Source organism: Chaetodon auriga, chromosome 10 (genome assembly GCF_051107435.1).
Source record: "Chaetodon auriga isolate fChaAug3 chromosome 10, fChaAug3.hap1, whole genome shotgun sequence".
Classification (NCBI taxonomy): Eukaryota; Metazoa; Chordata; class Actinopteri; order Chaetodontiformes; family Chaetodontidae; genus Chaetodon; species Chaetodon auriga.
Window position 1 is genome coordinate 22,514,151 of NC_135083.1, and position 72,089 is coordinate 22,586,239.

At 41.4% G+C, this 72,089-nt stretch overlaps 2 protein-coding genes across 6 annotated transcripts; one reads left to right on the forward strand and one right to left on the reverse strand.

The window, feature by feature from the left end:
• Positions 1-22,426: 22,426 nt before the first annotated feature.
• LOC143326517 (carbohydrate sulfotransferase 11-like) lies at positions 22,427-39,987 on the forward strand. 2 transcript variants are annotated; one of them, XM_076740094.1, is made up of 4 exons: positions 22,427-22,946; positions 34,809-34,885; positions 35,925-36,089; positions 36,737-39,987. In XM_076740094.1, the coding sequence occupies exons 1-4, from the start codon at positions 22,853-22,855 to the stop codon at positions 37,418-37,420; spliced, it is 1,020 nt and encodes a 339-aa protein (XP_076596209.1). In that variant the 5' UTR covers positions 22,427-22,852; the 3' UTR covers positions 37,421-39,987. The 2 variants fall into 2 exon arrangements, with proteins under 2 accessions (XP_076596209.1, XP_076596210.1); XM_076740095.1 differs by having other exon boundaries at positions 35,928-36,089.
• Positions 39,988-46,138: 6,151 nt separating this feature from the next.
• LOC143327024 (solute carrier family 41 member 3) lies at positions 46,139-70,497 on the reverse strand. 4 transcript variants are annotated; one of them, XM_076741141.1, is made up of 11 exons: positions 70,121-70,249; positions 69,159-69,511; positions 55,564-55,671; positions 54,760-54,831; positions 54,096-54,240; positions 53,096-53,242; positions 52,431-52,575; positions 52,266-52,345; positions 48,023-48,157; positions 47,134-47,282; positions 46,139-46,439 (listed from the first exon to the last, which is right to left on the reverse strand). In XM_076741141.1, the coding sequence occupies exons 2-11, from the start codon at positions 69,465-69,467 to the stop codon at positions 46,266-46,268; spliced, it is 1,464 nt and encodes a 487-aa protein (XP_076597256.1). In that variant the 5' UTR covers positions 69,468-69,511; positions 70,121-70,249; the 3' UTR covers positions 46,139-46,265. The 4 variants fall into 4 exon arrangements, with proteins under 4 accessions (XP_076597256.1, XP_076597258.1, XP_076597255.1 ...); XM_076741143.1 differs by lacking the exons at positions 69,159-69,511; positions 70,121-70,249 and adding an exon at positions 60,390-60,679; XM_076741140.1 differs by lacking the exon at positions 46,139-46,439 and having other exon boundaries at positions 46,768-47,282; positions 70,121-70,497.
• Between the last annotated feature and the right edge of the window lie 1,592 nt (positions 70,498-72,089).

Genomic DNA, 72,089 nt, shown 5'->3' on the forward strand with positions numbered 1-72,089 from the left:
TTGATGGAGAAGGTACTCTCTCACTCCCTCTCTAAAACCCTAATGATACCTGCTTCCAGGCCTATTTCTGGGACATCAAAGGATCAACTAGCCTAAGTACTCGTGCCACAGTGGTGATGGTACATACTGAATTCTGTATTTGGAAACTCCGATCATTATCATGCTAATGTAAGGAGAGTTATTTTTCTATATGTGCTGCAAAGAGGTTCACCCAGGTGACGCGCCAGCCACAAGGATGTCTCTGATGTGAAGCAATGGCGCCATCATATGGACAGCAGAGGTGTAGACCAGGCTGCTCGTGGCTGATTGTAGAATCGGGTTGAATAAAAGATGAAACCACAGGAGATGGAGAAAGGTAAGACTGGTGGAATTCATGCATTGCTCTTGTTAGAAATTGATTGCTGATAAGAAATAACAGTAGATGACACTTTAGGGGACAACTGTCCTTCTCTGACCGTGAAATCCTCCCAGCTGTTTGAAAGTCATTTCCAGCTGTTCCACGTTTATAGCAATGTGCCGCTGTTGATATCTGACCCTCCTCATTATGAGGCACATTCCTCTCAGGAATCAATAAAGTGTCATATTTTTGTTGACTGACGAAAGCTTACCTGAGTCATGTCAACTTGTGGTTTTCTGTCATGGCTTGAAAAAACATCCAACAGCATCTGCTGCTGGAGGCAGGCCAGAGTGATATATCTGTTGCTAAGCAACCACTTTGACTCTTATTTTGTTGTGCAGGACCACAAACTAGATTTTCAGTCAAGGTTGCATCAGTTTGGTTTGATTCCTTTGCGACGTTGGAAACATGCAGAAATCAAAGATAAATGTATTTCTTATTAATGCGCCTGTGTTTGCTCTCATTACCCAAAATATTAGAAAGCGTATTTGATCATTCATGACATTTTAGATAAGCTGCAAATATGGGTAAGAAGCACAGCTTAAACTGTGTTTTCTAATGATGTTTGGTGTAGACGGCTGAACAAAATTTCTTTTTTACTTTCATACATCATCACAGAAATCCTACATCAGAGGTTTTCATATTGTGAGGTGTGCCTCCCCGAGGGAGAGTTGAAGGGGGGACGAGGAGGAGAGTTGCGAGGCTCAGATACTGCGTGGGGTGAAAGGGATAGGCGCATGCATGTGTTCTAAAAACAGGAAGTCAGTTATTGTAGTGACGAACACTTTCTGCTGCTGTGGTTGTGACACACAGCTCAGGAAATGAAAGTACTTAATTACCTGATTACTGCTGTTTGCGTCAAAAAATCACGCACCTTTTCAGAGATATCACTCAGTCAAATCAGACCACACGGACATGATGCACATATGTTCCGATTCAGCATGACTACACTACACTTTAGAAGAACGTCATTAGCTCAGATATCCATCATGAATAGGCATCCGTCCGCAGTGCATTGCAAACAGGAACTGCTAAAAGCTAATTTGTCATATTTTTAATGGTACCCACCCACTGAATTCATGGTAATCTAATACTGTTTACTTCCCTTAACGCAGTAGTCTCAGTTCTGTCAGAGGAGGGTCCACAGTGTCAGACTCTCTTAGATAAACTCACTGATCAGACCTGGAGCAGCAACAGTTTTCCAAAATGCATAAAGGTTCAAAGTTTATGGCAGTTACTGGCCACCTCATCTGCATGCATAAAATCTATAATTTAATTAAATGTGTGTGAAATGTGTAATTTTCAGTACTACTACAGTACCGCAAGACTGCTCCAAAATGATTATACCTTTCATGGTCAGTGGAATGAATGGAACGTTTTTTGTTTTGTTTTTTTTTTTCTTTTCTGAGCTGGATGTGACCACCATAATTACAAAATATAGCGATCTGACCCACAGGGAGGTGCAGTACTGCAGTTTTCATGTAAGGTATAAAGTGCAACTGTAACCTGAGCAAGAGTGACGTCCACTTGGGTAAGTCAGGTTTATTTTCAAGTTCTTTCTCTCTCTCTCTCACACACACACACACACACACACACACATGCACACACAACACATGCAATGCTTGGTTCCAAACAGCAGGCCATCAGTGATGCACAAGTGCCCTTGAGCATGGCACTGAACCATGAACTGCTCCAGGTACCTCTGTGAAAGTAAGTGCATTTGTCGAGGGCTGTGTAGGTGTATACAGGGGAAAATAGCAAATTACTGGTAATATAGAGTAAGTGAATATTGCCTGCACTATCCAATGTTTTTTATTTATTTATTTTTTTGGATGATATTTAACTTCCTGACACTAACAAAATACACATTATCTACAAAAGCTATTTCTGCTGTTAACAGAGCAATATGTAATTGAATTGAAATAAAATCATTCAGCAATTTCTCTTTCACAGCATTTCCACAATCACTTTCATCTCCTTTTGAATTTTTTTTTTTACCTTGTTTTTATGTAAACACAAACAAAGCAAAACACAGAATCTCCCAACCATGCACCACCCACCCACCATCCACAGACAACCAGAGGAGAAACTCCTCCACATCAGTGAGACGACCTAATGCTCTGATCTTTGCACCTGAGCCACAAAACACACAAATGAAGCAGTGAAAGTTCACCATCAGGTGTGGGTTTGAAAATAAGTAAATTTCCCAAATTTGCTTAATAAGATCTCACTTGCATTACAGTTTCACCTTCAATTTGTCTGATCGCCTGACCTCAAACATTTAAACTATACATTTCAGTGAGGCTGTGCTTTGTCTCAACAGCGGCCTCTGTGGCCACAAGTGGTCACTACAGTGTATTGCTGCACTAAATGTCTCCTCATTTCTCCCAATTCTTGAGGTCATCTTGCTTTCAGTCATTATTAGTGTCTAGACTGAGAGTGAGTGGAATGGGAGCACAACAAACATGTCTGCCTGTGCACATACAGTGGGTTTACTTCGTGCTTGGAATAAAGCCACTGAAATGTTTATCTGTGACATGTTAAGATAGGCCATTATTGATCCCCAGAGGAGATTCAGGTGTTGCAGCGGCCAAGGACAGAAATAAATACAGATAAACAGAGAAAGGTAAATAAATAAATACAAAAGCTTCTAAAAGAAGAATAGAAACAGAAATAAAAACAGAAACTATACAAAAGAAATTTAACTCAAAATTCAAAGGCAAGCTGTACACATAGTGCTATTTTAACATAATACAGTATAATATATTATAGTACAAATACAAGTACAAATGTAATTCCCCAAAAGTTGGGGCACTGTGGAAAACATAACTAAAACAGAATGGAATAACTTGCTAATCCTTTCTGACATATACTCAATTATCAACTCTATGAAAGCAATATTTTTAATGTTTGACCTCATCAGCATCATTGATTTTTGTAAATATATGATTATCAATGAATTTGATGCAGCAACACGTTTCAAACAAGTTCAGACAGGAACAAATAAAGACTAAAGCTGTGGAATGCTCCAAAAACGCCTGTTTGGAACATCCCACAGGTAAACAGGTTGATTGGTAACAGGTGAAAGTATCATGATTGGGTATGAAAGGAGCATCCTGGAAAGACTCAGTCATCCATAAGCAAGGATGGAGAGAGGTTCACCACTTTGTGAACACATGATTGTATAAAGGATAATACTACATGGTCTCAGGAACTGTCAGTAAACACAGCTCGTTTGCAAATGGCTGCTTTCTGTTTTTATTTACACTTTGCAAAGCGTCCCAACCTTTTTTGGAATCGGGGCTATATATGGTGAAATGCAGCAATACAGTATAGCATAAGGTGCAGTATTCTTTTAGCAATATAGCATCAAATATATAGAATATAAAATCTAATAAATATGACATTTATATAGTAAAATGTAATACATTATAATAATAAAACCAAGTGTAAAAGTGTAACAAGTAGAGAAGTGACATAAAGTCAGCAACTGGTCATACCTGCGCTGGACCAAGTGAGGCTGTGGCAGCTAAACCCGCGAGAGCATTGAATTAAGCCAAGCTGTGTTTGTTGTTTTCATTTTTCACTTTCAAGAGAAAAAATGTTTAATTTCTTCTTTCAAGGCTGATGAGGTATGACACCCTGCAGACATGTGAGATAAATTTCAGCCAGATTTCCTAAAAAAAATAATTTAAAGAGAGTAATATTATAATCTTTGCCACAATATTTCAAGGCAGCAGTAGGGCCAGTTTCAGGTTGAAGCATGGCAGTGAACCCATGCTAAGACTGTGGAGTTTGCTGCAGTTAGTCTTGATTAACTGCTCTCTTTCTATCAACAGCTGCCAGAGTCATAGCTGCAGAAGTAATCTGTGGAACTGCGGAACAATCTGGCAAATCTTTGAGCTTCTTCAGGCATTGCAAAGTCCTTATCCATCTTGTTATGTTTGATGCGGAAAAGAGCTGAGCAGAGAAGACCGCATTTCATGCACAGTATAATCAGAGAACATGGAAACAGCCAAGCAGCCCCCTTTTGCAACGTCTTCCTCTCACTTTTCCTCTCTGCACTTTGGCATTCAGAGGAGTTTCTTCTAACTTCATACAATCAAACAATGAGTCACTCATGATAAAAGTGGCATGTACGACAACACCTGACAAAGGCGCAGAGTCAGCTTTGCAGTCCCAATCTCTGTCATTTTTGCATCATAGTCTGTCTCAGCTCAGAGGTGCAGTGTCATGAAACACTCAGGAGCAGAGAGAAAGTCTGGATCCACTAAAGTATTCTGCAGGTAACTGGCGCATCATAAAAATCTTTACAAATTACGTAATCGGACTCTTGTAAAATGTAATATAGCAAAAGTCAATACAATCTATTTCCAAGAACGATTTAGAGACATCTCATGACTGGAGAGCTGTGACATTCTATTATGTTAAGTGTGGAAACATTAAGATTTCACTTTCTGTGTTCTGTTGTTTGTGACAGGTAGGTAGCAGAGAGTAATTCTCCTTGTTTCTGTTGTTGTGACAGCGGCGAGGAAAGTGACAGATTGTATTTGGCAAGTTGCTAATAGAGTTTCAGCAATGACAAGGGTCTCCATTTTCTGTTTGCATTTGCAAAGGGACACGCCTCCATTACAGACAGGACACACCCGGCTTGTCAAGCCGCTTAGAGGGAGCCTGGGAAACCAATATGAAAGTTTTCACATAAAAAACTGTCACAAAAAAAACTTGAATCAATCGGATAGCTTCTGAAAGTGGGGAGGAAGGAATGTCTAAGCGGATGAATCCTGCTTCCTGGGTTTTCCCGTCTTTGTGATTTGTGTGTTTTGTATTTGAATATGTTTCAGATAATTGACACATTATTTTCTGTGCATGGACAGCACAGTGATGCTGCAGTGGTTAAGACCCCCCACCTGTCAAGCTATTTTTACCCCTGCTGCTCACGGAATTGAATCCCCCAGAAGCCTTTCGCTTCGCACTCCCCTACTCAGAGCTCCTTTCCTCTTTCATGCTGTATGGGAAATAAAAGATAATGAAGAGAGTGGACTTCCACCTCTGTTCAAAGCTATGCTTGGTGTAGTTCGTGGATGCTGTGCCTCCACAAACTTTCCATGTCTCAGATTCCCCCCGACCTGTAGCTCCTCGCTCTGGTACTCTTCCTGACACCTTAAGTTGACCATAGCTGGGTTTCCATTGACATGTAATACAAATTTTAAGCAAAACTCATGAAAACTGGCCAAAGAAAATGTCAATGTCTGGACACTTCCATCCACTACTGTACTATGTGTAGCAGGAACACTTGATGTTTCAGCTGCATGACTCCTGTAGGCTGGTGAACGTACCAGTCTGCCCTGAGTGATCTGGACATTAGCCCTCTGAAGTTGGCTTTGTCGACGCACTTGTATTGGTATGGAGTATCTGAACTCTTCAGTATGATTGATGTCTGAGGTACTTGATGTTGGCACGTTATAGCATGGTTATTAACTTTAGCATGTATGTTACTGCCATGTTATGGCTGTGTTAACTTTAGTGTGGGTGTGTTATTATCATGTCATAACACATTCACATTTAGCGTGCAATGCATGTTATAAATTTGTTATTAACATGTACTGTGTTTGTATTTTAGGTCTCAATCAGCTGCTGTTTTGCCATTAGCTTTGGCTGTTATGTAGCATTCAGGCACTGTTTTGGATTGAACCAACTGGCATGATCTCTCACGTAGTTTTGATTTTTCCTTTTCCCTTTTTCTAGTGGAGCTGGCTAGGCACTGTAGTGTGGTTCCCCTCACAGATTTGTAGTGGTAAGAGCACGGGAACACAATACTGAACCACAGTTTGCAGTGATTGCCGGCTGCCATGAGCACACGAGTGGTGGGTGAGTTGCACTGTTGGAACACACCCTTAAATAGGCTGCCTCCCCACAGCTAGCCTCAGCCCACCTTTCCTTTTCCCCAGTTTAGTTATTTCTACTGGAAGTTACTCCCTTCACGGATTCTTCCAGCTACCTTTTAATCAATAAATTCGCCTTTGTTTTGGAACACTGTCTCTGTCTTATTTCAGTTAACAAACCTGTGTTGCCTGTGTAGAACCTGGGTATTGGTTTAGCCCATAATATAATTCCTGGGGTGAGACCCCCCCCAGGTGGCCTTGTCGAGTGGTTTCATTCTGGTGGCCTTCTGGCCGCTCCCCTCCAGCCCTGCCACATTCGCAATGATTGGAGTTGGTTTGAGGAGATAAACAGTTTGTGACGGTAATTCTCCATCAGGTGGCATTAAGCCACTGCAGAAAACATTATTTGAAAATTATTATTAATGAATAATATGAATTATGAATATTGAAATCTGACATTAAGATGTTGAAGGTTACAGTGTCCTTGTAACTCCATCTGCATCTATTTGTCTTCAGTGCAACTGAAGCTTCAGTGGATGCTTAAGTCACATGCTTCATGTACGTCATGGTATTTATTTACCAAGTCTGTTTCCAGGAAATTACTTTGCTAATTACTTATCTTTTTTTTTTTTTTGTGCTACTTAGCTTCGCTCTGTCAAAATACTCCACACTCACATGGAAAAGAAGCAGTCAGCTTATGGTTTGGGAGCCATTTCCTGACCATCAACAGGGAGCTTAACGTTAGCCTCAGTGAGGGTGTGCAGCTCTCCAGAAGTCACGACCTTCACACATCCTCCAACTCTGAACAGTTGATTGATGAACAGAGTGGTTGTTGAATGTAGGCTGACCAGTGGTTAGCATGAGCAAGCCAGCTAAGAAGACACGGCATGTAAATACAACAACTTTGGAGTCGGCAGTAGATCCATGTCTCCTCTTTTGGTCGAGGCCAGGAATGGAGCTGGGCTGCGAAGAAGTGGCCAACTCCACTCTGCTACCTCCAATCAGCTTGCTACTACCTCACTATGAGATGGACCCAGCTACCACTCAACAAAATTACTGCTCTTTACTGTTCCGGCTTCATAATGGTGGAAAAAACTCTGCATTGATATCAGGACAGCAGCAGGCTATGAGCCAGAGTAAAGCCAGGGGGTAGGCTTCACAAAATGTATCAACAAGCATAGACGACATAAAAACACTTCAGTTCAGATACTGTATATTTTTGCACCTTTCTTTTCGCACTGTAAGCAACAATAGCCTTTTTTTTCTTTCACAAGGCAGAGCAGGGAAAAAAAGGTTTATTATTTGAACATTTACATTTGTGAATATACAATTTAGCAACAATTTCGATTAAATTAGTAATTTCTGCTGTGGTCAATAAAACCAAACATTTTGCCACTTGAGGGAGAAAGCGTGACATTCTGGATCTCACAAAGGTACATAGATCCTCTCAAAAGCTGAACAGTACTGAAAGTTCCAAAATGAATGAGTGACAGCTTCAGCAGAGTCCTTACAGAAAACACATGTAGTGTCAATTATTTTGACATATTTCGCAAGATACTAAGTTGAGGAGTTAAATCTGTGTCCTAAGTTGAAGGAAACCTCTTTTACTCCATTACTGATCCTGTATTTTCCAACTTTTTCCCAACTCAGACAAAAGATGATTCCAATAAAACGTAAGATGAGGAACTGACGCTACATCCTGTTGGAAAAGTGACTCATACCTATAAAAAGTGCTCACAGAGCATGTACTCCTCCACATGCTTCTGCATTTTAAAGCACATAGAGCATGTGACTCCAGTCCTGGTTGGATTTAGTGGATGATAAACCCTCTGAATCAGCCTCCAGCTCTGCAGGCTGACGCATTTGTATACATCATAATGTCCTTGTAGACATCACAGCAACACAAATGAGAATACATAAAGGTCTTCTTAGCCTCAATGATTTTCTTTTTTACACTGGTGTTTCTTTTCTTTGCGATCAGCAGAGGTCATTGTTCACCCACCTTTACGGGGACTGCTGTAAACCGGCCTTAGATCAGTTCCGCAAATTGCACAAATATTGATATTTCACAGGCTCTGGTTTTCATTGCACTGACTGACAGGACTATTCGTGTTTGAGTTCACTCAGCTTTGCTCAATGCAGTCATATTTCACCAATTTCAAACAATCAAAAGAACTTTTTGTCAGACAGTTTTCTGTTCCTGTCTCTCATGGGACAGAAGACTGTTGTTTATTCATATTTTGCTGTAAATCCATAAGGACCCCTTGTTAAACTGCACGTGTGTCTTTGAAGACTGTAGAGGCATTTATATAGACTTGAGTTTACAAAAAAAAAAAAAAAAAAAAGGGCTTTCATGTTCGGAGCACATGTTTTCTGGCACACGAATCAGATTCACTATTGATATTATTTAATATAAGTGGATTCTGAATTGCAGCTTGCAAATGACATTAAACGCTGAGGCACTGTCGAATTGTCTTTTTTGTCAGACCATTTCCAGCTCCAGATTGATAGAAGATAAAGGTTTTGTAAGAGGTTGGTTTTCTGCTTATGTGAAAAGAAGAATGAGGAAACTTACCACTGCAGAGCAACAAAATAGAGAAGCATGTGTGAGTGTTTAAGTGTGTCCTGCAACAGGTGAAAAGGTCATGGAGCATGAACTATATCAGCCACAGCCTTCTCAACATGGCACAGATGTGTTCTGTGACACTACTACCTATTCAGGTCTGACGGTCTATAGTCGCTCAGTATAATCACCCAATTCAAACTGAAAAGGTAAATTGCTGTGTGGTGAAAGACATCCACTAGTGTTATTCTCAAGCATCGTTTGGATTCTCTGCTGCTTTCGACCTCTGTGAGCTGTTGAGCTGTTTATCAGTCGGAGGAGACAGATTGATGTGTGGACAGATCCTTGAGATCTGATCTGCCGGATCCTCGAGGGCCAACCAGGTGGTCTGGATGCCAGATGGAGTCATGTTCTGGACTGTAAAGTTATCTAACTTTGGCTACTCCTCCTTGTTAACTCGCAGCAGCCTTTGGAATAAACTGTCCAGAGTACATCTTGTCATCAAGGTCATCTGGCACGTACAATCAGTAATGATCAGGGAGGCTATCAGCAACGACATCTACAATGTTACAAAACCTGTGTGTGTGTGTGTGTGTGTGTGTGTGTGTGTGTGTGTGTTTGACGCAGTAAGAAAATACTACACTGGTACATAATTGGCTGGTACATCTGATGTCCAGCCGCTCATCACAGGACAGTGCTGTGTGACTGCTCTCCTCATCTTCTCTTCTTCTCTTTGTCTGTCTGTCTCTCACTCTTTCTGTCTCACTCTGTCACACCTCGTCCATTCCTGTCTCATGATGGTATGTCTGTGGGATGAGCAACAGTGGCCTCTGGTGGTCCTGTCTGAGCTGTGTTTGAGTTATTTTAATTATTTATTTATTTTCACATTTCTGTCTTCGCCTCATGCTCACATACTCCTCACACATCTTTGTCTTTTTTATGAGCCCCTAGAATCTTATACTTGCCACATTTTAAGGAAGAAAGCAAGATTTTATGTTCCAATCTAAGATTCAGTGGATATTAAAAAGACTTTTGCAACTTTACACTTTTGTAGAGTTAAATCTCTCCAGCGTAAATGTGGAATGACTGGAGCAGAGGATAGAATAAAAGCTTTATGTGAAACAAAGCACGCACTTCTCCGTGAGCAAAAGAGCTTTACTCTCTACTCGCTGTCACGCTGCATGTCAAGAATAATTAGTGTTATAATGTTAACTTTAAGTTAGAAGTTTGAAGAACAGTTGTTTGAAAATATCTTGTCAAAGCCAAAATTAAGGGCATATGTTCATATCAAACACCTAGAAGCAAAATATGATTATGTGATGTGGGTGCTTGGCAAAGTGAGCGCCATTATTTTGTGTTGTGCAAATTATGGTAATTTAAGAGAGCTAATTTTCCATAAAATGGCTCAACAAAGATGAAATATTCGGGTTTACAAATGATCAAAAATAATTCTATTATCTGTGATCTCTATTATCTGTAATTGTCCAGTATTATATGGTAATTGTTTGTGTGTTTGTTTGTGATTTTGCTACTGATTTCCGTGAAAGCCTGAAGGTTTGATTGTGACAGTTGTTTCTCACTTTCCTGGTTTATAAGAATCTCCAGTGTTTATTTAGCCCATGAGCAGCGCTGTATGTATGACACAATAATGAAAGTGTCATCAATTCATTCTCTGCTCTTCACTGGTGTCTCGGTCAGAATTCCTGCCTGAAGTCTGATAAAAAGAAATACATCACAGCTATGTCTATGAAACCATACCTGACACTCACCAAAGTGCGAGAATAAATTTGCACTAAATGGTGCAAAATTAAGTGGAAAATATTCCCACTTAAAATCAGACTGCATGATGCTTTGATTTTGTAACATGATGAGGAAAATGGAGACTCCTGCTCTATTCATTTTCCAGACTCTCAACCTGGTGAGAGTCTGGAAAAAAGGGCATAGAAGAGCAGCCAAGATGATTTTTAAAAATTAAAAAGAAGCCAGCTCCTGGGGACTCCCAAAATGCTCCCAGACCATTGAGTTGTAATCCCTTCAGCATGTTCTGTGTCTGCTCAGAGGTCTTTCCACCGTTGAAAAGGATCAGTACATCCATGACCTGGGGGTCACCCTGTCATTCCTACCAGGTGTTCTTTTACTAAAAAAAAGGGATGAGTAAATACTTCCTTTTGGAGAACAAAAGTTTTTACTTGCATTTTTTAAGCTGCCACCCAAAGCATCTGACAGCAGTTCAAGCTCAGAATGATCATAATAGAGAACTTTAGAGTTTAAAAAAAAAATAGTTTGACATTTTGGGACGTATGCTTTTTCACTTTCTTGCCATGAGCTGGAGAAGAGGACTCATACCACTCTCATGTCTGTCTGCTGAATATGAAGCTGGAGCCAGCAGGCAATTAGCTTGCTTGAGACAGCTCGCCTGGCCTGGTCTAAAGGGTTTTGTATGGATTAAAGAAAGAAGATATGGCATTTTAAATAACAAGCTTAAAGGGTGCTGTTAGATGGACACTTTTACGGGCAGTTTGGTCCTACTTCCAGTCATTGAAATCGAATCTAACCAGCTGCTGATGGTGGCTTCTCATATAAGTCTTGGCAAGACAGCAAATATGTGAGTAACTGGTGAATGTAGTGGAGGTTTAGCAGGTAGACTTAGATAATTCCCTCAACAGTTGGTGGAGATCAAAAGAGAGCTAAAAGGAGAATGAATAATGGACATTTATCAGGTCACCAGAAACAGACCCAGTGGATGCTAATGTTACTGTGTATCTGCTGAATGTATGAATAAGCAACTGGTTGCTGACAAGTTATCTATGTCAGAAATTGTTCAACTATTTCTTAGATGCCTCTGACAATATTTTTTACCCTAAACTTAATTTTGGGCATTTTCTTTCCCATTTCCTGGATGGAGGGATGTCTAAAATCACTATAGGTTATTCTCTTGTAATATACTGCAGCTGTTTCCTAACAATTTTCTACTTTTGTAATACCTCGATTTATTTTCCATTCTCTTCTCGAGTAGTTTTTCACTTGAGAGCTTGGAAATTGCCCAAGCGGAATAATTCCAGTTTGGTGATCAGTCCATCCTTTGTGGTTGCTCCTTCCTTTTTGATGTAAAAAGAAATCAATATTTTCTTCTATTCTAACTGGGCTGCATTAGAAATGTCTCAACCTCAGCGAAGCTGGAGTTCTGAGAGACTGCCTCAGCCTGACTGCTGCATGAGTGAAGCTGTATACTTTGGGAACTATTCAAGTGATTTCACTGTGGTGAGACAACCCATTTGCAATGTATTCAGTGCTGTTTTACCTTCCAGCTGGACTGAAGCAGAAGAAGCAGAAGTTTTATGGATGAAACGCAGAGACATTCCACTACCATGAGCTCATCCAAACACTTGGAAAGGTACAAGGTCTACAATAATTTGCAGTGTCAGTGTGGATAATGGCCCAGTCACCAGGCATGCCTCGCTGCCGAGCTTCTAATTCACTCTGGATGCTCAGAGACCATGTGCAGAGAAATCACAGGCCCCGGCTGCATATTCTAATCTCTTCAAACTTCATTAGATCAATTTAATGACAAGCTCCATGTCCTGCTGTTGATGTGGCATCATAGAAAGCACCCGCGACATGATTTGGGCTTGGGATCTCATTAAAGCCAGTGTGCCAAACCATTAGCTAAGATGCAGCATGTGGAAGCACTCAGACTGCGTTGGGGCTACTCCCCTCTGAAGACCACCTAAACGTTGCTGAAGAACAGCAGTTACTGCAAGAAAGATACTCAAATTTGTGGAGTATTGTAGATGTACTCACTGTGACATCTTTGCCCTGTCCCCTTCAGTGTGTGTGTGTGTGTGTGTGTGTGTGTGTGTGTGTGTGTGTGTGCTTGTGTAAGTTTCATGAGGTCATAGGAAATTATTTAGTTTTTTTTGTTTTGTTTTTTTTTAAAAAGAAACTATATATTTATGACACATTGTTTCAGACTTACATCTTCAGTCGGAACGAATAGGCTTCGGGATGAGAGCCACAGACAGGTACTGAACACTGAACAAATACATTGCTGGTTTTGGTATTTTCATGGAATTTGTTGACAGTATAAAATTCTAGAAATTGAGCAGCCTTTTTCTTTCATTTGTAAATTACAGTTAGTTTTAGAGCAGCCGCCTTTCTGGTGGACAATCAGACCTTTATTCTGAAAGGCTATTTTCCTTTTCTTTCATTTTCTATAGCAACATTTCAGTATCCGTCTTACTTATATTCTGCTGGCATTAACAAGTCATGTGTAGTTACCCTGTCAACTTACAGCACTTTAAAATAAAACATACATTGTTGATGAATTGACATATATTCTACTGCTTTGGTGCATCTCTGTTTGTTTGTCCACCCAGTATCTGCTTTGTATTAGAGGTGCTCGTCTGTGGCTGCATTTATTTTATTGATGTCAGCTGCATCTTTTGTGACGAAGTGTTAATGGTTTAATCTAACATCGCGGCGGTCCTGCAGCAGGAACACAAGCCTGTAATATGTTGAGGTCATGTTTGGCAGATGGAACTTGCCTGGTCTATAAACACTTTTAAATACCAAAGCTTGGCCAGTCTGTGGAATTGTATTTATTTTGTGTGGTAATGTTTGCTGAAGTGAGGAACGGCAGAAACACAGGACCTGTGGAATATTACTGAATTTTACCTCATGCGGTGTATCATAATATGCATGATTGAATTGGTTTGTGTACTTGGAGCCTTAGAAGTACCTTACAAATCCTGAATTCTAATATTTAGCACAACTTTTATGTACAGCACATGTAAATCATTTTCACAACATTGTCACAGAAATAAAGAATAAAGACACAGAATAAAGATTTCACAGACAACCTAAAAAGCTATTCATTTTAATGTTTCGCTTTTATTCGGCTCTATCAACATTTATGATCGGACATTTTCCCCCTTCACAGGAGAGATTTGAAGTATTAATCAAGACATGTACTGCTAAGGAGTGGTGCACAAACCTTTACAGCAGGTTAAACTTCAGTAGTTCAGTGTGTGTTGCTTTAAATTCTTTCCCCTACGAACGAGACTATATCAGTGAGGCTGGTCAGGATTCATTTATTGTTATGATTCTGCTGCCTTTAGAGGAAGGACATGGGGTAGAAGATGTCTAACAAGACCTTCTGCTACTACCATGACTTTTGCCAGTTCTCCAGCATTGGCAGAATTTGTGGAAAGCAACATCCTGATGAGAGAGCAAGCCCTGTTCCAAAGAAACGGCGACCTTGAAAATAAGATATTAGTTAAAAGATAATATGTTTATGCCAAATGTGCTAAACAGCTTTCTTGCCGAGAGTTAGATGAGAAGATAGTTACCACTTTCATATTTGTCCATTGAATATGAAGGAGATGGGTAGCTGAGGTTAGCATAAAGACTAAGCTAAGCATACACTATTTCTCCAAATTGTGTGGATTAAGCAAAAGGTGATATGACATGTTGATTAGTGAGCTTCAGGGGTGCTGTTAGGCTAGCTGTTCCCTTCTGCCTCCACTGTTTGTGTTATGCTATGATAACCGTCTCCTTACTGTAGCTTCAGATTTAACAGAATGTCAGAGTGGTATCGGCCTTCTCTCACTCATAAAATGTCAAAGCCCTTTTTTTAAAAAAAAAAAAACAAAACAGATCTACTAAGTAACATCTCATCCAGTCATGTAACCTACCAGCTTTTTATCCTATTCCATTAGGGGAGAATAGGCTTTAAGTCTCTGTGTTTATGTATCTTAAAATGCAATTGTGTCTGTTTCTGTTGTCTTCTTAATTGCTGTAAAATTCAATTAATCATCTTGCTTTCTTCACCAGAGAACCCATGCCAAAATGTAACAAATGGCATATGGTGAAATCATTTTCATAAGCTTACAACTGGGGAAATTTTGGGCTCTATGTATAGCTCACAGCAATCCCAAGATAGTATTTCTTGACACTGTGGTTGATATTCAGTCCTGGCTGCCAAGAATACTTTTTGGCATTGCTAAGATTGTAACAGGCCAATAAATACATCAATTATATTTTCAAGCTAAAATTGATTTCTATGTAAGAGTTTTGCTGGATTGCCACCTTAGTTGGGTTACTTTCATATCTTTCTATCTCTTTTAACCAACACATTTTCACTCCCAACTCGTCACATATGGACACTTTGTCAGGATCATTTTTAAAGCACTCGGTGCCTCTTTAGCATCATTTTCCAATGCGCTGGGTAACTCAGTAGACTTCTGTAAACAGCCCGTTCTCACTCCCAGCATGTCAAATGAGAAAGTGTAAAGAATAGGAAAAGTCCACATTTGGGGGATGGTAGGGTTGTTGTTTGGTTCAAGCACAGGACTTTCACGCAGGAGACAAGCGTTCATGGGTGAAACCAAAAAAAGGGGTATCATCATCATCATTAGGGGTATCATCATGCTATTGATGAAATCTCATGAACAGGTGGTATTCATCAGGTGGAGAAGAGTGATTTACGACTAGTTTGTCTAATTATTAGAGTTGAGTCTGACGGGAACACTCATACGAACAAACCTCACATAACAAAGTGAGTAAGTTTAGGATAAGAACATGAGGCCTGCGGTTTTGCAGAAATGTCCAATATCAAGGTTCAAATACAGAAGTAGGAGCTGGACCCCATCAAAAATATGGGTGAGTAGTGCAGGGTGAGTATTTGGCTAATTAACTTTTAATTTTCTTTTACCCACCCTTTCCCCTTTTTTCCTCCATTTGACTGCAGTGGAGTTAATAGATAAAATCAGTAGGGGCGTAATTGCTTCAGTTTAGATTCATGCGGTGTAGTGCTGTGTGGGCTACACAATTAGCAGATCTCTCTAACCGTGCACAAAATAACCACAGTAAATCTCCAACCTTTTATCAGGCCGACATCTTCTCTGGATGGGTGCTTTGCCTGCATTGCAGACAGGATGGACCTACTGAACTCATTTCCTCACATCAAAAACTGACTACAAAACTCAACACTGGCTCATTGTACCTGCTGCTGCTGCATGCTGAGCACTGCTTTAGCCTCACAGAACAGAGAGGAAAGCTGAACTCTACTAACTCTGAAAAGCTGTTTCCCCTCCCCCCTTCTTTGTTACATTGGGTCAGTGTTTTGCTGACAAGTTATGAATTGAGATAGGAGGGGAATTTCAATGTCCCAGTTGTTGTGTTTGACTTAGTGCTCTGGTTACTGTGACAGAGATGCTATATATTTGTGGCTCAAACTAAACTTATGATGCTAGAGCTGGCATGGCACATATCTATCATCAAGGGCAAATAAGCAGCCATCTCTAATCAGCAGTCATTAGAATGCACTGTCATATACATGCATGGAAAAATGTGTTTTTTTAGATTAGGATTAAATGTGTCTATTGTCCCTCCCGAATTTTCATCATCTCACCATTGAGAAGATTAACTCAGGTATATTACATATATTTTTCTCCGGAACCTGAAGCCATTGTAATCAGAATTTTTATTATTATTAACAATGGATCAAATGGCTATGTGTAATGTGAAAGGTGTCTCCCATAATAACGAATAAGCTTTTTAGTATCATTCATTGTTTTGGTTTTACAGAGCACAACTTGGACACACACACAACAAATCATCCATACGTGCATGTTTTCCTTTCTTCAAAGGGCAAGGACGGGGCCAGTCTCTGCTCTCACTAAGCACCCTCAGTGGTGATTAGAGTCTTGATGAGAGCCCACTTTTGCCCTGAATCAGCAGGGACCACAAATGGTCACCAAATGGTGTGATGACCATGAAAGCAAAAGAACATATGGCACCTCAGATCTTGACCCAGCTGAGTACTTCAGACAGAGTCTGGTGTGCCATGTGGGAGACGGTATTTTCCACCATCATCAACTAAACATTGGATGATGTCATGGTTTGTGGAGGGATGATGTTGTATGTCTCCAACTGAGTTTCAGACACATATTGAAGGTGTTTTGGCATCTTTTGATAGTACAACACCCCATAAATACATGTAATGCTGGTTGTTTTAGTTTGGCATAAACACACAAGTTTTCTAAAGAAAGTCCCTCGGCATTCTCAGGGTCCAGGGTGCTGCTTGCTTCATTTCTTCTGCTGCAGCATTTAGCATGTGCCATTACACCCATAACAGCTGAAAGGAAATGACTGTGTGCACACACTCTCTCTCTCTCTCTCTCACACACACACACACACACACACACACACACACACGCACAGACAGTGATTCATGCTTTCCATGGTGCAAGTAATAGTTCAATAAAAGTATTTTCACAGTCCAATAATCTCCTATAGGGTGACTAAACTCCTCATCAGATGGAAAGGAAAGAAATCAAATGTCGCAGCAGTGTTAGCTAAAGCTAAAGTTCACAGCCTGGGAATCAGGACCACAACAGAGGGTCACAAGATGAATGTAAGGGGTCACAAGATGATTACTGGGGTTAAAATGAAAGAAAATGATCCATGCATTAAGGTTCATTTACTTGTCATTTTACAGCAGGGTTGCAGCTCTTCATGCGACACACACATAGAATACAGATATTTAAATTACAATAGAATAAAATAGAATAAAATGAAAATAAAACAACATATACAGTTACTTATATAACTGCATATATTTCCAAACATATTGTATACATATAGTACGTATACATTTGAAGCATTGCATGGAAGAAGAAACATTAGATCCAATCATGTTTCAGCACAATCAAGGAGAGTGACAGACTCAGACTGATGTTAGGTACAGCTACATCATTAACAACACATTTTTAGCTCCTGCAGCTATGTAATGTTAGTTGAGCAGGCTGCCAAAAGGAAAAACAAAACAGATCCATGCACAGGTGAATTGGCTACATATAGGATTTTGATGGTGGAGGAAACTGAAGTACCCAGAGGAAACCCTCACAAACACAGCGAGAACATGCAAACACAGAAATGATCAAGTTCAAGGTTACAAAATTTGCAGGTCGTGATGTTCATTAGTGGTTATTTGTCAGTTACTGCACTGTAAAAAGGAATATTCAACTTCTGTGTGTGATTGATGTGAGTGCAACAATGAGTGAGCCAAGATGTGCCATCTGTAAGGAGCCCACAGAGGGAGGAGAACAGCAACCATCCACCCTTACTGAAAAGGGGAGTGACACCATCAACTCAACAAGTACATCTTGAGTGGATGACATCCACACATCACATGAGGAACTGGTTCATCAAGTTTCCCTTTAAGAAAACACTGAAGGAGAACAATCAAGAAAAAGAACGTGATCCAGGAGTCGACAGCCGTGTTCTATACTCAGATGAGATGGAGTTCCATTAATAGAGACTGTCTGGAGGTCAGTGATTGTTGGGCCTGTATTCCCAGTGAGGATGGACGTCTTCAGTCTTGTGACTAAAGAGGAGATGCTGAGGTAAAAAATTAAGATATTCCTCTCGTGTATCAGATCTTGCTGTGATCAGCGGTGACACTACTGAGATTGGATGTGAGGTCCACAGTAGATTTATAGCTGACAGTTCCTACAATACACCCATGACAATGGGAAATTGTAGCATCACTGATTTCAGTGTTTTTCAATACTTTCCACCACTTAGATTTCTTAGGACATGTTATATGTTACAGAGAAGACTTTCATAAGAAATAAACATTTGTCAGATTTTCTGTTACAATTTGTGTGAGGTTCATCCCTTTTTTCTCAAACAATAGCAGCACTGTGAGGGACCTGTCTGTGTTACATGTATTAGACAAGCTAAATGTGATAGCATTTCCCTTCAGGTCAAGAAATGGTACAAATATAACTGAGGGCTGATATCTGTTCAGCAGATACAAGGATCAGTGTCAGAAGAGAGCAGAGCATAGACAGTATAAATAGTGGACTGAGCTTCAGGTCTGAAAAATAAACCTGTATTCTTCCTAATGACCAGAGGGGGAAAACTTCACTGATTGTAAAGAAGTCCAATTGTATGTAAGCTTATGAGAAAATGATCATAACAATCATTTTCCTAATAAGTTTTTGGTCTCTGAAGCTAGTTTCATGCCTTCAGTATACAGCACAATGTTAATTTAGTGAATTATGGTACTATTTAGATTAAAATAGGTGATAAAGCAGGGTATGATTTATGGTGGGACTACCTTGTGATTGACAAGTTGCCACCACAGCATGTCCATGTCAGGTTCTCAATCAGATCCAGTCAGGATAACGGGTTAGCAATGCATATCCTCCCCATCTCAACCCTCTTTTCCAAATGTGTTTAAAAAAAATTAACAATATGGCGACCGACATAATGTCAAAATCAAGGCTTCAAAATGATAGTCCACATGCCAATAGGTGACGTCACGGTGGGTTCACACTTGGTACAGACAACCTATATTGGAAGAGAGATTGGTTGGCTGGTTGGGGTTGAACCCAGGTCATCATGATAACATGTGCAGCAGTGTGCTCCAACATATAGCATGTTTACATAGGCAGAATGTTTTGGTCGCATTGATGTTGCCTAGATTAGTGGGTCACATGCATTTAAAGGAACATACTTATTACACAGTGAACTTTAAAGTACAAGTGTCATGAGGTTTTTGTGGGATTTTTTTCTTGTTCTCACTTTGGGCCAAAGGCTTGGAGGATTGATGGAGGTTCATTTTCAGTTATCGTTTTCAGAATTTGAGCATGATGTGGCCCTTTGAGACAGGAGATGTGATTAAGGATTATACAAAAACCTGATCTGGGCTTGCTTTGTAAGCGCTGCACATCAAATGACGGCATACATGTCAACAGAGAAGCATGGTCAGCTTAGAGTGCAGAGATTGTACAATACGGTATGATGACAAATGTACAAAATGTTCTTGTTGCCTTTCTCCTTAGTGCGACTGAGTGCAATTCATTTGGCATGGCTGTCTGAAACAAGCTGATATTATACAGTCGGTCTATTATAGGCTGGCCTTGCAGGCTTATGATTAAATCTTTTCCAAGACTTAAACACGGACTCTAGTTCATATCCAGGAAAACGTCTCTCCGTGTTGTGCAGCATGTCTTAAGGCCCTATGATTGTCCTTCAGTTTTACAGGGGATGTCTCCACACTAGGCCAGTCATACTAGCCCATCCCTGCACCACAAACAGAAAACCATATGAGATCAAAGGATAGTAATGAAGCTAACCGCTAACTGCAGGTCTTGCAGCACATGTTAGAAGGAAAACTGCAAACGTTTACTTCCCTGAAGTTCTGTCAGTCACAAATTAAATACATTTTAAGCCTGTGATTCCTCCCAGCTTGGATTCATTTACCTACAATCAGTGCTCCTGGTCAACAAAATCACTCGTTACATCAATACTTTCTGAGTGATTTTGACCCTTTTCTCCCTTTTGTTGATCGATCATGTGTGCTCAGAAGTGTTTCAGAATCAGACAGCTTAGATCATGGTTTGTTAGATGGAAGTTATTTGTTGTTCGGAAAAGAAAATGTTCTAAATTGAAAAGACACAAATGGGCTTTCTGTTGGTAAAATCTCCCAAAATGAACATTTGTATCGCATCAACACTGCGATGAAAAGAAAATTATCATTACATTTCATCTTGTGCGTTTGTCCTGTCAGTTTTTATGCTAAGCTATGATAATCAACTCCTGCCTATTGCTCCATAATTAAGGCACAGAGATGAAAGTAGTATATTCTCAGAGTCTCAGAAAGAAACACTTACATGCATTTTGCTGTCAGAGATAATAACACCAAAGCAAAAAGGCTTGTTGATGATCTCTTTCCTCCTACAGTGAAAAGACTTATAGACCTAGGTTAGGTGAAATGACACATCTTATGTGCACAAACATCCCCAGCTGACAAGCAGCAACCATTAGCCACAGTACAGTACTTGTCAGTGGACCTCCTTTGGCTATGAGGAACTTGTTAGTGATAAGAGTAGACCACGACTGTGTGGGTGGTCAGTAAACGATGTGCTGGTGAGAGTTGTGTGGTAAAGGCTAACATTGGCCCAGACAACCACATCATTTACCAAGTCATCCTTGACCAAGCCTCTCTCATTCTCACATCTGAGATCTCTGTTAAGTGTTTCCAAGTCCCAGGAACCATTGCATGTTGCAGGTGTAATGATGGATATGTGGGTAATTAGTGCATTCTTTGATATGGCAGCATGAATGGTTAGGTTGCTCACACGCTGACCTGGCACTTCCTCAATGACGCATATTCCTGTCGTTTCTTACTTTGATCAGGTTCAGTTCTGCCTCAGGAGAACACAGCTTAGACTATATTTCAAAGGGAAATCCAGTACTGACATTACAGTACTGTCATGGCCTTGCTTGTGCTGTATGCATTGACACGTCATTTTATTCATTCTGGCACTAATGAAAATAACTGAGTTCTGCAGAGAAGATTTTGATAAAAATCAGTTTGTCATTACCACAAGCTGACCATGTTTAGATTTAGAAATTCCCCTTTTTAAATGACAGCAGTCCACTCAAAGAATGTAATCAGTTGCATATCATCTTATCTGTGCACAGTTCTCAGAGTTACTGTATGTTAACGTTCATGGAGATTGTTTTTCATGTGAAGCATGCTGAGTCTCTCTGTTTGAAATATGAAATATGCAGTCAATAAAACTGACTGACATGATATAATGCTGCTAGCATATGGTGTGGGGCATTACACTCACTGTTGTGGGAGTACAGTTGATCCTTTAAGTATAAGTGACCAAGATAATATCCTAGTTGTTGAGAGATTTAATCTACATATTGGGTTCTTTTAGGCCACAAATGTGTTTTCGGCCGTACTCTAACTTAATATATTGGTAATCCTCCTCCACTGGCAGTGTGTTACAATCTGTCTGAAACTTGCCCCGCTGCTTATGACACATGATTCAAGGCATTGCTTGAATTCAATGCTGCTTTAACTCCTCCGAGAACTGGCTTGATGTGCTCTCATTCAGAAGGGGATTTTAATTCTGGTGTGAAAAAGATGCAATTCATAGAATTTGTTTGAAGTCTAGAAAGGCAAGTGGCATTGTGGAAGTTGAATGTGTTCAGATGGTGAAGTTTGAGTATTACGTAAAAGCATTCAGCAAGTTCAGCAATTGCAAATGTAAGCTTCCTGTTGCAAATTTACAAAATTACAAATTTCATAAAACATCTGTCAACGTCACTTGACTGTCAGTTGCTGCATGAGAAGGAACATGCTGTACTTCACTCCATGCTGAAATTGCTGTGAGTGACTGGAATACCGCCTTTAAGTTCTCCCGTGCTTCCCAGATAGCTCCTCAAATGGCTTAGCCGCACATTGTCATGAAAATATAATGGACGCACGGTAACTTTTGCTCATCAGGCAGAATGTTGACTGCATTTTTTTAAGCACATGATGATGATACATCTTGCTTGTGCTACACTCTACATAACACCTGACAGCTGAGCATACGTCACGTGGAAAATCCGACTTTCTGCGTATAGACATTTCCAGCAGTACATGAAGGCAGCACAGCAGCCTATGAATCGGGGAGAGGGCGCGAGAGAGGGGTGGGGGTGACGTCATGGCATGGTGCCCCGTCCATGTTTAGCGGAGAAGAAGAAGAAGTTGTGCAGCTTCGGCAAACTCTAGTCACCCTTGGATAGGGTAACAACTACAGTTTAGGGGAAGCGAACTGTCTATTCAGAACTTTCAATTTGGCTTTCGCGCTTGTCATGTCAACGTAACGTTATTAATATTTCATTTAAGGTGACCTTGCCTAATTTGTCATCATTATTAAGTTGAGGCTGCCTGAAAACCCGGCGGTCGGATGTCCTAGTAACGTTCAAATTAACGGCCAATTATTGTGTCGTTCAATAACCCAACTAACGTTACTCCTGGATGGGCTGTTGTTTTTTTCCTGTTTCTTTTTTTTTTTTTTTAGTTCCCGAAATTAATAAATAGGCTCCTAACTCTTCGGAGAGTCTCACATCCTTTGCCGGGTGCTCTCGTATGAACCGTGTCGTGGCAGCGACGAGGGGTCGGGGGCTCCGGCAGCAGAGCGGGGCTTCAGGATGAGGATGACCAAAGGAGGACGCCTGTTTCTGGCGACGTGCCTCGGCTCGCTCTTCGTTATCGTGCTGTACTTTCAGAGCATCACTAAGCCAGGTAAGACCCCACTCATGCTCAACCTCTTGTCAAAATTAACTACACTGACCATGTTTGTAATCCGAGGCTATTTAAATAACGCTCTTACGTTTAAATTCGACCGCAATACTACTTTAGATATACAGTGAAGTGACCATAATGAAAGTAAAACTATAACGTTGCTCTGTATCCATAAGTCCGCATTATATTTAGCTTAGCTCCACTTGGGTGCACCCACAGTCTTGTTTGGTGTTGTATTTAATAGACACTAAAACTAGACGCAGATAACTACAGTGAAAACAGCTGATTTGAGTTTAAAAATAAGTTGCTATCAACATATAACAGTATATGAATGTTACATGGCGACATACATAACATATGTGCTGTGCATACAATACAGAAGTAATGAGTGGTGGATAAAGGAGTGTGGTGGTCTTCCATACACTTGTAATTCAGCATTGAGGCAGTTCAGTCGGGTTGTGTGGTTTTGCTAGACTTGTGCATTTTTGGTAAATAATAATTCTGGCACAATCAGCAGTACTGGCACACCTGTGTGAAACACAAGGCATGTGCAGAGACAGCATGAAATGTGAATGAAATGAAGTATGAATAAGCTCTCTGTGAAGAGTGTAATGTTTTGAAAGCGCCCCCCCACCCCACCCCAGACCCCCTGCATTCCTCAGCTTTAACCCTCCTCCTCTTACATCTCGTCTCCCCTTTGTTTCCGGGGCTGAGTCTGCTCTGGACACTGAAAGAGTGATCGGCCCTCAGGGGACTGCAGACTCCCAGGGAGAGGAATCAGAGCTCTGAGACAAAGAGGTAGAGATGATTGATTTGCAGTCATCACATAGGGCAAGGCTAAATGGCACATGGGCATTTCTGACAAGGTGGGAGAGCATTTGATGTAAAAAAAAAAAAAAAAAAAAAGAAAAAAAAAAAAAGAAGACAGATGCTTTTGCTGTATGTGAATAGTGAAGAGGAGAGGAGAAGAATGCTGCAGAGAGGAGAAACCAAGTATCCAGGAATTGGTGATATTGTTGGGCATCAGGAGCTGGATCTATCAATGTGGGTTTTTGTTGAAATGGAACAGCAGCGAGACGGACTTTGCACAGCATGCTTTGGTTGATCTTTCACAGCTTCGGTGAGGCACACATCAAGGCACATACTGAAACGTCTGCAGTTGGCATATGTGTCGTAATATATCAAAGATAGTAATTAATACATTGTGAAACATTGAAAAGCATCATTACACCCATAACTTCTCCTCAGTTGTCTCCAGCACACACCCCATGATGGAACAGTTGAAAACCTCAGCAGTAAATCACCTTTTATAGTCCACCGCTCATTGAATATATGTATAGCTTTCACTGGCAGGCACACAAACCTTGTGTAGTTAAACCAACAAGCAACACACTTCAGCACCCCCCCCGCACCAACTAGGTGTATATATCCTTGCTGTCTGACCTGTTTAGACTTGTCTGCTTTCAGCCTCATGAGTAGACATGCAGACCACATGAAAAGCATGTTGGAGCCACATTAGAGAGGACTAATTCACAGGATGTCCACAAAGCACAGGGCGTCCTTAATTACTGCGTATCTAGACAGAGACAGTTTGAAAAGTAACACCAGATTTCTTGTTTAGTTCTGTATTATCTCGGTCATTTCCATGCCTTTTCATTTCTCACTTCCACTCTGTTTGTAGCTGGAGCACAGTGAAGTTAAACATGAGTGAAAGAACCAGCCAGGAGTCCTTAACAAAAATAATCTGTTGCAGTTTGTACCCAGATGTTACAGTATATATGTTTATTACTTTAAATACTGAAGAAAAAGAAAAAAAGAATGCTTAATTGAAAAAAATGGACTCATTCTTTGTTTTTGCATTCTTAAATACATTTCCAGCATTTTTGATAAATGAGGGGTCTTTGTTCATATATGACATCCAAATCAGTTTCTGTCAAAGCCTCCTGTATAAAGTTATATCTGTGTAAGGATGGATATTGTGATGCATACAGATTAAGAACATCTTCTCCCTCATCTACAGATACTTCATTAACAGGACATGTAAAACCCCAGGGTTGACTTTCGAAAGAGAGCATTTAAGACTTGACATCAACACCTCATATTTACCAGTGATGTTGTAGACAGCCCATTGGCTGTCACACATTATGTAGGCCCATGGAAACATCTTCACCATAACGTAATGTCACACTCTAAACTGGATGACGACGACAGTGTCGAGGTGTGAAACACCGCTAGTTTTTGGAATGCGTTTTCATTGCATGCTCATATGCCAAATTTCTGTCCAGTTGTGATATCTGCACAGCTGTGATCAGATTTAGCATGTGATTTAGCATGGTCCAATTGATGCTCTTTCTTGAGGTGTTTAAAGGTTTGACAATCACCCAAACACCAGAATACAGAGGATGAGAAATGTGAGTTCCAGGAATGTGCCTGGTTGATGGAGAGGTGGGTGCTTGACTGAGAGGAAAGAGAAGAAAACAGTGCTGCTAGTAATGAGCTTAACTCTGTGGTTGGTTATATTACTGTGGTACGAGGCCACTGTCACAGTCTTATGAATTATACAATAATTATACAAGCTCTTACCTGTGAAGCCTCATTGTAAAAGTTTATTTTTTGTACAAATGTACAATTTTTTGTAGCAGCTGTTGTGCACTATGTCTCAGGACTATTTTCACCTCTTGTGTTTTATTTCTCATTTAATTGTTTTCTCAAACCCTCATTTAACACCAAATGCTGCTGAGCTCTCTCTTCCCTAAAGGAGAATAACTTGCTGTCGCTGCATAGACAGATACATGCTCCAAAAACCATATACTGTGGTATGAAGAATGTCCTGTACTTGTAAGCTGAACACAGGCATTCTCTGTGTCATTTTAAAATACCGTCATGTTTCCAGTCCACTTGTCTGACAGAACCACATCTCCCAATTAAGCCTGCTGTTGAATACCGGACAGGAAGCTGAGTGCATATTATTGTTGTGCTTCCATTGTCTGCCTTCCTGTGCCAACACCCTGGGCTTGGCACTCAGGAAAGAAATATGAGTGCTATCCAGCATGCTGTTATAAACTCATTACTTAAGTCACATTACATTTGCTGTTCCATTAAGATTCAAATACGTCTTATTTTGCGCTTTATTTGCATGACCTTTGTGGGTGAAATAGTTCCATTTTAAACACGGGAGTTTAGCAGTGAGCTACAACAGCACTTCCTCAGGTTTTGTTAAAATTAGATCTGCTGTGTTCAAGATGTGGCTCACGGTGCATGACTAAATATATGATGAAGCAGAACAACATTTTGTCTGATAGCCTCAATGACCTGCCCAAAGTTACTAACACTAATGCTGTTTACTTACAGTGTATGGTGAATCAGTCCAAGGGGTATGAACAGTGACAGAATGACTGGACAACAACCTTATTGCATGTAAAATAATGCAATATTATTATTCCATAATCTGTGTGAATATTTGATGGTTTTCTTAGTCCTCTCTGATAATAAACTGAATATCTTTGGATTTAGGACTGTTGTTCACACGAATGAGGCATTTGAAGACGTGACCTTGGACGTTGGAAAACTGAGCGGAACTGAAAGGATATTATAGTCTAAATTAAATCGGTTAAGCAAGAAAATAATTTACATATTCAAATAACCGTTGAGGGTGAAGCGCGAAAAGTTTTTTGAGAGTCAGCAGTCCACCTACACCTACTGAAGGATTTAAGCTGTATCTGTCATATTGACCAGTGTATCAGCCAGTAAAGAATCAGTCAGCTTCTTAGCAGCATCTGTCTGTGCGTCGACTTGAAATAATGATTGTAGATCTTTGCTTTGCTTTGCTCTGTGTGCTTTTGACATAGTTGTGGCTGATGGGTAAGAGGAAGTCAACCCCGTAATCACTGCCCCTCTTTTCAACGGAATATTGTGCTTTGGGAGGTTATTTGTATCAGAAGAGGGTTTATCTCCCTTTGCCCCTGTTTCCATTCAGCTTTTACAAGTTTGTATTTTTTTTTTATTTGTCAATGATAAAATGCGAATGTGGTGCAGTTCCATCAGCAGAAAATTGTTCCCATCACTGCTTAATTGTTTGATTTTCCAAGCCAAAATAAAAAAGTTTTTTTCGACATGCTCAGGACATTTCAGTGACGTGCCGTTTCCAGTCAGCCTCTCTTATTAGATGCATCATAATTTGAACAAAAATAGAGATGAACACCCAGCTTCTTTCCTCTCGGACTCTCTTTTATGTGGCTGCTTTGACTCACCAGTGCTGTGAGGCAGTATCATTGTGAGTGTGCTTTGAGTGTATTTGCTACTATGTCAAGTATCTGAGCTCAGCATGTGGTGTGCAGTGTGTGCACTTGACAAAGGTGGAGTGAACTTGTCAGCATTTACAAGATAAGTGAAATCCACTCTTGTGCTAATTTGACAAGTCTTCAACCCCACTGTTTGACACAGGAAACCATTTTCTATCATCACGATGAGCAAAACCAAACTTACTCTTTGCATGGAATTTCAGAATTTGATAAAAGCACGAGAGATAGTGGCACCGAAATTAAGTACAACATTTCATTTTTTAATCAGCCATTACACTCAGTCAGCATATGGTTATACTTGTCATTGGGTATGATATCACATGGCACTGAAACAACACTGACCTGGCATATGTAGTCCTTGAGGTTTTCTAGAATCATCATTAGTGAACATGAACATTGGGCCCGATGATTTTTGCAATGTAGAAAACACAGAAACATGGAATGTGATAGTAACCAAATCAACTGTGAAATGCTGAATGTTGTGGAAATTTCCAAAACATACATGCAATTTGTACAAATCTGGATTTTCCCTTCCATTACAAGCGTTTTTTCACGCCTAAGCCGAAAAAAAGGAAAAAAAACTGTGCTGTTATGTTTCAGTGTCATTTCTCAGAAGATCTCTGTAATAAAAGAAAAATGTTTTGTTACATCCAATTCATTGATATTCATTACATTTTGAATATTTCTTATCAAATTGTTGAAATTTTATCCATCCATCACATCATTAGGCACCTTTGATAATCATGACAAAATGTGCTTAAATTGTAAAACACATAATTCAGAAAAACAGAAAACACAGAATTTGGGAAAAAATAAAATGGAATCTGGAAACAATGAAAACTGAATTGGTAGGGTCCTCCATGAACTTATTCTCTGCTCATGGTGTAGTTTGCTCCTCATTCACCCTCTCCAACTTTTCCTCTTCGTTTGTGAGGCAGCTGTATATGGCTTCACGTAGTAGAGGGTAGGGGAACTCTGTCTTTCCCAGTGATGGAAGACAATAGTGGATGTCAGATCAAGCTGAAATGCCCACGGGCACCTGAATAACATGTGAAGGCAGCGGTTCTGCTTTACACCACGCTACTGTTTCAGGAGAATTCAGCTGAATTAAAAACAAACCGCCCTGGATAGATGACAGCTTTTTGGAGAATGTTTTTGCTCGATATCACCGATGCTCCACGTTCTGGTACACAGACACAGAATCCACTGTGCAGATTTTTCCGACAGTGATGGATTCCACCTCACAACTCTAAACAGAGGCAACATCAAGGACTGCTCTGATGTGTCTTGCCCACACACAGAGTCAGTGCACAATTCACATTGTCATTTTTAGCTAAACCTGCTGTAGGCACACGCACACAAACACACACTTTAATCTTTGCAGCTGAAGACGTATTTACCCACAAACACACTTGTTCACCGTCATGCTCACCCATTTCTAAACATACAGAGTGCAATCCTGTAATTGAACACACCCGTGCAACTTTACACGCATGCATGCGTGCACGCTGCCACTCATCATCTGACTTTGACATCAAGGCGCCTGCTGTGAAACAAACAAACGGCCCCCTGTAATACTGGCAGCTCTTTGGAGAGCGCTGAACAGAACATGCTACACGTGCTGGCTATTTGTTCTGCCTCACTCAGAAGTCTATTTGTTAATTCCCCAAACATGCTCATATAAATTGTTAAGCCTTCTGGCTTCCATCTTTATAAAACTGTTAACATTAAGAACTGTTTTAACGAGATGAAGGACTAAAGCGTAAGTGCATTTGTATGCAAAGACAAGAGCTGGAGGCTGGTGTCTTAAGTACCGCTGTTGGAGATGAGAGATGTTGTGGCAGACTGCACCTCCCATCTTAGTGGTTGCATTGTAAACCAGTATCGGGTATGTGGGTTCAGGTATGAAGGAGTTTGTTAGTTTTGGAATCAGAAAACTACAACCACCACTGCTTTACAGACAGAACAACGAGTGCAGGTGCTTACACCCTTACCAGACTCATTCCCTGGAACGAGTAGCAAACTGTCACATTACCACGTGCATTTCCCTGTTTAACAGACGCATCAACCATACTCTAGCTATTTTAATGAAAAGGGACAGATAGGTTCAAAATGAATGATTTTATATTCTGAACATGACTGACCCAAGAAACACGCCGTTAACAGTGTTTTACTTTTCTGGTTCTGAATCTACTACTAGGATCTTAAGCACACTGTGTTTATACAGTGGTGAATAATAACCCAAACTTGTTAGGGCCTCACTCACTTAGGGGAACCTCTGCCCTCATGTCAAACCTGAATAACCTCATAGTCCATCAGACTGAAGCCTTTTAATGTTCGAGAGGGTCAGCCTGAAATCGAACATTTTTGGGGTGAAACTCTCTGAAGTGAGACATAAGGTGGTTGATGTAGTAACTTAATCCAGAAATCTGTTACAAGAATGTTCATGTTGCGTTTTTGATTTGAAGCAACTGTGCAAGTGGGTATAAGGCGGGTAAGACTAAGGTTAAAAAGAACTTCCTGCTCCACTACAAAGCATATGACTGATCGTAAAGTCACCTCAGCTTGTTGGTCTAATTACCACCATCTGCAGCTCTTAGCATGTGGATGGTGTGACACCTCTGAATCAAGCTACGCTCAGAATAAACACAGAAAGTCTGGCAGACCGTGACTCCTGATAATCCCGTTGCCTTCACTTGTTTTCATTTTTGACGTCCTTTTTTTCAGCCACTTTCGTTTGGTCTGTGAAACAGACTTTTATATCTCGATCAAATTACATGGTTTTCTTCATGCTTCATGCTTTCAGCTCATGGAAACTTCCATTGCGTTGCCCTTGTAAAGACAGACCTTTATTTCAAGTGCAATTAAGTGTAATTTTACCTATTTAAGTAAACATTTACATTATTGATGCCACAGAATCCTCTGTGTAATTTATCATGATCACAGAGGGGAAGAGGTTTTTCAAAAAAAAAAGGGGGAAGGTTATTTGCCTGCAGAGGAGAACACAGCATTTTCTAAATTAAAAAAATAAAAACACTAAAAATGAAGATGTTATGATGTATTTAGGAGGGTTGGGTACCAAATTTAGGGTACCAACAGAATTATGTTGGCACTACCTCTTAGTAGTTCATGTTCAATCAATCACTGCCAATTTTCAGGATGTGAGACCACATCTGGGTGACAGTGACTTAGAGTATCAATATAAAAAGAGAGTCAGGCTATGTCTCCTATGCAGCTTGCTCAAGCTCAAGTAAAACTTTTCAAAACTTAACGCAGACAATGCGTCTAACCTGATGAGAAACCTGGTTAAACAAAGAATATATCTAAAAGCTGAAGAGTGCACTGTGTTTGATGGCCTAATAAGTCAGAAATAGGTCTAAAACTAAGACATCATTGTTGACTTTTGGTTCCATACGGGACTGAAACCCTGATCTCCTGGATAAAAAAAATTGTTGTTTGATCCATTGATAAACCACAAACTGCTCCCTACATGGACTTGGTCACCTGACAACAACAACAACAACAACAACAACAACAACATAAAAGACACTTTTTTGTTATTACAGAGGGAGTAAAGTTCCAATGTGAACCCTGGTTTCGGCCCACACACACACCATGAAAGCAGATTAGCATACTTCTTAACATACGTCGTCACTAACTTCCTGTCAACTGATAAGTCATGAGATAGTGCTGTCTGTTTATAATGATCCAGACCAGTTTACAGGCTTAATGGATCCTTGTTTGGGTGGGAATATAACATTAGTGCAGCTTCACATGTCCGACAGACTAGACAGATCCAGGTTCAGCGTAGGCCTGTTTGTGTTGGTAATAAGACAGGGACCTCTTTTGCTCCTCTTCAACTGTTAGTATTGTGTCATTTCCTGGATCTGAGAGGAAGTGGTGGTTTTCTGGTGTGTGTGATAGAACACACGACACAGAGGACGATGTGGTTTATGATGATCAGTGAGTGAGTGGCCTCTGACATTTACTCCTCCATTTAACACAGAAAAGATTAACCATTAGTGAATGTGTTGATGCATTATAAAGAATAAGAACAGCAGTAAAATTTTAAAATATAGCACTGCTAATACAAGACCACCTCCGGGCTGGCAAATGTCATGTAGTGTCAGTAGACCTTTATATATAGACTCTTAAAATGTAAGAGAATGACTTTCGCTGGATTTTAAAGTATAGTTTATGGAGTTACAGATCTACAAATCAAGTGGCAAGTCTGAAAAAAAGTCATGTTTCTTTAAAACAGAGCAAGACACAAAGGCGCCATCCTCCCTTCAACAAGCTCACACATTCATACTCATGTATACACTCACACATTGAGAGATGGTGTCCAGATAACTTGCACATGGTATCACAATCATATCTGCAAACAAGGCTAGAGCATGGAGAAAATCAAGTAGCAGTGGTGGCATTCTACCAACGTCATCAATACTTAAAGCCTGTTTAGAATGATATTAACAATTAAGAAAACATCAACTAAAAATGCTGAAGAGAAATATGTTGCTGCTGTAAAGCTGTAATCCTAGTCCTCTGAGGACGGTTTCTCTGTTGCTGCTGTGTGCCACATAAAAACTATACAGTATATACCTGTTGATCCAACAACAGCTATTTAATGTGTAAAAACTTGTGGCTACAACATTGTGCTGGAAGACAGCAAATCATTTAAACAACTGTCACCGATGCAATGAATGTGATATTTTCCACGGGCATAACGATCCATCGATCTTGAATGATGTACTGATTCAATGACCAGTGATGCGATATCATTGATAACATTGATCCATATCATCTTAAAGATATGCATTGATTTTCAAATTCCCATGGCATGTCCATCCTTAACATTCAAACTCTATAGTACAGTAACAGTACAACCTCTGCTAACATCAGCTCTGTCACCACCTGTGTGTTGCTACTGGCTAAAAGAGCACCTGTGACTACCCATGAGTGTTCCTGATGACTTCAATACAGCTTTATATCGCTGTATTGTTTTTTTTAACTCTTACTTTGTCATTCATAAAGCAAGTTAAGAGTCCCTGGTATAAGTTACAACTTCTGGTTGGGCTGTGCAGCTGCTGGGAGGAAAAGTTCATCTCAGACATCAAAATGTTATTTTTATTTATTCATGAATGGAAGAAGTGGTATATGTCCGTAAAACATAAAACCACTGGCTAGTGGTATATCTGCTGCTGGAACAGCAGTGACCACTAGTCATAGTGGCATACCACTAAGAATCGACATGTGACTCTAAAACAAGAGTGGCACACCACCACCATGCTGGTGGTCAGTGGGATCTGCCAGTGAAATGAAAGTGATAAGCCAGTTATGTCACACACTGTATTGAAATATCACTAAGGAGCAGTGGCATACTTAGATAAGAAGGGATATATTAGAAAATTAATTTGACATTTACTTTTCTCTTCCCTTAGAGACATCAGAATGGATGAAACACTTGTTTCCTCTCCATTATCTTGTCTTCCTAGATGTTTATAGAAAACAGATAATAAACCATTAATATGAGTAAAGCCTCCACAAGTGTCTTTTGACCTACTTTCCAGCTTCCTGAGGAAGCGCTGTGAGTTTGCAGAAGGCTTAGCTGCTTAAGATGTGAACTGCAGTGCTGTTGACTGAGAGCTTAGGCACCTCATCCATTATGTTGAACTCTACCTTGGAGACTGTCTGCTTTCTGTGCCCGATGGGCTTTTATCCCAAACCTCTGGGACGCTGTGTGTTGTTTCTGTCACCTCACTAAACCGTTCCTCCTTCTTTCTCTTGATATTTCATCCTAATAGGAATGCACCCGAACTTTGATTGTCTGAGTGCTTTGCAAAACATTTCATCCTACACAGTATTATAATGTACATAAAGTTGCTTATATAAATTCGATGTAACTGCATGCGTGCCTTGTATCAACGCTAAGATGTGGATTTTATTTGTATGCAGTAATGCTTTCAACATGGTCCAGCAAGATTTCGATGTCTATCAGTGTGTGTTCAGATGATGTGGCAGATTTGCCCAGAGGAAGTTGAAGATTTTGATGGTTCATGTGAGCTGAGACAGAGAGGAGGGACAGACAGAGGCCGCATCCCACAGTCTCAGTCTTACTTCCTCTTATACTACGTGTTCTACTGTTCATTTGCTTAATCACCATTACTGTAATTGTTCCCCTTTTCTGCTTTGTGGGTCTTCAAAATGGCAGGAAGCAGTTGTGATTTAGAGAATGATTCGATTCTTGAACAAGGGTTTGTAAATATGTTTTTCATGAGACTATAGTCCCAAACTAGCTGATTTCTGAAATTTGTTCATTTCAGAAGAGTTCTGAACTACAAGTTCAGTTTATTTGCTTAATGTGAACTCAGCAGAAAGAAAAGAAACAATGGGAGAGAATACGGCTCTGTGTCCAATCCACGCTTTGCAGAACTCTCATCTTTTTATTGCTATCTGATATACTTTCAATATGATAATATTGCATTTTCTGGTCATTCCATTAGCCCTCTCTCAAGTTGATTCCTCCATGCTCGTATACATAAAGCTGCTTTCCACCTCCATCACTTTCCAGCTTTGTGTAATATGTACAGGACCCCTTGACACTGTTTGGCCACATGTGCAAAACAAATCACTTTTCTCACTCAGCTCCATTAGCTGCAGACCCAAACACTGACTGCCATCAAACCTGGGTGGGAGCTGGAGAGAAGGGGGATGGGAGTGGGGGATGGAAGGAGAAGACAGATGTGTTCATGGAGGCTGGAGGAGGGAAGAGAGACGATAACAAGGTCTCCTTCCCGATATTTTAACTTCAAACCAGCAGAGCTTTCAGCAGGTCCATCATTACATGTTCTGTAGCCAAGCATTGTTCTAACCCCAAGCTAATCAGTGTTGGTTTCGTAATGTTAGGGAAATGGTAGTGGGTGGTCTCCAAATCTGTTCTGTTTCATATTGTGTCCTCCAGGTGATTTGCTGGGCATAGTTAACTAACTTCCAAAACGGTAACAGCCAAATTAAAAAGACAGAGTGAGACAAAAAAATCAGCTAGAGTAACAAGAGACTAAAAGAGGTAGAGGAGTAACTTATGGAAGACCTACAGAGAGAGTTTGGAACACACTGTTCCTATGGAATATGTAAATGAAAGGAAGAAGATTTTTTGAAAAGAGGGATCATGTCATGACAAAGGCAAAACCAGAGGAGAGTTGGAAAGTTGGCTGTTACTGACCTGACCATAGCGTTGTATGGACATCTATATAGGGTGATTCAAACCTCTGCGCAAATGCATAGACTCATAGTAAACATGTGTTTCTCATTTGTGACCTACATATAGGCTTCTGAAAAAACATAAAAGTAATGTGGTCAGACTTAAATCAGCAGTGACAAAATCAACAAAGCGCCCACAGAGAAAATCCATCAGCAACAGATGATGTAACAGATTTACTGTCGCAAATTCCCATTTTCATCCAAATCCTGTGAAAAAGTGAGAGATGCACTCGAATGATGGAAAGATAAGAGAAGTAGAACTTCTGTGTTAAATGATGATGATCTGTCTTTCTTATGGTAGAACCTGGAGTGAAGACAGGCAGCAGACCAGGGAAAAGCAGGAGAAGTCCACTGCAAACCCTCTACAATGGAGACCAGGTGAGATTTGAGCATTGTCAGTCGGTTGATCAGCTTAGACCAGAATGTTTTGGCAATTATCGGACGGATTGCCATGAAATTTGGGACACACATTCATGTCCCCCTCAGGATGAAATGTACTAACTTCAGTAATATTTAAAATGATCCCCATCAGGACAAAACTTCGATTTGTCCAATGCTTTGAATTCCTTTTAGCTTGGAGAAAATAACCAAATTACATGTTTCACTCATGTTTTGGCTGCAACTGGCAGCTGTTCATATATTTTCAGCACCAATTGGCAGACACAGTTAGCAACTAGCTGATGAGTTTTGCAGTTTAACAGCAAGTTGGTGGAGCACAAAAACAGAGAGAGTTAAATCCCTCCATGCCGGCGACAGTGGAGGTGGAGGTTGACCGGAGGGTTGCCCGTCTGTCTGTACAGATACACGTTTATATCCGAAAGGTCAAAACCTTCTGGCCATTATTCATTATTCAGACTGTGACCATATTCACATTTGATACTGTATTGGTAACACTAATCTTGTGGTCTTGTGTAGATCTTCTGTGCTACCGCGTTGAAGATGTGTGTCAAGCGTTTTAGAATTTGTAGCTTTTTTGCAGCAAAATCCATATTTGAAGCATTGCAGTCCACCACAGGCTCATTGGTTCTGCTGATATTGAGCTTCAGGTGATTGTTGTTGCACCAATTGATGAAGCTCTCGATCAGTCCTCTAGACTGTAAAAATAGTCTGTAAGTGAAGACATGAATGTAAACTGCAACTTGTCTGGTTGGTGCAGACATACAACTGCAAGGTTGTAATTGTAGTTTATTTGTAAGATATTGATGATAAATAAGAAATCCACTTGTCTCAGGATATTAATACTCATCTAAATTTGTCATGTGATTATTGAACTTCTGTTTAGCTCTTGTAAAATAGCACTGGTTGCAGAAGTTGCTCTGGACAAACAACTTGCCTACAACAATTTTATAAAGGTTTTTCTATTTCTGCTTCTCCCCCCTCATGGTTCCTCACATCGTCCTGATCACATCCCTACAAGCAGCTGGAGCTGTTGGCAGCTCAAAGGTCCCTCCAAGACCGCAGGGAGGTGTTGGAGCAGGCGTGTCTCAGCCACACAAGGAAGCGGCAGGTGCTTTCACCTGAGGATCTCAAACACCTTATTGTGGATGATAAACACAGCCTTATTTACTGCTATGTACCCAAGGTTGGTTACCATGACATTAAGTAGTGCAGCTGAAATTGTAGACCAGAGGTTTTCAGACTGTTTGTGCACTTCACTAGGAGAAGACTTGAAGAGGGAGGGGGCACTGAGGGAGAATGGTGTCAAAAACCAAGGTCCTTCTCAAATCTGAACACACAGATATGATGCAAATATTTTCAGAGTCAGTGTGACTTATACTTTCCGAGAATATCATCATCTCAGGTGTCCACTGAGGATAGACAATGCACAAATCTGCTTAGATATCAGAGAAAAAAGCTCCTCCACAACTTGCCTGACAATCATCACATTTTTCATCACATTTTCACAAGTTTCCTTCAGTAGCAAAGTAATTCAGTGATAATTGTCTGTAGACAGAAACTGCTAATAGCTAATTCAGCATAGCTTTAATGGTGCCACCTTGCTGAAATTTAAACAAATACAGGCTAAAAAGCATGTTACTGAATCTATGGCAACATGGTTTCTGTTGAAAAGGAAAGTTGTTGGGCACATGTCGTTTTTAAAATCTTATTCAGTTGATGTATTCATAGTTCAGGCTGTTGAGATGCACATTTGTTGCAGTGTATTAAAAACACTGTGTGACTGTGTATTTGGAATTGAAAGAAAATCTTCCTCCTTTTTATCACCTCCAGGTAGCCTGCACCAATTGGAAGCGTGTTCTTATGGTCCTCACCAGTGATGGCCGCTACACCGACCCCCTCGCCATCCCTGCAAATGAGGCTCATGTGGCAGGTAACCTACGCACACTTTCTGAATTCTCAGTCCCAGAGATCAACCATCGCCTTCGCAGCTACCTCAAGTTCATCTTTGTGCGGGACCCCTTTGAGCGTCTGGTGTCCGCCTACCGGAACAAGTTCACCCGTAGCTACAACACTGCTTTTCACGAGCGTTACGGAACCAAGATCATCCGCCGGCACCGACCCAACCCGGAACCTGAGGCACTGGAGAAAGGGAATGACGTTTCTTTCCACGAGTTTGTCCAGTACCTTGTGGACCCCCGTACCCAACGGGAGGAACCTTTCAATGAGCACTGGGAGCGCGTGCACTCCCTCTGCCACCCCTGCCTGATCCACTACGATGTTGTGGGGAAGTACGAGACTCTGGAACCAGATGCTCAGGCTGTGCTCAGGTTGGCTGGAGTGGAGGGATCACTTCAATTTCCAACATCTGGTAAGAGCACCAGGACCGATGGCAACATGGCAGCACGCTTCTTTAAGCATATCAGTCCTTTCTACCAGAAGAAACTGTTCAACTTGTATCGCATGGACTTCCTGCTCTTCAACTACTCCACACCGGAGTACCTCAGGACTCGATGAGGGCCAGAGGAGTGACATCAGTGCCATGGATGGACTAGTGCTGATAGTTTTCCTTTCACATCCCCTTCAGACTTTTTGGTAGTGATGGATCATTTTGCACTTTTTTGGACTCTGTACAGTTTGGAGTGGTCCATCACAAGCACTATGACTGTCCAACAAAAACTTGATTTTCTGGTTCCATTAGGTGGAACTTTCTAAATGGAACCAAATTTATTCCTGAGAAGAAAACACAGACAGTTTGTGCTGTAATCTGAGCATCTGTCATATTGGTTGGCTTGCTTCCCAGTGTGATAACGATGTGTTGATTGGAAGCTCAGCAGAACAGAATGCAGAGGCAGGTTGTTCCCAAAATGTGTTTGAAAATGCAGCCACATGAACTGTCTTTACTAACAGGTCCTTTCTGTCAGTTCACTTTCAATTCACTATTTATTTGTCATTGCCATTTGTCACCGAGAATTTACTTTGTCAAATGGAGCAAATCTTTCTTTGACTTTTAGTTTGGTTGTCTGTTCCATGTGGTTGTTGAGTTGTTGTGATACGCCTTGCCAGCGTCCCCGCAGTGCCCACTACAGTGAACGTTCTCCGTGGCTCGTTCTTCTGAGAAATAATGAGCCATAAATGCGAGTCACACTTCAGAGGAGCCGGTTCTCCTCTAGCATGGGTAAACAAGTGAATGTGCTGACTGTGAACCCTAACACAGCAGATTCGTTCAAAGCACCAACAGCACATTGGTTGGGTGGCATTTATTTATGTGTGTCAGTGCAGAAAGTATTTATTGTTATGGAAACGTGTGGCAGTAAGGATTTGTGAAGATGAGTTTTACATGAGAGAAGGGAGGGCTTCCTCTGAGGGGATTTTCTTGCTTTTTCATGGAGTTACTTTTGCACATAAACTCATGCCAAATAGAAATCTTTTGAACAATTAAGAAATCATCATATCTTACCCTTCTTTTCTCTCCACTTCCCTGATAAAGCCTTATTCCCTGGCCTTGTCTTATTTAACTTGTCACAGCACTTGTTGACCCTTACATGTATACCTGAGAGTCATTCCCAGGGAAACCTGCAGTTGCTCCTTAATTCCAGTAAAAGCTTGTTGCCATCCCTCCTCTATCACTGTCTGCATTTAGCTCCGAGCAGGTAGGCTGAACAAACAACCACATAGCTGTGGTCAGGGCTGGGTCCAGCTCAGCACTGCCCCTCATCAAAGCTCTCCTTGTGAGGGTGAATGCAGGCACCTGAGGGGTTAATCCACCTACAGTCATCTCCACTGCAGGCCCTTGTTCTGTAAATGTGATGGAATTTATGGTAAATAATATGGAGGTTAGTGTTGGAAAATATTTATTAATGGCCTGTACTGTGAAAATATCACATTTAAGTAATGTCTTCATACCATTTACAATGATGGAGGTGTGGAGAAAGTTTATGCTCAAGGCTAATGTCACACATTAGCTGCCACTAGCATGACACTCAAATCTCATATCAGACTGATGGTGGTTGAGTAAGGTATTGACAAGGAAGAAGAATGCCTGGAAGAAAAAATATTTTTTAAACTGTCCTCACAAGTCGGACTGTGTTAAGGAGTGTAATGCTAAATCAGTGAAGAGGGAACCTCTTAAATCCATTATTTAGGATTATAAAATTTCATTTAGCACAGTCCGATCTGACAGTACATTTGCAAAACCAATATCTCTTTGAAGAATAGTACAGTGAACTATTTTACTGAAATTTGCATATTTTGAGTAAAAAACATGTTGTGCAGTCAGGATATTAGTCCCAGTCTTACTCAAAAAACATGCACAGTAGTGTTAGTGCCTGTCAAGACAAGTTGGCATTGAACGAGCAATAATTTCACCTGTCTTCCAGATTTCTTGTGTACAATGTTTCATCCAGAAGGCCCACTCTGGAAACTTTGCTGTTTTAGTCATGCTTTGAAAAGTGCAATATCTGTGTGTGAGTATCTGTAACGTGTTAAAAGCTGTATCTTTCCAAGTGACTTCCTCTTCTCTTCAAACATTACTTTTGCGCTGTCATGCCTGTGCCACATGTTGTTTTTCTGTTTGGCTGTGATTGCAGCCATGGATTACAGGGTTTTGGTTTTAATGCTGTCCTGTGTAGCAGTGTCTGATTTAAGCCATAATTTGCGAGAAGATGTGACTTGCCAAAACCCAATCACACCCTTCTTGTTTTTTTCTTTCTACTGGCTCGATGAAATGCTGCACAAAATATATATTTCACCTTTTAATTACTTTGTTCCTGGAAAATACACAACACAAATAACAAGTGGCTTGTCCTTTCAAAGCTCCGAAGCCCAGACGCTGCTGTGTACGAGCACAGCTAGTCACACATCTCCACCCGTTTGTGTAGAAATGCTCCTGTAGTCAGACCTGTGACTTGCTGAGTCACTGTCACTGTAAGTGCACAGAGCACGATCTGAAAGAATCTGTCATGCGTCAGTTTACTCGTGCCACAAAACTGTGAATGTGATAACTTGATAACTGAAGTGCACTTGCTGATGTGATGATTGACTGACTGGTTACCATGAAGTTTCAACAAATACAGTCCCTTAACAGCAGTGTGTGTGTGTGTTTTTTTTTTTGTTTTTTTTTATAATATACCTGAGAGATACTCTCCTATTGACAGCTGTCCTCCATGTGTTTTTTAAAGTTGCTTTGTGACAGATTTTTAGGTGACTAGAGTGTCTTTCAGATTATTCTGATAGTGTGCACGATGTGTTTTGATCCACCTGCTTCTTATGCATTTCCAAACCAACCTGAGTAGAAACGGCTAAATTAATAAATAAAACGAGAAGCAAAAAAGTTTTTGCATGTGGCTAAGGAGGAAAAGTTGAGGTATTGCTAACAGCAAAATGCAACATTTTTTTTAACTAATTAATCCTGATGCACATGAAGCAGTGACCTAAACATCCACTGAAGCAGCTGCTTATATCAATGAATCGACTAATACTTGCGTGCATGGAAATGTGCATTGAGTTGCATTTTCTCTCTAGAATTACAGAGTAAGAAAAGATCAAATCCTCCCTGTTTTGTTTTGTGGCTGATTTTGGAGATGGTGCCAAAGTAACACAGATTTCATTTCACTGTTGGTTTTTATTAAAATATAACTGTTCATAGCCACAAAATTACACAAACACTCACCAAACATTTGTCACATTTCATGATTCCACACTTCTTTGCGCACACAGAGGACAGGAAATACAGAAGGTGTGAAGCTCAGTGACAGTGAAGAGAGCAGGATTAGAAAACAAAGGCATTTTAAAAGCCCCTAAAGTCTTAATGTGGCAGTGTCAACACTGAAGTACAGTACATAAAGCTTTCCCTACAGAAAGCAGAAGAGAAAGGACTTGCAACATTTAAAGCGACTATTTTTTGACATTGACTTGGTTGAAAATAAGGGTTTTAGCAACACGTTAACTTTGTTTTCAAGGCAACGCTAGACTACAAGTAAGACAAAAGTGCACGTTTGCAAATGGCACTTTGCCATTACGCTCTTTTAGACACTTAATAGGGCTGGATGATAAAGCTATTTTTTTAAGGGAACAGTTTGACATTTTGTAAATATGCTCATTCACTCTCTTGCCAAGAGTTTGATGAGATCCTACAGTTAGCTTAGCTTAGCATAGAGACTGGTTGCAGGGGAAACAGACAGTCAGGCTCTGCTGAGTTAAAAAAAAATCAGTCTGCCAGCACCTCATCATATTTTGTTTGTTTAAACAAATGTAAATGTAAATGCCATGCAAATGATGAGCTGTGGTTTTTATGGGGTGTTACGTGCTGGAACTATTTGGCTGCTTGACAGCCAGTGAAGCCTCCTAAAGTCACAGTCCATGAAACTCAACGTGTTTTTCCATTTCATTCGTTGAATAGAAGCTCTGCTGCCACTCTTCAAGTCTTTTTGCTAAGCTAAGCTAACTGGCTGCTGGCTCTAGCTTCATACAGAGAGGACAACGTCACATCTGGGGTTAGCGTCAGTTCCACTGCAGTCAGTCTTTCTGTTAAAATGAAGCCTTGGCTCTCTATCAATCTTCTCCCGTAATTCTTGGCAATAAAGTGAAAAAAAAACCCAACACATTTCCCAAAACACAGAAATATTCTTTGAAATCACCATCATTATTACGAACCTAAATCGAGTCACAATCAAAACTACAAGGAAATTATCTGACTTCCATATAGTGTATTAAAGAATAGCTACAGAAACCAGTGACATCAGTCTGGTCCAGAGAACTAAAATCTTCAACTGTAATCCATGAAGACAAACATCAGAAAGGAACAAAAGCAATAACGGAAATACATTACAATGATGTGTTTTTAAAACAAGGTTATTATTACATTCACTGTTATCTGTGTAAATGTGACACTCCATGATGATAAAGACTTAATGATATATAGTCCAGCCCTGTTGATTAAGACACACTTACAGAATGTGCTAGAACAACACAACCTTACCCGTGGTCTAGTTCTCACAGTAGCACAGTTAACACACAGATCTCATACGACGAGCTTGATTGAAATAAACTGTGATTCAAATAGCCAATATCTGTAATTTGTTACCTTCTAGTGTAGAAAGCACTGTGTAACAGCGTCACAATAAAAGCTTTTAGCAAAATACTATCAACACTGAAATACAATTATTGACATTAGAAACGCTTCCAGATTCAGTGTTTATGAGATTTATCTCCAAAAATAGGTATTACTAGTAGCAGCAAACAGCAAAAATGTTCAATGTGACTTCATGAGTGTATTTACACACATTTGTATTATTATTTTGAGAAATCATGTGAGATGAAGCTCATACACATGAAGTAGTGCAAGCATGCTAACAAGAACAGAGATAGCCAGTGCAGCTCAGACTATAAACTCTGTCTTATTGCAGTTACTTTTTTTTTTTTTAATCCCAGACTAACTTTAATCTTTCGTGTTTTCATGTAAACTGAAATAATGCAGAATTGGGAGGTGAAGATGACTTTAAATCGGTGTGGTCAGACAAAACTGAAACACATTTCAGACACAACACAACTGCATTCACAGTTAGTGAAACAGGAACAGATACAAATTTGCAAACTGATGCAAAATAACTGGAGGGAAAATAACTGGTTAGTGACATTTGCATTAGTTCTGAATTCAGTCTGAGGCTGAGCTGAACACTAAAGGTCCGCCAGTCTGACCACACCTTTAAGATCAACATGTGCATATATATGCACTCACTGCTGTAATGATGAGGTTTTATCGTTCTGACAATGAACAGTAAGGCTTTGTGAACCCTCCATTAAAGGGACTATTAGTATCAAGTAGTGAGGAAATTTCCCAAGATCCTCTGCAGCTACACAGTCAATGTAAACGCATAAACCTTAGGTGACGGGTGAAAACCAGTCTGCATCAGTTCACTGCTGTTTGTTTTTTACACTGAGTGGCAGCACAAAATTCACAATTATCACAAAATGTTTTTTTTTTTTTTTTTTAATTTTGACAATGCTATACAAACGGTGAGAAGTGTAGACATGTTTTCTGCTCTTCACAGTGTTTTCGAACATGACTAAGTGTTTGGGCTTTTCAACGATTACTCGATTTTTTTTTTTTTTTTGCAAGTGCCACCTTTATTACACAGTATGTGCAATAAAAAGCAGTACTTCATCTGCACACTCTGGAGAGTTTCTGTGATGGATCATGGGAACTTTAGTTAGCAGTAGCTCATTTTGCAGCTTTACCGAGTGATTTGGACATGAATCTATTCCAAAGCTCACAGGGAAAGTGTGGCATTTTAGTAAATATCCTTCTTTGTTTTTCTGTACATGTTGTTCCGCCATTTATGAAGCTACAGCCTGCAGGTGGCTAAATTAGCCTAGCATAGAGACTGAAAATGGGGAAACAGCTAGCCTGGCACTGTCACCTCACTAGTTAACACGTTGTATCTGTGTATCTGGTTTGTTTAATTCATACAAAATTTAACCCTTTGTCCAACAAAGGTTCAGGTTAATAAGCTCCAGCGAGGTGTTTCCTCCTGTTTCCAATGTTCGTGCAAAGCTAAGTTAGCTGACCTGGTGGTAGCTACATATTTATTGTACAGACATGAGAATGGTATTGATCTTGTCATCTCACTCTTAACAAGAAAGCAAATATTTCCTAAAAATGTCGAACAGTTCCTTTAGGCTCTTAGTGGATTTTGTTCCACTGATCACCTGGGACAAACTTTTCATTCATTGTCTGCCAGTAGGTGGCGTCACAGTAGGGACTGGTGCTGGTGAATGTTCTCCCTCCTGCACTCAGTCTTTGTGGTCAATTCTGTTTGTCTCTTCACCTCATTTCACTAAAACATTGGTTAATTGTTCTCCAATGAACACAAATGACCAAATGGCCCATTCCATTTTTCAGGTGCAGTAAACCAAGTTAGGATGAATCTGCACCTTCTCACATCAGTTTGGTGGGAAGTGTTTAAGTCCGATCCACTTTGTACTGATCTCTATGTCAAGATCAGAGGTGACTCCATTTCTCATGACTGATACAAACTCCCACCTCTCTGCTGCTGTCTTCCTCCTAATCAAACTGCTTCCACTGTGCTGCCATTTGGCCTTTGGCCATGGAAATACCAATTACCCCATTCTGTCTGTTTGCCTCTGTTGCAGTACCTCAAAAATGAATTTGCATATAACCTTAAAAGATCTTACATACAGTTTATTATGGATAATAATGATGATGAAACATTCACCTGTGTGTTACAGGTGCGTAACCTGGTTTCTTGTGGATCTAAACCTGTCCCATTCATTCTAAATAACTCATGATGGTTCCAGCTCATATACAGGACATTCAGCAATGGTTAATTACAGTTAGTGTACCACATAAGTCAACTTCCACAACCTCTACCCAGTATTAATGCATAGAACAGCCCACACCAACATGGACTACTTTAAGTCTGTTCTGTCCACAAGTTCAAAGAAATGTCCAAAAGCAACTGTTCAGTCTTGCTGCTGTGATGTAAACTTGCTACATATTCCTCTGATGAAGCCACGGGGATGAGCTGAGAGATGAGGTGAGCACAAACTAAAAGATGGACAGATAAACAGGAATGATAAAAAAATAAAGTTCAATCTGCTGTAGTACAGGGGTGGGACACATCTGGGGCGTATGCAGCAAGCAGGGCAGTTTGATCCAGCCCGCAAGGCAATTCAGAAAAACAAAAAATCCCAACAATTACTTTTATTTCTTTGCTAAAATGAAATAGCAAAAAATAGTGGCCTAACATGTCCTTCTGGGTGGTCCCTTCTTGCTGTCAAGGTCACAATCAGGATGAGCAGAAAGCGTACAGAGCTGTTAAGTGTCATCGATGACATGCGCATTATGGCGCCTGTCAACAGCACTTTCCACAAGAAATGGACAAATGATTATTTGTTGAAGTTAAAGACCATTTTCAAGTCATTACAGCTACAAACATGCTAAACTGGATGAGCTGCGAGGACAAATGTGCTTTGATAAAGTTCAGTGGAGTTTGGATGCTCAACAAGCAGCTTTCAGACCACATTCTGACAGAGACAGTGTTGTGAGGGCAAGATCTGTCAAGAGCGAGCTAATAGCTAAGAAGATGAAACTTCATTCAGAAGGAGAATTAGTGAAGGAGAGCCTTGTTGCTGCTGTGGAGCTGCTAGAACCAGACAGAGAAAAATTGTTCCAAAACGATGCTTTGTCTCAAAGAATTCATGCAGCTGAAAGTAAAACCAAACGTGGAAACTCAGTGATAGCAAGTGTGTGATTTGGCCTTCATGGTGGACATCACCAATAAGCTCTCAGAGCTGAACCTCAAGCTCCAGCAGCTTCTCAGCTCTCTGCTTTCAAATGAGAAATCATTTGAAGTGAAAGTGCAGCTGGAAAGAGGAAACACTGCATGTTTCTACTCTGCAAGAACAAAAAGCTGCTGTGACATCTGAACATGCTGGTGAGAGTGAAAACTCCTTCAGGCGTTTGGTGAGAGGTTTCAGGACATGAACGATAAACAGAAGCCACTGAACGTATTAGCTGTTTAATGTGGAGGCAGCTGATGAGCCTGACAACCTGCAGCATGAAGTCATTGAACTGCAAAGCAGCGATGAGCTCAAAGCTGCAGGTACAACAACCCCCCTCTGCTGGAGGTCTATGAACTGTGTGTGCCTCCTGTGGATGTCCCCATTCTGAGGAGACGTGCAGTGAAGTCTGCATTTGTGTTTGAGACAATTCTTCTCAAAACTGACTCTCACAAAGACTCAGTTCAACTTCAGACTGACTGACCCAAACCTGTTAACCAGCATCATCATCATCATCATCATCATCATCATCATCATCATCATCATCATCATCATCATCACTACCATCTGACATCAGACGCCTCACAGCAGAGTTCCAGCCATCACAGCAGAGGTTAGTGTGATATGTGTGTCCAGTAATTTAGTATGGCCCTCAAAGGATGTTATAAAAATTTAAACACTGGCCCTTGATAGGAAAAAGGCTCCCCACCCCTGCTGTAGTAGAATCCTCTAAAGAACAGGAAACTAAAACATCTAAATGTTTTTGGCTTTTCTGTCTTTTGCCCTCAAATAAAAGAATTATATTGGTTGAACGTGTTCAGACAGCTAAGACTTTACCCAGACGGATGGGTGGAAGTGGGTGGATGACACCTGTGCTGTCTCTCCATCACTGTAAAGGTTTGAATTTGATCCAAAGGCTGATTCCTTGGTATGAACTGGCCCAGCGATGACCATCAGAAAACGCTTTATTGTCCGATCAAAAGCATTTCTGAGCAAATGTAACAAAACTGCTGCAACAAGACAGTGGCTGGCTAAGAGTTTGGTGATGAAGAGGAAGAATTCAGAGACCCAGGCTGTGAACAAGTGAGACGCAACGGAAACACAGGGCCAGAAAGCCAGTGCCCAGCAGGTCCCCCAGGGCGGTCAGGTAGGGGATGGAGAAGTTGTCAGGGTCCAGACTCCGTCTCCACATCATACGGATGATGAGGTCAGCAAAGTAAAGGAGGATGGCCACCTAGAGGGAGAAGAAAACTGAGCTGAAATAGATGCGATTAGAGGAAAAAAAAAAGGGATATAATAGGGATAAAATGAAAATGTGATTTTACAAAGATGCTTTCTTCAGCATTGTCATATACGTATGAGCATAAAAGCACAAGATTGATGCTGTGACTCCCAAACAGTTAGCCACAAAGTCCACTATTCAGTTGTATGAAGAATGTCACAAATAAATAAATCACTTTGAGACTTATTTGAACCTCCAATAGATTATGGAAAGGACAGGTTTTTATGCACTGAACAGCTGAGATGACATTACGTGGAGGAGGTCGGAAAGGTGAGCGCGGCAGGACTGCGGTGTACTTTCGGTTCTGTCCTGGAACAAATCTTTATCTCACCGAGCTGCTGAAACACCAACATCTGGCACAGATCATTTCACAGTTAGGTAACAGATGGCAGCAGCCGTTTTCATCAGACTGTACAAAGACTTACCTCTGGTGACTGGTTTCCACAGTTTGTATCAGAGTGTCATGTGAAACTTCAGGGCCAAGCTGAGTTTCACATGACACTCTGAGGGCAAGTGAGTTCACGAGGAACTGTTCAGCATTAACTGCCACGGACAGGATTCTAAAAGGTTTCTTTTCTTTTATTTGTTGTAGTGAACAGGAGACGTGAAAGCATGTCACAAAAAGTATGAGCCTGCAGGAGTTTACCTGCAGCAGAGCAGCACACAGGTAGCAGATGGTGAAGGCTACAGAGATAGGCGCCTCCTCTCCCTGCAGCAGAGAGATGGCGTAGAGGAAGACCAGGTGACCGGGGACCACCAGCATCAGAAGCACCCGCGCTGACTTGGAGTTCACCCCTGGGCGACACAGAGATCATTCAATTTGGTAACCAGGCAGGCGACTTGGTTTTAGTCATATGATCACTTCATGCATGTGTTTTCCTCACTGCTAACTGTCTGCTGACAGTCTGCTCTCAGTTAGAGCGTCACCGCCTCTGTGTCGTGTTCCTCTTGGTAAAGGCTGCTGACTTAGTTCCTCCCGGTGTGACGCTGTGGTCTATGCTACAACGGTGGCTTTTTTTTTTCGTGGTGCTTGCAAGATTTACCACGAATGAATGTCAATGACACATTTTCACTTGCACCCACCAGCAGATGGCTTTTTATTGCGTGTGTTACTGCTACAAATCATGTGGATTTGGCTAATTTCAGACACCTTAGAGCCAACAGCAAAACCTAAACCTTAATATAACTGAACAAGCACTAAACACTAACAAGCTCCTCAGTGCTGCTGCTAAGTCAGGTGATCATTTTCTGTGAGTCTGACCCTTTTCAAATTACACACAGTCATTTGAGCCATTGTTAAAATAAGAACACTTATTAGTGCAGCTTTAAAGAGCCACTCTACCATGGAGCAGAATCGTATTAAGAGTGTTCAATGCAGTAACTGATACTCTTTGGAAAGACTGGTTGCTTTTCCCACCTGCTATTTATCTGACGGTCGCTCTTAGTGTAAGTCACCCTCGGTAAGCACTGTAGGTAAATATCTAAGGTTTTATGCAAACAAATGCAAAGCTACGCATTCAGCACGGCAGCGCTACCTGAGGAGAAGAAGGTGATGCAAGGGTTGGGCCAGTGCTGCCGCATCTTATAGGGCAGCACCCCTGGGATGGTCCAGAAGTGCAGGTAGGTTGAGATCCTGCTGGCCTGGATGGCCACCAAGTTTCCACCCACTCCTACGGAGAGGAAGGACAGACAGAGGACAGACTGACTGGTGTGTGAGTGCATGAGCGAATATATGAATGAAGGGGTGCCACAAGGCAGAGCAACCACTGTCACCTGCAGGTTGCAACTTCATTTTTACCAAAAAAAAAAAATAAAAAATCACAATTTGCTGAGTGTTTAAAAAAGTTCTTGTTTTCCCACACAGATTGATTTGAAAAGCCAATATTGATTTTCTAACATCACAATCAACTGAAACAGAAAGTTCTTTCCCACAACAGCTTCAGAATCAGTTCCGCTTCATCTCTTTCATCGTGGTCTGCACACAAATTAAGCCAAGTAATGACGCAGGCTTGGCTCAGCCGTGATCCGGCCGGGGTTTACAGAGAGCGGAGTCCATCTCAATAAGCCACGCGGGCCAAAGCACAGCTCCGATCTGGCCAGCGGAGTCGCAGGTTTTGAAAAAAATCCAAAAAGATGAACAAAAAAAAAACAAAAGATCCACCTGATATCTCTCAGACACGAGAGCAGCAGCGTGTGCGTATGGAGAGTAAATCATCGTGATGCAGCCGTATGGTTCCAGCAGTGAAATCTGACTCTGGCTGTGCAAAAACCATTATGTGCCTTTTCTGAAACCCTGATAGATAACTTGACTTTGTGTTAAGATGTCAGATCCGTCTGATAAGGCGTGTAGATTTTTAAACCTGTCCCAGATGTGTCGTGCTTGAAAGCAACAAAAAAAAAAAGCTCACCGGGGTTAAACATGAGAGATATGAGCTAAGATCTGATCCTCTCATTCTGGTGTGAGCAGAGCCTTTTTATTCGCCTCTTCAAAGCCGCGTTTCTGCCGAATGCAAAACAACAACCACATCCCACCGCTTCTCAAAAACGCTACTTGAGTCCTGTCATCAGTGCGGGTATCTGTGGCTAATTCAGTTACACCAAACACCTTTCCAAGTATTTATGCCAAAAAATCAGCACAGATGTTCTTTTGTGAGATGGAAAAGACTTGAGGGAACATTTAGTTAAACATAATACTGGTTTATTTGCAAGCCAGTGAGGGAAAATGGGAAATTCAAACCAGATTGGTGAATTTAGAATTGAGCGGAGAGAGGTGCAAAGACAGAGGAGGAGAGGGAGATTGTGAAACGGCAGGAAGATGGGCAGAGACAAAATGAGAAACAGTGACAGTTAGAGTCGATGCTTATTAAAGGCCCTGTCGGCTGTGCCAGGACACTGGGTGTGCTCCATTAGTGGTTTATATCGACATTTCTCCTTTACTGCATGCGTCATTTCACAGCCAAACCACTTATTCTGAAAGCTGCTCCTTTTTTGCCTCCACTTCTCTATGTCTCAGTGCATTTTTCCTCATTCTTAAACAGCAGTATGAGGTGAAAATCATTTTTCTATGTGCATTAAGTAGCTACAAACCATCAGACATAGTTTCATTGTCTGATTTCTACAGCTGATTAGGACTTTCTCACGGAGAAAAGAGCTGCGTGCTAATCCAGAAAGTCAGACTGAACTGTTAGGGACTGGACATGGGTCACTTTACAGAAATCCATACACGCTGCTGAATACTTCTGTCCCTCTGTTTAGGTCTAGTCGTGAATGGCTGACAGAGAGAGATGAAACAGCCTCTGAGGCTGAAATGCAAGTCACTTTTGTCACATCCGAGGTTTATGAGGTGCACTTCAAGCACAGGACCATGCGTGACCACGTTGGTGTTTTACTTGCTTTTGCAACACTACGATGGGTAACATTTGAAATTAATTTGTTTGCCCCCTTAGTTACTGCTGCTGTGCTTTACTACTCGAAGATTTTAGTCATTTTCTCTCATTTCTAACCAGCGAATGGCGATTTTGTCGTCTAAAAAGGTGACTGCTACCGGCAGAATACATCAGCTGTAGCTACCTAGCTAATTAAGCATGTTACCTTCATGAGTTGCATACACTGTCTCCAGCTGACTTTTTAAGGTTTCAAGCTGACTCATTTTAAAACAAGAGCCCTAAAAAGCTGATCTTGGATATGAGCTTAAGATACTTAAACTCCTCCACTTTGGGTCATGACCGAAAGAACGAGGTCCCGGATACAAGCGGCTGAAATGAGTTTCCTCCGCAGGGTGGCGGGGCACTCCCTTAGAGATAGGGTGAGGAGCTCTGTCACCCGGGAGGAGCTCAGAGTAGAGTCGCTGCTCCTCCACATCGAGAGGAGTCAGCTGAGGTGGCTCGGGCATCTGTTCCGGATGCCCCCTGGACGCCTCCCTAGGGAGGTGTTCCAGGCATGCCCCACCGGGAGGAGGCCCCGGGGAAGACCCAGGACACGCTGGAGTGACTATGTCGCTCGGCTGGCCTGGGAACGCCTCGGGGTCCCCCCGGAGGAGCTGGAGGAAGTGTCCGGGGAGAGGGAAGTTTGGGCGTCCCTGCTCAGACTGCTGCCCCCGCGACCCGGCCCCGGATAAGCGGGTGTGAATGGATGGATGGATGGATGGATATGAGCTTAATGGCTACAAACATGAAATAATGCTAAAAAGAGGCGAATGCTAAATGTTTCTGATGCCTGTGCAGAGCCCAGAAGACATTAAAAGACAGTAGCGAGCCCAGCCACAGCCTGTTCACCCTGCTGCCCTCCAGCAAGTGATAGAAAAGTATCCACTGCCATACCAGCAGACTACAGAGCATTGTCTCTCCTCAAGCTGTAAAAGTACTCAACTGACCCTCCACACTCCACCATAAAAAACTGTTTTTCTTCTGCAGAATAAAGGGACTCCAACGTGTGCTCTAGCATGACAAATAACTGAATCTTGAACCTTGAAAAAGTCAGCATCCTGACCAGCTGATGATACATGTTGACATGAGTAGCAAACAGCAAACCAGTGTTCTTCTTTAATTGCACTGTAGAGCTAATTAGCTCCAGTATAATAAGTATGTAGGAAAATGTAAGCTCAGACTTACATCTCATTCTGACATAACCCTGTTAGCTTACGCACATGGCCACTGAGATTTATGCTTTATTGTTTGTTTTTCCTACTGTTAATGCAACTCATATATTTGGGAAAAACTGCAACTGTTACGAGCTTCTCCTTTTGAGAATTTAATATGAGTGTGACTCATCAAAGCACTTCGATGCTCCACATGATGGCCTTGGTGCATCCCGAATAGCTGGTGCTTCTGAAAATGTTCCAGTGGTTTTAAGGCTTCATTTACTGGACATTTTGGCAGCTCTGCATGGTTTTAGCTCATTTACTGTAAATCATGCATCTTTTAACATTAGAGCCAAAGATTTTCCAAAGGATCACATGTGATTTTAGACTGGTTTCCGTCCTTCCAGACAACCACTAATTTCATCTCACTTCACAATGGCAATTCAAATCACCTTGGAAAAAAAGAAGGAGAAGAAGACTGGTTGAGATGGGTCATCATGTATGGTGATTTAAGCAAGCACCATTCTGATCACTAGTCTTTTTGCTGGAGTTTCCTATTGTTTTTGAATTAGTCACTGCATACAGCTGCACAAGCACACAATAGAACTTATGAGCAAGAGCAGTTTAAGAGGAAAAACATGAAAACTATCAGCTGCCAGTGGCTGCCTGGAAGGAAGAAAATCAATCAAAAAAGTCAGTTGATGATGCTGAGGTGTGTTGTTGGGGGTGAAGTGAAGCACTCAGCACCAAATCTAGAGTATTACTACTCTGTTCTGAGAGCTGGACTGTGGTGTCCACTCAGTGTTTACTATGCTGCTCAGATTCACACAGGAAGCACCCAAAGAGCACAACCTGGACCTCCAAAGACCTTTGGAGACAGCAGCACGTTTGACAGTATGACCAAGTGTATATGACACTTGAAATGAATGTTATCACATCAACTGACTGTCAGAAGATCCAGTCAGTAGTACAGTACAGTATATTTCATATACTCCTGATTTCTTGCCCGCGTGCCTCCCCTCTGCTGAGTCTTCAGCATTCTGCTTGGAGCCATACAGGCAGCTGACTAACAGCAGAACCTTCATGGTTTATATATAATGATAGAAGTGTTGTCACTCTGGCCAACAACATCCATTAAATCGCTATAAAGCTTGTTAAGCTCACAGTTTGATTACTCCTTGTGGCATCATTTAGCTTACCATTAATGACGGGGGTAAAGACAGCCATGCCCTCAAAGTTGGGATCACTCACTGTCTTGTCCAGTATAAGGCCTCCAAAACTGTAAATCACAAACACAGAGGGAATCAAAGCCACATGCTCATTATGAATTACATATAAAATCATTGAAAGTGTTTGACTCATACCTGCTAATGGACATGGCCACTATAACAGGCTGCCACCCTGAGCGGAGAACCTCCCTGATCTGTGGGCTCTGTCGGGCGACCACCACCCACAGTGGGATCAGAGCCAGGAAGACCAGACACACCAGGGGGGACAGGTACCATATATCTGTCAGACAAGAACAGGAATGAGGCAAAAAATAAAGACATACACAGGTGAACATTTAGATCAAGTTTAAAAAGGACTCATGCAAGATAAACATGTATAATGCACCTGTAAATACATTAACACAAGGTGAACACACACATGCAAGCAAGCTGCACTGCTGTGTTTCAGTGCGCGCACACACACACACTCACACTCTCACACACACACACACACACACACACACACACACACAGTGATGAGCTCTCTGGGAGAATAAACATGATTTCTGCTGCCATCTTGTGTTCTGGTGACCAGCATGACGAACTCCAGAAAAAGGTTGCTTAAGATGCTCCCTCTCATTCGACTTAATATCAATTCAAAACAAACATTCAAAGTTTCCTCTGAGAGAAAACGTAGAAATCTAGATGTGAATTGCTGTCATAGTCAGCAGGTGCACAGGTCAGCCAGGAGGCTCTCATAAATCAGAGCTCGAGCTCATCTCCCTCACGACTCCACCTCCAGCGTTATTGTATTTCCTCACCCATATATTCATAGAGTGTGCTGCTGACCCCGGCCAGCAGGGACAGGGTGATCAAATCACCCAGACTGGCAGCGATGGGGGTGGCCACGTTGTCAGGGTTGATCCCCACCTTCCTGGAGCCGATGATCACACCAATCATCACCAGGCCTGTCACAGACAGTCGAGAGCGAAGACAGAAACAGGAGACAATTGAGTTAGTCTGAGAGCACGGAAATAGGAAATAGGATGTTGGAGAACTAGTTATCACTGCAAACAACAGTGACTGACGAGGAAAGAATGTACAGAAAGAAATAATTCAGTGTGTTCTGTGAGAGCTTTCATGAGAGCTGCAGTTAACTAAGAAAACTGATTTAAAGAGAAATATTAAAAATGGCAGAGTGAGGAGAGGAAATCTGGAAAGACGTTACTCCCTGCTGAGATAACCAGGGCTATTCACCTCCCCGCTTTAAGCCTGCTAGACACTAGAGCATCTATGGTGAGGATAAATTATGGATTATGCAGTTGGTACATGAGGGGAAAGGGTGATGTGGGGATACGTGAAAACCCTGCTAATCCAGTGTGCTCACGTGGACTGACGGTCTGTGGCTTAACACTGTGGGTAAAAAAATACATTAACACAAGCTTCACGTACCTTTTACTTTCTACTGAAGCATTAGTGCAACATTTTGGAAATGGTTTCTCCTACTGCTGAGAGTTAGATGAGATTGATAGCACTCTGACTTTTGTGAATAGATGCTTATTTTGAATTTGACACAATTCAGACAAGTTGGGAAAGGAGCAGCTAAAGACTGGGAAAGTTGTGGAATGCTCCAAAAACACCTGTTTGGAACATTCCACAGGTAAACAGGTGATAGTATCATGATTGGGTATGAAAGTAGCATCCTTGAAAGACTCAGTCATTCGCAAGCAATGATGGAGAGAGGTTCACCACTTTGTGAACACATGAGTGCATAAGTGCATCCTCTTAATGCAAAACAAGACAGGCCTCCCTGGTTCTCACCTAAGGACAGAGCAGCTACAAAGGCGGTGGTGATGCTGCTAGCACAGAGAACAGCTGCCTGGTCCAGTTCAACCCCCCCTCTAGAAATCGCCCCTAAACACACTGCAGCCACTGCTGCGAGGAAGCCCACCACTGTAGCCTGAACCTGCAGAAAACGAAGAGGCATTATCAAAACCTTCAAACGTGAGTAGAAGAGTGAAGGTGACATGCAGTATGGTGACATTTATGTAAGGCTGCAACTCACAATGACTTTGAGTACTCGGGTTAATTTGATGATTATTTACTTGAGTAATCAGTTAGTCAATAAAACAACATAACAAAGTCCAAACCCCAAAGATATTCATTCTACAATGATACCAAACTAAAAAAAACAGTGGGTTCCTGCTCGAAAAATGACTAACCCACGATTAAAACAGTTGCTTACTGATTTGTTTCTGTTGTATTTCTCAAAGTGCAATTGAAAACATTTCATCAATTATGAATTTTGTCTAAACAGAACATTGTTTTCACAGACAACAATCAGCCCCATTATTACCATTTTTGGAAACAACGCCACAGAATACAAAGCATGCCACCTTTTAATGTATTTCCAGTTAGCACTTGTTTTTGCTCAAACTGAACACAGTAAGCTGTGACAGTGTGCACCACACAGTCACCTTGTTACCTGTATAAGAGCCAGATTGCTGCACACCATGGTCCACTGTTTATCAGGGTCGTCCATTTGACCCGTGTTCGCCTAAAAACATGGAGATACAAACCGTCATTTCAGTCCTGATGTGGAGGAAAAGGAAACTTCAATCATTCAAGTTACTGTAGAATTTTGTTTGACAAAATCAAGTGTTTATTACATGTTCATATGGAATATTCTAACTGTAACTAATACGTGGTCCGATATCTGCACTGTTAGCCTCCATTTTTCCTGCCTTGTTACACAGTAACAACATTTCTGTACATTTTAATTATTAAGTAGGTACTCAGGAAGAAAAATAAAAATACTTGGAGTCATTTTTAAACATAAAGTTCTTACCCACCTTATTCCCTATACCCTATCTCTCAGGTACTTGTACCCAGTAAGTATATTTTTGATACTCATATGTAAAAAAATTAAAACATGTGGGCTTCAAAAAAGCTCCCTGATTGTTCGACTGCTTGTGTTTCTTTCTCTGGTGGACCAAACTGTAGCGATGTCACCACGTCCCCAGATCTCAGCAATGATGGTGTTAGGAAGTATCTAAATAATTCAACATGCTGCATTACATGTGATCATGTCTCATCTTACTGCAAGAAACTCCTTAACTTCAGACTTTTAATGGTATCATATGATATCAAGTGCGACACTGGTCTGTGTGCATGTTAATAAGTACAAGTCTGTTATTCAACAAGCATTAGCTTTCTGAAAAATGTCAAATTCTGACTCCAACGTGACACTGCACGAAAACCTAAAAATATGACACCCTGCCAGTCTTACAGCAGTGGAGAGGCGAGCGGCCAGGGTCATCTCCAGGTTTCCTTTGAGTCCAACCAGAGCAGGCACCAGGATGAACACCTCGGTTATCACCTTAAACACCTCCCAGTGCTGAAACACACACATTGGAAATGAAATACAATATAAACACTTGCATTGCAAAAACCAAAACGTGTATAAATTCACTAAAGAACAACTCTTTCAATTGTGCCATCGTAATATTCACATACACAATGTTCACACCTCCGCAGACGAACCCTCTGAACCTCGTGCCTCGCTGCTGCACTTAAATAAGCACATCACATTTTCTCAACCAACCCAGTAGCCTACTTTTCCTGTTTCCACATCTCTGAGCATCGTCTCACGCCACGCCATACTGCACAGGTTCAGTGGGTTTAGAAGAAATACAGTTCACAGAGTGTGCCTCACATTTTCTGAATACAACCAGAGCTGGCAGGACCGAGACGGTTTAGATCTTTAAATAGATGCACATATAAAAGAACAACACAGCTGCCAAGAGCAGAGTGATGTGGAGCAGGGGACGGCAGCGAGGGAATTAAAGATGAGAGGTGGGACTGACAGGCCAGAAATGGAGGAAAGGATGAGGGACGAGGAAGGAAAAAGAGTCAGATAAGAAGTATTGACATCAAAACATTTCTCAGAGGGGAAAATGTCTTGGAGGCACAAATATTATTACTGATCCAGTTCACCTTAAATAGGTGTAATGAAAGGATGCTGGTGGAGCAGTGACAGAAACTGACTGTATACTGTATGATATAGTTCAGCCAGCAAGCCTGATTTCAAAAAAAGCTGGGATGCTGCGTAAAACATAAATAAAATGGACTGTTACATTCCACAATTATCAGGTAACAGGTGATAGTATCATGATTGGCTATGAAAGAGGCATCCTGGAAAGACTCAGTCATTCACAAACAAGGATGGAGAGAGGGTCACCACTCTGTGAACACATGATTGTATAAAGGAGATTAATACATGGGCTCAGGAACACTGTGTGAAACTGTTCTTGATAAACACAGTTTATTTGCAAATGCATGCATTTTGTTTGTCTTCATGTTTTACACAGTGTCCCATCCTTTTTGGTGTTGGGGTTGTAGCATCCAAAGTCCTCATCCTGTTGTTTTTCCAGCAAATGTGTCCTTGTATGAACTTGACAAGATTAATCAGTGCAGCTGCCTTCAGAGTGAAACACAATTAAAAAGGGATACAGCTAGCTACATATGCCTCTTGGCTAGCCTGCTCAGCTGAGGATGTGGACACTATGCTCAATCGAGCTACTTCAGTACCTGGAGGCTGACTATGTTATGCCGTCAAGAGCTACTATGACCAACTGCACTGAAAAACAACGAGGTAAAAATCTAAAAGAACAAGCTAAAAGTCACGCTAGCTCTGACCACCGACTGCTTGACTGTTCTCATAAAAAAAACTACGTCACAACTACCAGTTACTTCATCAGTGCTGACTGGGAGCAGGGTTTCTGCTATTATATTTTTTATTGGGAAAATCTGTTGAAGGCTGACATATTTAAGTCTTTCCAGTCATGATGTCCCATGAAAATGTGAAAATATTCTGGCACGACACACTGTTTTCCCCTGCTGCCTCTCTCATTTCAGTGAATTAAGGTTATATTTCACCAAAGCCAGATTTGGTGGGGAACAGGAACAGGGAAAGATGAACCAGGAAGGTTTTAATGAGTTTAATTTTGTTTCTCTTGAGTTTGAATAAGTGTGTTTTGTGATGATAAAAATGCTGTGGCAAGACTGCTATAGTGGCTGTTTCTGATGAACAAAAAGGTCCCTCTCCGTCAGGATCCTTTCCATAATGCTGTCAGACACTTCTAATAACGTGAGTCTGTCACTGACGCAAACACTTTTAATGGACGTACATTGAGGGTGCATAAACGCCTGGGGGGATTACACCACAGACGTTTCATGTCTGCCGGCTGCAGCGCTCTGGACCAAATTTTGATAGGAGCTGTTAGCAGCTGTTTGTGTTAGCATTTCAGTTCTTTGTTTCAATTGACTGAAGGACAATGAAAACAAGGCGAGGGACAACCAAGCAAACATGCTCATTAGCGTTCTTGCTCACCCAGAGTCATAAAGAAGAATTTATTTCGATCTTTTTAATTATTTTGACTTGAGCTCCTCCTTCTCTTTAAAACAACCAATGAGGTACTTTCTGCTTCCTGAATTGCAAATAGTAAGGGGAGGTGGTGATAAGGTTTAAAGAAGCTAAACAAGGCCATGAGGGCAGACAGAGGGACAAGTAAGAGTGAAGGGTAGATGTGTGCTTTTTGAGGTGTGTGTGTGTGTGTGTGTGTGTCTATTTATACACATCGTTCTCGGGTTCTGGACTGGTAGGTCTAGCTGATGGCTGTCATGTTGGGAGGCTATCTTGGGACATGGCCCACTTCTTCTGTAATGCTGTTGCTGCGGCTTCAGTGTGATGTGGAAAAGCCAGGAGAGCTTAACACTGTGCTACGTTAGATCTCCCTGGAGAAAGAACATTGTTCAGAATATTCTTCCTGTTATTGCCATTGTAATTACTGATGTTAATACTTATCATCACAAGAGATGTTAGTGTATCATCAGTATGTGGACTTTGTTATTTTCAGAACAATTCAAGCTATATTTGAGGCTAACGCTAACATAAGAAATACTGGAAATAATGCAAACAGTGTGGACGCTGCTTTCTTTGTCTGCAGTTTTTTTTCGTAATGCAGAATCTACTTTCTTCTATACCAAGATATCAAAGTTTCTTATACCTCTCCCTCTCTCTCGCCTCCTTTCTTTCATCCTCTGACCACTTATTAAATCAGCTGTTCGCTTTCATCCCAAAGCTCTCCTCTCCTTCCCTAAAATCTGATTTTAAAAGCTCAGAAAGGTGGATGTTACACAAAGCTCCATCTGTTGCACAGAAAACAGCACTGTCAATGGGGAAGCAGGACTGTTCACACTTCTATGCATACAGTGGCTGCTTCAATATTTCCATCCATTCATCCAGTTATCTGTCTGTTTGTATGGAAACGCTGCCCTCCATCTTCCCTCCAGCTGTGCAATTCTGAAAAAAATTCTGTCTTTGTCCACCAATTTAACCATCAATCATTTTTTCTTATTACTCTCTCCACAAACAAAAGGTGTTTGAAAGACTCGTGCTATGTGGTCAAAGAGCTTGCAAAGTCAGAAAGAAGGTGGATGAGACTGATCGGAAAATGATGTTTAATAAAAGGCTAATGTTCAGCTGACCCTACTTTATACACATGGATATTAAACTTACGCCAGCTGAGACCATTCTCAGTCAAGCAGCAGGTAAAGTCAACCTCTGCCTCACTCTACTGTTTATCCATTCTTTATACATCAATCACCCATTCATCTGTGACTGGCTATCTGTATACAGTGTGCACACAGCCACCCATCTCTCACATTATTCATTCATCCATGGCACCATGACAAACTCTATGGCCTGAGAAGTTCTATATCAAACCACAGCACCTCAGTGGAGCTGACCAAAATGTGTATGGAGAATAGAAAGTATCAAGGACCAAAAGGTGGCATCACATGCTTGCTCAGATTCACTCTTCTTTACATAGTCTTTAACCTGACTGATTTGAATATGTATATATATGTATTTTGTTTTGCCTAAATGTACTACTCGTACCCCTATTGGGCACCTCATGATTTACATCCAATGCAACTTTCAGTGCCAATGAAGAGTATGTAGCAAGGCAAAATCTAAGGGTGTGTAGATCAGGGTAATCAAAAAGCAGGCGGCAAGTATGCAACTTTCATCCATTAGATCAGAGTGAGGTCCTGTTACAGACCAGCAATAGGTTGTTTGCAGTCACGTGACGTTAAATTCAGAAGTGAAGTGAAAACTGCAATGGATGAGATGAAGGAAAGTTCTTGCTGGGCTAGTTCATATGAAATTATGAGAGAAAGGTACAAATAGAAAATTATACATAAGCTGAACTGAAAGTTTTGCTGCTACTGAGGCGGTAGATATAACCAACTCTACCTGCTCATTCAGAGATCGCTCTACTCTAGAAAACAAATGAAAGCAGACAAAAGTATGGAGGCAAACAACTTTCTTGTTAGCGGTCGGATCCATGAGATCTGTGCCAAAGTGCTCTAGGATGACAATTGTTTAGTTTTTTCAAGGGTTCGTAGCTTTTATAGGTTAAATGCCACTAAAGTCGTGGATTGTCTCGAAACAAGACAGGGTACGTTATTTACATTCAGTTGTCTTATGTGCAACCGCACACCACAACAAAAGAGTGACGTGACGTCACCTGCAAACAACCTATTAATGCTTGCCTTTTTATTGACCATAACTATGATCTTTCCAAACCTTAACCAAATGTTTGATCTGCTTAGCCACTTAGTTACATCAACCACCATCTATAGCTAACTGGCTATAGCCGTGACCTTTCCCTGACCTTACCATATTGTATTTGCCTTGCACTTCATTGAAAGAATCTTAAAAATGTTTGCATTAAATCTAAAAAAAAAAATTGTCAGTGAACATAATCTGGGGTTATGCAAAATCAGCCACAATCTATGTTTTTGTCTGTTGATAGAGTTGTGACAGCATTTAACATTTAAGAACATTGGGCTCTTTTTAAATAAAAAAAGGGATTTTGTAGAAAATTAGTTTTTTTAAAAAAGTGTTATTTTGGTATCAGTACCAAAACTTGTTTATCAGAGTAGCACTAGTACAAAAACATTTCAGACAATATTCAACCCTATCCATCAATCTGTCAATTAATCTCTCATAACTAATTCCGCAGATGCTTTTTATTATGTTTTTCATACTTGTATAAGATCCATAACAATACCAGCGGAGACCATTCCAAGCCCTGACACCAGGTACGGCACCACGACCTGGGCAGCAATGAGCCAGGAGCTCTCCGGTAGGAAGCCATGTTCTGATCGAGTCAACTTCCATGTCACGCCGCGTAACTTCTTGCCCTGGTAGCGTAGCTCCAGCTCCAGACGAGTCACCACCATGTTGAATTAGAGGTTACTTAGGCACTTTGTTCAGTGTAGTTATCCCATGATAAGTGTGACTGCTATCCAAAGGTAAAAGAAAGTCAACTTCTGATATGTCCAAATAAAACTGGTTTGAGTTTCACCTGTCCTAAGAAGTGAGCAGGCTGAAGGCTGAAGAACAAAAACAATCAATGTTGCTGTCCTTGGTTCAAAAAGAGCAAGGGCAAACGTTCTGGAGAACTGAGAGACAGGATGTGTGAATGCATGGCCGTTCTGGTCTTGAAGGATTCAAAAGAAATGGCAGGCTTTTCTTCGGTCTTTGCTGACAGTGAACAACTAAACGATCAGCTTCTACTGGCCCTTTTTTTTACCTCTGAAGAAAATCAAAGAAAAGAATTAGCTACTGACATGCTTTCAATGTTCAGAGGTGAAAATCCAGTGATGAAAGTAAGAGACTGTCACTTAATTTTCCCACTTGTTCTGTTCCTTTTCACCAGACAAAATCAAAACTTAAGATTTCAACTCTAACTTGAGGGCAATGGAGCATGGCATCTTTGGCCCAGTGGTGAGTCAGCAGTGATGAGGTATCCATTTGTCAGCACAATCATTAACACCATGTCTTACTCATAGGTCATAATCTTCATCTACCAGCACAGATGCTCCACATATGTTGTTTTTAACCAGCCTGCCTTTTTAAGCTGAGGTAAGATGGCTTTGACATCCACACGCAGGTTAAAGAGAATGAACCTAACAATAGAAAGTTCAGATTTCAAGAGGTCCTGATCATGCTCTGATCTGCTCTAGAATCCATGTGATGTAGTTCAAAGTCTTTTGAATAGAGTTTAGTGTTTACTGGATTTTAGTCCTCAATCCATCTGATCCAGTCTGACATCCACTTGACCTCCAGTGTAAAGGCACAGCTGTATCCTGCAAAGAAAAGTAATGCTCGCCATGACAGCTGTATGATTGACAGCAGCAAGATGAAGATGAAGAATAGTCCAAAAGGTCTTGAGAGTTAGAAGCAGCAGAATTCCTTTATGTGTCTGTCAATCTTGTTCCTCTCTTTTGGCAGGCTCACAATGAAGGTAAAGAGAAAAACAAAAAGAGCTCTGTGTTGTCAATAAGTGAGCTAAGAGGTTCACTGACAAGATGCAGCAGCCGGCTTCTGGCAGGCTGGAGTGCTCCTTTCCTCCTGTCAGCATCAGGGTAGTCCTGCTCCATCCGCTCTGCTCTGCTGTGACGTAGCAGAGAAAGAGGCAGGGCTGTCTGCGCTGCCCGACATGGAAACTCATGAGGGAAACGACCGGCTTACTGCCTCACGCTCTCCCTCTCGCTATTTTTTGCTGCGTGTCTGCCTCTCATCCCACCTCCCTCTTTCCATGTGACATCCCGCTAAGTCGGCCAGACTCGCTGTGTTTCTCCCTCTCTCATCCCTCTTTTTCTAATCTCTCTGTCTCTCTCTCTCTACATCGTGACTCATTCTTTCTCTCCCTCCGTTTCATCCATCTCTACCTCTGGTCCACCTGCTATATCTGCACTGCGATGCAGTCAGAGGCTCTGGTCCTGTATCTCCTTACTGTGTAATACCAAACAAACACATACAGTACCGTGTAACTAAAACATTGCCCGACTCAAAAAGCTTCTCTGAACCAAAATATTGTTTTCAGAGCACTTTTCATATCACAGAAATTCACAAATCTCTTTTCTCTTACATGCAAACATGCCTTTGTATTGCTGTCACTTCCTCCTTATTATTATCAAATCATTAATTTGACTCCCACTTCACTAGTAAAGATTTTATGCATGTTAATTGCCTTTACAACTGTGTTTTAGCGCTTCTTACTCCCATTAGATACCTGTCAATGTCTCTTATTAGCTTCAAATATGGATGTATCATTCATTTTCTTACTCAAAATAACCAGAGCTCCTTATAGGGGTGCCCTAATAATTTACCTGGCACTTTCAGAAAGTTTGGGACTCACAAGAGACAGGTTGAAATAGGAATGGTCACAATCAAAGCAGCAGAGGTCGAGATGGGTCAAAACATTGGTTCCTACATTTCCCATCATGCAACTCAACAGCATTTTTTTCTCTAGGCCATCCTGATGACATCACCAGTACTATTTTTTCAGACTCAGCAAAGTCCTCAAGAGCCACACACTTACTAAACCTGTGTGAAGTCAGTGAAATGCCACTAAAATTAGATAGAAAATTTCAGGATAAGTGTGGAAGCAAAGAAGCAGTGGCACCTCACTTTTAAACTTGTGCAATACAACTGATGTATGAGAGAATTTTACTTGTATCACATTTATCAAGATATCTGTTCACAAAATACTGCAGAACCTGCTACATCTTGTAAATACAGAAATTAAAATCTAACTGAAATAAAGTTTAGAGTCTAAAACATACAATTTGAACAGACAGCTTAACATGAAATTTATTTCACTTTAATTCATTGAATGCTTCCATTTAAGCGTGCCAACAAAGTCACTCTCTCCTCTCAGATCTCTTGCTAGTTGGGCAGGGTATGAAATTCAGCTTTTCCAATTTTCATGTGTTTCACATTCCTAACAATGCAAGAAATGGATTTAAGATGTTAGCAGGTAATACCAGGTTTAACTTGAGCCTTGATACACAGAGCTTAACATCTAGCCTGTTTCAAACAAACAATTTCACACTGGTGATTTGAGACTGTCAAGTGTTTACATGGCTTAATTTCATCTGTTGGAGGGGGCAGCTGCAAATCAACTTAATCATGTCTGCTTTCACCATCAGGTAATGTGTTACACAGTAATGGCAGTGGTGCTATTACTTGGATTTACAACAACATAATAACAACAAGTAGCATTATGGCTTTTTGTTTGTAAGTAAAAGCATAATTAACATGAAAAATACACTTAAACTACACCATCAGTGTTCAGGCAAGACTGATATTACTTTGTATGCTAGCTGTTCATTCCATACAGGCAGCCTTATCATTTTACCATCTAAAAGACGAGCTGTGTGTCATCACCATGGATGCACCACTGGATCACATAAATGGTGTTTTTTCTTCTCTCACATACACAGTTTTCTGCCTTGTCATTTGCATGCAATAAAATACATATAATGAACATAGTATTTGGCCGTCCCACTCTCTTGGTTTTTAACAGTTTGGTATTAACTTAGTTTGTTTCAAACATTCACAGCATATAACACAGAAGGTTTCTGGGAGGCACCTTCAGGTTTAAATTCACCATTACAAAACTACTATTTACAGAAGACAACAAGGTAGCATTATTTTTCGGTGACAATGACCAACAGTTTGGTAGTTGGGAAACGAGTGCTTACGGTGCCAGTGCCCGTTTGAATCTAGTGAGTGAGTAATGTGTCAGTGTCAGAAATGAATTTGCAGAAATTAATGTGCAATGCAGCCCAAGTTTAGGAAAGCTGAGTGATCCATAAGTTGGATAGCAATGGCAAACCATGGGGGTCAAAAACTGATAAAAAAGCTCATTAGCAAACAGGATATATGGCATAAGTTTGTTCAATTTTGTAACTCCAGATTATATGAGTATAGATGTAGTCCTGTAAGAGCTGTCGCTACTGGGTTTATCCCTGCGCATCTGCGCAGTCGTGAAGATTTTCTTTTCCGCCACTGTACATGCCAGTAGAGCAGGGGGCCTAAATCTTAGATGGCTACGCCCATACTCATAGAATTTGGAGTTATGATGCATAACTAACTATTTCAGGCCTGTGTGGAATCCCTCCACAAGGTACTGCACCTGCAGAAAGGTGGGACATTGGTTACTTACTATAATGGTTCCCCACACAGCCCATTACTCTGAGATGATGGGAGCAGAGGCGCACCGTTTGGCAGGTGCGTAAAAGCACCAGATCTGACAATGCATCAATTGCCATATAGCATGCTTAAGACTGAATGAGTCAGGGAGGAAGCAAACACATGGAGGACATAGGAATGTATAAAAGGTCATGGAGAAGCCCAATATGTAGCTGTTTGCCACTGTCATCCCTGCAAAGAGAGCTGTGGATGAGGATCTGGCTACTCCTGGTAGAGTGGACCTGAAAACCCTGGAGACTCTATTCCTGCTGCACTCTAGGCTTGCGTGAAGGCATCACACAGACAGTGAGATAGACCTTGTTTGGACAGAGCCACGCCCTGTGAGTGCCCTCTGTAATGAATTAACATCTGCTGTGTCTGCCTGTTGTTTGTTGTGTGTAACACACAGTGAGACAAAGTGCACACGAGACAGAGCTAGTTAAGAGTTGGTTCATCTGCCTCATTTCAGTGAGGCAGGGGGAAGAAACTCTCAAGGGAAATAATTCCCTACTGAACTTAAGACTTTACATGTAAATGAGGTATTTGGATGTAAAGTTGCTGCACTTCCATCCTCTCCAATAGAAAGGCAGGATTGTGAGAACAACAGCGCGTATAGGTCACTCACGCTCTTAGCCAACATTAGGGCTAGGAGGAGCACTATATTAATGGATAGTATCTTGAGAGAGATCTAAGCTATCAGCTATCGTGGGGGTGCTAGAGAGAGCAAGAGATGTTTCTGTCATCTGACTCCCTTTGAAAAGTGCTTCACCAAAGGATACCTGAAAACCAATCTCTCTCCAAAGTCTTCGTAGTAGAATGAAATGGCTATAGCATGCGCTTGTATCGTAGATGGAGCCAAGTCATTCTGAAGGTAGGTCAACATGAGAGGCAGAGGACACGATGTGGGATCTGAGCCTCTCTCCACATGCCCTTATAGCACCACAGCATGCGTCAGCCCTAACCTTTACAAGCACTCTCATTTAGTGGCCAGGTCCACAGCCATTGGCATATCACCAGGAGGTGGCAGATTGCACCACGCAGCGGTGACAGTACGTCACTGTGTCATGAGAGGTGTCACGGTCTCGCCTCTAGCACCTGCACCATGGTCAGGAACCAAGACATGGTTGTGCATTCTGGTGTCACCAGAATGACCACTAGATTCTCCTTCTCAATGCATGGTAAGAGGTAAGGAATCAAGACAACTGGGGAACTGTGTAAAAGAGAGCTCTGAGCCAGTAAGAGAAGGCATCTACTCCTAGTGGAGGTCCATCTCATGCACTCAAGGAGAACCACAGCACACACTGTGCACGCTCTCATGAGGTGAACAGATGCATCTGCACCTTCCAGAATGTGTCCCACAACATTCTAACAAGTGTAGGACTCAATTTCCACACGCTGTGGGAGTGCCCTACAAAAGATATCAAGCCCAAAGCATGGTTGTGCACCCCCGGAAGGAACAACTTGGATAGAAGGTGTCTGTGTGACTACAGCAGGAGCACATGTTGCCCTGACAGTTGATGTATGCCGCTGTGTACTTACTATGACATGTTTGTCGGCAACACTTTCAGTGGTGTGGAAAGCTGGTTTGCTCTAATGGTAAAGTTTATTTAAACACCCAGATGCATTAACGGCTAGGAGGGGAGTAGAGATCTCTTGCCAGTTAATGGCAAAACGCAGCATTTGCAGATGCTGTGTGACTTCCACTGTGAAGTGCAGTTTTCTCCTGGCAGGGGGCTATGAGGAACTTTGATCCCTTTCTTGTGACTCCAGTGGACTTCCACACACTTGGAAAAAGTGTGCAGAGCCAGAGAATAGCCAAATGGTAGCCGATTGTAATGGTATTGTGGAGGTAGGTGCACATGATTTTTTTTGTGCCTGGAAATGAGAGGGATATGGACCAATCACTGGGACACAGCATTCCAGCATGTCTGATTGCCTGAAAGCATCAGCATTCAGTCCCATGTGTACAAATCCAGAGTCTGAAACAGGTCTTGCTGAGATATCACCGCTAAGTCGCCCTGAAGAGTGGGAGGGTGGTGATAATTATTTACGATCAGTAATGCACATTTTAGGTGGGGATTTATTGAAATGAAAATGTAAGGAAGTGACAAGGCTGTGCCTACTGCACTGTGTGTGTGTAAACACGTGTGGTGGGAACTGCTGTCTTGTGAAGGGAGCCTACGTCTGTGTAAAAGAAGCCGTAAAATGCTCAGTGGGAACATAAGCAGACTGGCTGACAGGACATTGCTCTTCAAGGAAAAGTGTTTGGCCTTGAAAAGGGCTGTTGTGTTTCCTTTGCTCAGCTGGAATGAGGCATGTTCCCCACTTCCCTACATTTCCACTGACGCCAGTGTTTATGAGGTGGCTCGGTGGGAGGGTTGGCCCAGGTGCACACCAACTGTTGGTTCTTGTTGGTGTGGCACAGAGCCCACTGAGCTGCAGCTGCTGGACAAGGAAGAGGCATCAGAGCATGGTGTGGCGGTGCAACTGGTGCCTCTTCTTGGAGGGAACATCTTGTTGTTTTTGATGCTCAGGTGTGGCTTTGCTCCACAAAGACAGTCTCCTTACCCTTTTCATCTCCTCAGCGGCTTAGTGCAGATGAACCATGATCCTCTGGAAGGTCCAGAGCATCATGGTCCAGCCTACCAGGGAATTTGGGATTATCCAGAAGCTCCCATCTGCCTTGAGGAGAAAGCTGAGACATTTGGAGCTAGATTATGCTACATCATTGTCTGAGAGAGTCCAGAGTCATATATAGTAGTTCTTGTCCTTGAGTCTAAGTTAATGTTCATGTCAAATTTGAAAAAAATTGCTAGAGTGTTCCTGAGACATCGGTAATGGGATAGATGTTGATACCTCTGGACAGACAGACAACCCAAAATTGCAATGCCTCCGGCAGGGGTCATCAGTTTGCTCAATAATAGAAAAGGGGTCCCAAAAGGAAAAAGGTTGGAAATCACTGTTGTACATGACCTGGTAAAGGCAACTGTACAGTGTTCCGTGGTGGGAAAGAAAATGCTAACAACATATAGCGACAGCTTTTAGAGGGTGAAGTCCATATGAAACAGAACATGTGGGATATAAGTTGCACATGTGACAACAATATATGGCTGTTCCAACAAAATCCTCAACCTCCACAAGCACCACAGGTCACAGTAGCAATCCCAGTTGGTGATAGTGTTGTCGTCTTGTCTTTACCTCTTTTCCGTTCAGATAAGCTACTCTCTATGTCCTTTTATTGTCCTCTGTTCTTTGAGATGCAACACTCAGCCAAACTCAAAGCTAATCATCCTCCATCAGACAGCAGGTAACAGATATGGTGGAGGAGCAAGTGAAAGAAATACTGATGAGTAACAGATGGAGTAAAGGGAATAAGCCATGTGAGGATAGACAAGTCTTTATCAGCGGAGAACAGAGAGGAAGAAAGAGATACCAGATAATCATAAACCAGACAGCAGTGCATCTGATTCCCGTCAACCCTGCTGCTGCAGAACAAATGCCAGGGATGCCTGGCAGAGGATAAAGACACAACGAGACTACACACATGCACACATGGTACCCGCTGCACATCAATTTAAAGATAAAGACTGCTGACTCGACAAACACAAACAATGCAGAGGGCTGTCCGCTGGGATAGAGCAGAGAACCCTTCGACAGTTTTAGCAGCTGAGATAAGGACTTTTTTTAAATGTCCACCTTAAAAAAATATTATTCAAATGCATTCCACAAATTTACATTGTGACTGACTGACAGGCATTCTAGTGAGTGCCAATTTATTAAATTACACTTGAAATCACTTACATAACAGTCTATCCACCTGACTGCACATTGTTCATCAACAACATTCATCTTTTCACTTCCTCTCTACTGCAATCGGCTGGTGACCGGTTCAGGGTGTACTCCGCCTCTCACCTATTGCCAGCTGGGATAGGCTCTAGCCCTGCAACCCCGAAAGGGATACGCGGGTATAGAAGATGAATGAATGAATGAATGAATGACTTCCTCTCTAAACTTTAAGTGGGAACATGTCTTGTAGTATAGGTTGACTTGGCTGCTTGTGCCACCTGCATTTTAGGGTTTTATATTTGGCCAATTCGACAAACTAACATTAATAGATTAATTAATTAGGATTAATAACTGGAGGACGTCGTTCCACAGCAGTCTTACAAACATCAATGGCTATGCTACAGTATCATGTTATTACTGGTCATAGTCATGTTGGTTTTATAATGTGTGTACACAAAAAGTGTACTAATACAGTACTCAAAAAATGACCAATGGAACTTATGTTTGTTTTAGTTCCACTGTTAGGCTGCACAGGATTTTAATTTGGACTTCCTCAATTTCATTGAAGGGTAATCCAACCAAACCTTTTTCCACATTTGTTTGAGGGAGTGCACATTTCATGTCTGTCATCACTGTCTAACAAGCTAATCATTCCAAAGTCCTTAGGCGTTCACGACTTTTTTAAGAAATTTTAAGTGGGCTATGCGTACGTGATCAGAACAGAGACCTTTGACTTACTTACTGTAGTCCAAGACCAAAAACTAGGTGCATAACGTTGATTAACTAGTAAGTTAAAAACACCTCACTAATACGAACACTAAGCATCACTGATGCGTGAATCATAACTCAGACAACTCTGCTTTACAAATCATTTTACATCATGAAAAGGTAAAAACACATCCACTAACAAGCTGAACCCACTAGGGTGTAATGCGCCCACTGTCAGTTCAACAGTTAACTGAAAGCAGCCTTACGACCGTGCTCACCTGCACGCTGTCCAGCACCATGCCGGCCATCACCATGCCCATCCCTGCCAGCAGGTAGGGAAAAAGGACCTGAAGACAGATCGCAAGGGACGACTCTTCCTCTACTTTGGCAACGGGCACTTTTGGCTTCTCCTCCACTGGCTTTTTAGGAGGAGGCTGGAGCACTGGTGGTAAGAGGACATCCTGGCCATCTATGGTGCCTCCCTGGGGGGCACCAGGACTCCCGCCCAGGTTCTTCCCCTTGGAACGGGACTTTTTGTTCTTCTTCCTCTGGCGGGTCTGTTGTGGTGGTTTATCCTCACCAGGCATGATGGTGGTGGTGGCTTTGATGAGTGGAACGCTGTTGGCTTAATCTGGGGATGCATTTGTGGGGTCAGATGTTACTTTTTCACATTTAGCTCCTTTATACAAGTATAAAGTGACATAAAGCAGGAAAAGGTTATCAAACGAGTCAACGCTAAAACTAGATATATATCAATAAAGAAATACAACACTTTACATTTTCCTTTGACCTCTACCTTAGGTACTCTGCTATTAGCTAGCCACCTAGCAGCAGCGTCAGAGCTAGCTTTAGCCTCGCAGTTAAAACGCTTTAGCTTCAGTGGTAGCTAGTTAGCTGGTTAGCCTGGTACAGTGTGTGAATGGTGGAAACACAGATAAGCTTCTGCTGCCCTCTGTCAGGTCAGACACATGCCCACGTGAGAGGAAACATGTACAGAAGCTGCAAATGAAAGCTTCCCAAGATGAGCAAGTCTCCCCAGCTCAAAAAAAAAAAAAAAAAAAACATTTAATGTCACCATTCATCAGTCTCCTATTCCAGTGATTAGACGATTAACTGTCCAATATAGAAGATCTGTTCTTTCTCTATATGTCCATTTAAAAAATAAACACTGTGTAGCTGCTATCCAATATGCAATATTATGTTTTCTTATGTATTACTGCATTCTCTTCAGTAGCCTTACTTTTGCTAACATGAACAAGAAGCCGGGCTGTGCACACCGAGTCTCTGCGGCGTTAACGGAGTCCATGCGCGGCTGTGACACCTGACGTGAAGCAAGCACCAGCATGTCCAGCTCTGGTCACTCAGTCATGTTTACATCAGTGTTGGTAATCAGCTCACTCCCAAACATACACACGGACTTACATTAAACTGACGCTTAAGAAGACAAGTAAAAATATTCAATCACAAAATATCGACGACAGAGAACCGCGAAGATAACAAAGGCTTTCACTTATCTGCACGTCCACCAGATGCGCATAAGAACAATGAAACGTACAAGTATCTTCTGTTGACAGCCAGCACACACGTCTACCGGAGGCTGCCATGTGTACATACCATAATATTACTGCCCCAGTAACCACGGTTACACTACTAGGCGCTCTCTGATTGGATAAACGATAGAGTAACCTGTAGCCCCGCCCCCTGCAGAGACAGCGTGCACCAGCGGAAATTTGGGGAAAAGAGTGAATGAAGTGAAATGCCGCCAGATGTGGTGTATTCAAAAAAAAAAAAAAAAAAAAAAGTTGTAAAGAATAGACACACTTTTTTCACTCTGCCGTGTCAGGACGGATAAAATCTTTCATATAAAGGCCAAGGGGTCCAAATCTTAACATGTCAGCACCCCAAAACAGAACACACTGATCATATTAACAGTTTGACAGCTGTCTTGTAGATTGTGTGACATTTACAATGACAGCGACGTGAATGAGAACATGTGTAAAACGTGATCAGTTATTTTTCCGGGGAACCCCTGGTAGTCCCCACACCCCACCAGGGAAACCATTGCTGGTATCACAGAGAGCGAACATGAGTAGGATTAGTGAAGACAAGACACAAAATCTGTGGGAGACGTTGCTGATAATGATGACACACACTAAGTCAATATACACTGATTAACTTGCGCTTGAAATGCACATTACTACTGTTTTTCTTAAGGTACAGATGACTGAATTAAGCCTTTAATACACACAGTGAAGATATGTTTCTGTATCAAAGCTCAGATTTGCTTTATCTGCCTTACCTTTACGCCCAGAGCTTGTGAGGGTGCGTGTGCACAGCTGATGTGAACTCCCAAGAATAACTGTGTGTATGCTTGCTATGCTGTGTGTATGTGTGTAAATGTCTGTCTATATTAGGGCTTTGTGTATGTTCCGCTTTCCGTTCGCTCATACATATTTGAACATACGTTTGTGTGTTCAGCTCACTGTGTAAGTGTGTGTGTGTGTGTGTGTGTGTGTGTGTGTGTGTGTGTGTGTGTATGCTATGTGTGAGCTAGTGTGCATGCATCATGGGGCACCATCTTGAATTTCATGGCATTGGCAGATAATGATATCCCCCTCCTGTCTCTTTCCATCTCTGGTAGGCTGGTGACAGCAGCAGGCAGATACAACAGCTTCACTCATTCATTCACAGAAAGAACACATTTTACAACACAGCCGCTCACTCACTGTCCTATCCTGATTTATAATCCACACAAGTTGGTCTTTAAAGCTGATATTACACCACACTCATCTTCAGTATGCTTTAGTTAACTTCTAAGAAACAGTCAGTTTTGATTTTTTTTCCTGAAGCACATGTTTTGTCTGCACTCCAGGGAACATCAGTCAAGCTGGTGTTGGTTTATTCATTTAGGAGTGATTAGAATACTAAAAGTAGTATTTCAATATCATCAAGCATGTCTTTTGGATTTACAGCATGTCTGATACTGTATGTCACTCAGGTCTGAGTTGCTGTTCTCTACTGATCTGCATGTCTTACAAAGAGCAGCATGATGATCTTTTTTACAGCTGCCTGTAATGTGACACCACTCTGCACGCATGTGGTGATATTATGTCACAGTGATGCTGTGTGAACTTAAGTGTTCTGTGTCTTAATCCAAATCCCCACTTGTCTATTCTATTCATGTAGCTGATGGTTTCACTTCTACACTG

Excerpts from the sequence above, each read along its gene's own strand:
- LOC143326517 (XM_076740094.1), top strand. The coding sequence starts at position 22,853 with ATGAGGATGACCAAAGGAGGACGCCTGTTTCTGGCGACGTGCCTCGGC. Across the intron at positions 34,886-35,924 it reads CCCTCTACAATGGAGACCAG|CAGCTGGAGCTGTTGGCAGC; the intron begins GTGAGATTTGAG and ends CATCCCTACAAG. Across the intron at positions 36,090-36,736 it reads TTTACTGCTATGTACCCAAG|GTAGCCTGCACCAATTGGAA; the intron begins GTTGGTTACCAT and ends TATCACCTCCAG.
- LOC143327024 (XM_076741140.1), bottom strand. The coding sequence starts at position 69,467 with ATGCCTGGTGAGGATAAACCACCACAACAGACCCGCCAGAGGAAGAAG. Across the intron at positions 52,346-52,430 it reads GTGGCCATGTCCATTAGCAG|TTTTGGAGGCCTTATACTGG; the intron begins GTATGAGTCAAA and ends TGTGATTTACAG. Across the intron at positions 47,283-48,022 it reads CATCACCTTCTTCTCCTCAG|GGGTGAACTCCAAGTCAGCG; the intron begins GTAGCGCTGCCG and ends TGTGTCGCCCAG.